Source organism: Phyllobates terribilis, unplaced genomic scaffold (assembly GCF_046119375.1).
Source record: "Phyllobates terribilis strain yellow unplaced genomic scaffold, ASM4611937v1 Scaffold_2__4_contigs__length_985480577, whole genome shotgun sequence".
In the NCBI taxonomy this organism is placed as follows: domain Eukaryota; kingdom Metazoa; phylum Chordata; class Amphibia; order Anura; family Dendrobatidae; genus Phyllobates; species Phyllobates terribilis.
In genome coordinates this window covers 89,576,607-89,648,695 of record NW_027362762.1, presented here as the reverse complement: position 1 = coordinate 89,648,695, position 72,089 = coordinate 89,576,607, and the positions used below count along the sequence as shown (strand labels likewise).

At 45.6% G+C, this 72,089-nt stretch overlaps 1 protein-coding gene across 1 annotated transcript; it reads left to right on the top strand.

Annotated features, from left to right (window-relative positions):
• Positions 1-28,974: 28,974 nt before the first annotated feature.
• On the top strand, positions 28,975-63,647 carry LOC141249716 (sarcolipin-like). Its single transcript, XM_073669774.1, has 2 exons — positions 28,975-29,114; positions 63,079-63,647. Exon 2 carries the CDS (start codon positions 63,155-63,157, stop codon positions 63,248-63,250), a length of 96 nt encoding a protein of 31 aa, XP_073525875.1. The 5' UTR covers positions 28,975-29,114; positions 63,079-63,154; the 3' UTR covers positions 63,251-63,647.
• The last annotated feature ends 8,442 nt before the right edge of the window (positions 63,648-72,089 follow it).

The following is a 72,089-nucleotide window of genomic DNA, read 5'->3' as shown; positions in this document are numbered from 1 at the left end:
TTGGTGCCTGAAGATTTGTGAATTAGTCAAAATTGTCCATATTTCTGCATAAATTTGACCTAAAACTAAATCAGACTTTCACTTTCAAGTCCTAAAGGTAGATAAAAGAGAACCAAATCAAAAATATTAGACTTTTTAGACTTTGTAATTTTTTATTGAGGAAAATTATCCAATATCATGTGTCTGTGAGTGACAAAAGTATGAGCCTTTAGGAGTAGCAGACAATTTAAAAGGTTAAATCAGGTGTTTTTAATCAATGGGATGACAATGAGGTGTTAGTGGGCAAACTTTTTTATATAAATTTGATATATCAAAATTTTGTTTTCACAACACATTTGTGGAAATGTATTATGGCAAGAACAACAAAGATATTTGAGGACCCCAGAAAAAAAGCTGTTGATGATTATCAGGCTGGAAAAGGTTGCAAAACCATCTCTAAAGAGTTTGGCCCTCACCAATCCACAATCAGATAGATTGTGTACAAATGAAGTCTAAGGGGTAACGTTTCTCCTTATGGAGAGTGACATACCAGCTCTGGTACGTCACGGTAAGGAGGCTTATTAGCCATGCAATGCTCCTCTGGGAAACTTAATATGCAAATTGCCTCTTCAGAGAAAAAGAGAACTTGTACTCTATATCGCCACCTATTGGAAGTGTGGCGCCCCTGAGGGTTCAGTCGCCACAGGGGTACTGCACCTCAGATAGAGGTGTGGTATCTCCTCTTCCAGGTAAGAATGGAGCATCATTCAGGACCCCACTTCACACTCAACACTACACCACTCCTGTCCTGCAGGGGGCCTAAATGCACCAGGGTGCTGCCCCGGTCCGGGATAGAGGAGATGGGGGGAACCAAAGATAGGGGGAACCATGTAGTGGGTGAGGGTGGAGGACACACTTTTAGGAAGCACTTATTGATTCATATTTAATCTGCGGCCATCTTAAGTTCAAGGTCTTTGATTGAGGGTCTTCTGTCAGGGTCCAGCAAGAGTCTGTAGCTGGCTGAAGATTCGCGGTCATCGTACTCTGGCCTTGAGACGAGGAGCGGGTTAGAGTTAACCACTGTCTCTACCCGGTCAGGGCCCTGTTCTAAGAAGGCCTTGGAGGGGAGCAGAGGAGATAGGCTCCACAGGCAAAAGGATCCCAGGGGATACGGACGGAGCGGAGTCGCCACCTGTATTCCTCACTTTGGCCTAGTCAGAGGGATTCCTGCTGCAAAAGGGGTAACCGGGCCCTGATATCTGACTCTGTCACTTCACGTCTCAGTCAGAAAAGCCCGGAGGCTTAGTGGATCCCAAGGGGGTACTGACGGAGCGGAGTCGCCACCTGTATCTCTTAAACTGCGTTTACCCAGTGGTACCCGGCCTTACACCATGTTCATTCCACACATAGTCAGGAGAAGGCTCAGTGGGAGAACTTACCAAGGAGAGGAACACACACCAGCGGGGTCTCGACAGGTGCTCCTGATCTACCTGGGAAGTGCTGAACCCCCTTCCCGGTGGCCGCAGTATGCTGTGTGTAGCAGAGAGAAGCTTTGCGGCTGAAGGTTCATCTAAAGTGAGTAAAGACCTGGATGACTTCATTTACCGCCTCCGCTTGTTTATTCCTTCGCGGCATTGCATCCACCATACTTCCATACAGTTTCACCAAATACTGCCCTGAGGCCCAGCTCTGCCTGTGGGGAGCTACACCATCTTAGCTGCCAGAACACCAGCCTCAGAGGACTGTTGCAGCGCTGGTGGCCTTCACCAGAAACCACAGGTGGCGTAGTTGAACAACAACCACTCATCAAGTAGCCCATTATTTTCATGTGACGGCCCTGGGCACGGAACGGGTCATGGCCACGACTGCATCCCCTCAACATCAGCAAGGCCCGGCTCCGAGTACCCCACCTCCCAGGGAGGGCTAGTGCGTCACAGAAGCAGCAATCCTACAAGTCACAATCAACCCTTTAAAGAATCGTGTAATATGACTTAGGATAAAAGCCAAATCAGAATCTCAATTTGCAGACACGGTGTTTCGGGCTGTTGGCCCTCGTCAGTGAAAAGTATGAGATCTGATTTGGCTAGGTGAGAGGCTCTGAACTGAGGTCTAAGGGGTCTGCTTCCAGTAGGTGGTGCTATAGAGTACAAGTCCTCTTTTTCTCTGAAGCCTACAAATGAAGAAAACTCAAGACCATTATTACCCATCACAAGAGTGGTCATCCAACAAAGATCACCCCAAGAACAAGGCATATAATAGTTTGGTTAGTCACAAAGAAACCCAAGGTAATTTCTAATCGACTAAAGGCATCTTTCACATTAACTAATGTTAATGTTCATGAGTCCATCATCAATAGGACACCGAACAATAATGGTGTACATCGCAGAATTGCAAGGAGAAGCCACTGCTCTCCAAAAAGAACATTGCTGCCTATCTGCAATTTGCTAAAGATCTCCTGCACAAGCCAGAAGGCTATTGGAACAATGTTTTGTAGATGGATGGAAAACAATAGAGCATTTTTTAATTTAATTAGAAGCCTTATATTTGGATGAAGAAAAAGACTGCATTACAGCATAAAAATCTCATACTATCTGTTAAACAAGGTGATTTGGACTTGTTTTGCTGCATCAGGGGCAGGACGTCTTGTCATCATTGACGGAACAATGAAGTCTGAATTATACCAGCAAATTATTTTTAAGCTGTCCATGAATTGAATCTCAAGATAACGTGGATGGAGTAGCAAAACAGCGACCCAAAGCACACAAAAGCCCATTGTTTGTTCTACAAAAGAAAGGTTAAAAAAGAATAAAGTTTAAGTTTTGAAATCGCCATGTTAGGAACCGCTCTCGGTTCGGGTGGGCTCCCACGTCCCATATGTTGAGTTTTACATATGGCCCCGTGTGTCTACTTGACATCATTTTCCTAGGCCATTTACAGACTGTTTGGACACATCCCTGCATCTGAGCGTTAATCTAGAACTATATCTACCAGACGTGATTGTAAGACTATACCCAAGTCCACAGCTCCTGTAGTCTCCTCAGACGTCTTTGAACTCTCTATAATACTAGCTGGTTAACTCATCCCTTGCCATAAGCTTTTTGACCTAATATTGTAGTCTGATTGCATTACCTGCATCTGCTGCCATTTAACCCATTGACTACTGCAAACATATTGAACTGTTGGAGTCTGTTTGCATTACTTACACCTGTATGCCTGCTTCAGATCTGCCGTTTTAACTACATCTGCCCTCCTAGTTTTCTGACTTCCAGGGTGTCATCCATTACCTGTTTGTCTACTGTCCAGCCCAGTTATCCAAGTCCTCATTGTACCATGTGCCTACTATCACGCATTGCCGGTGCCCTGGGTCCGTGTGCCCATCCTGACATGTGGCTTCATGAACTACCTCACCAGGTGAGCCTAATAGGCCAAGTCAGAGTCGTGACCTTAATCCTATAGAAATATTGTTGAAGGTGTAAGAGGAAGTGACAATAATCCTGAAAAACCCTAGTGCTGTGTGCTGTTGGTGTGTGAAGGCTACCACCTACCGTTCAGATGGGACCATGCAGAGCTAACCGGAAGAGGAAGAGTTGCAGGGAGGACGAGTTTGGATGTAACACCTAGTCAGGTTCCATTGATGATGGGGTTTCTGAGTATAAAAGGTCTGCACACCAAATCGGAGCAGGTTTTGGCGCTAAGAGGGAGAGCAATCCAGATGTGCACAGGAGAAGACACTGCAGCCGGAATGATAGGCCTCAGTTTGCTGCCCGCTGGCAAATAGGACTCAAGTGGCACCAGTTCAGACCCAGAGTACAGACTACGCCGGTCAAGGACCCGATCTGAGAACCCGATCTGCACTCTGGTTAAGACCCAGAGTCCCGACGATGTCAGTCAAGGCCCGAATCCCAGACCTGTGCCAGTCAAGACCCAGAGTCTCGACGACATCAGTCAAGGCCCGAATCCCAGATCTGCTCCAGTCAAGACCCAGAGTTCAGACGGCACCAGTCAAGAGCCGGCGGTCAGCCTTCTTTCCCCCAGACCTGGGAGGCACCCGTCGTTGGTCAAGCACTAAAAATCCATGAAGAGACTCCGCCCGGAAGAGGGCGACTGCGGTAGTGAATGGGAGACACGAGTGAGCTGGGCCATCGCTTCCAGCACTGACGTATGGTGCATGGGTTGGCCTGGGCTAGGACAACAGACAGGGTGAGGGGTCGATTGACAAGAAGGAAGCCCAATGTGCTTTGGTAGACTTCATCAGGAGAACTTGCAGCCTAGTGGGAAGAGCCGGCAACCCCCACTAGGGCCATTACCAGAGAAGAAGCCCCACGTTAGCTCCCATGTCAATGGGGTATACAACTTCTGTTAGAGGGTTAAAAGAATAAACAAGAAGAAACTTCCATAACGTTTAAAAGTGAGTTCTAGGTCTCTTGATATATTCTGCATTTAACTGTTGTTATAGCTACCGAAATTCCGGTCATATAAGGGGAAATAAATAGTTGGTTGGCTATTCCTGCCTCGTGTCTACCTGCATGTTGAATCTAGTCATCTGCTTTACAAAGGACCTGCAGTGATCAGTTCATGGGAGAAAACCCATCAACATAACAGTGGTAAAGTTATACTGTAGAGAGGAATGGATTAAAATTCCTCCAAGACAATGTACAGGACTAACTAACAATTACTGGAAACCTTCAGTTGCAGTTATTGCTGCACAAGGAGGTCGCACCAGATACAGAAAGCAAAAGTTTACTTACTTTTGTTACTCACAGACATGTGATATTGGATTATTTTCATCAATAAAAATGACAAAGTCTAATACTTTGACTCATTTGTTTGATTTGATTAAATTTATCTACTTTTAGGATTTGTGTGAAAAACTGATGTAGCTTTACACTGTGTGCACAAATATTAGGCAATTTGTAATTTTGGTGATTAATTTGATGATTCATTTTATTATTGAACGACTACAGCATTGTCAGTCAACCCAAAAGATTAATAAACCTGAATATTTAAGAAAGTAAAAGTGAGGTTTTGTCTTCCTCAGGAGAATATCTGTGTGTGCAGAATTATTATGCAACTAAATGAAAAACATCCATTTTAAATTTCCATTGTATATTTTCATCTCTTAAAGTGAGATTAAGAACTAAACAACTCAAAATGTACAAAATACATTTCTGACATTCCAATATAGCCGACCTTCTTCTTAATAATAGTCATAAGCTCTATCCATGGAGTCTGTCAATTTTTTGATATATTGACGATAAACTTTTTCGGCAGCACCAACCACAGCCTCCAGACACTGATGAGGGAGGTGACTGCTTTGATTCTCAGTAATCTCCCTTTTAAGAAGGTCCTACAATTTCTCAGTAGAGTTTAAGTCAGACGAGGGAGTGGCCATGTCATTATTCTTTGATCTTTAAGGCCTTTTTGCTGTCACCGAGCAGTGGAGACTTTGATACTACGATGAAGCATTGTCCTACAGAAAAATCATGGTTTTCTTGAAAGATGCAAACTTTTTCTTGTACCACTGCTGGAAGAAAGTGTCTTCTAAAAGCTGGCAGTGTTGATGTTGAGTCAATCTTCAACCTGAAAAGGTCCAACTAGCTCATCTTTAATAATACAAGCCCATAGCAGTACCCACCTCCACCTTCTGGCATCTAACTAGAAGTGGAGGTCTGTGCCCAACACTGCTCTAGCCACAGGCCCATCCATCTGGTCCGTCAAGAGTCACTCTCATCTCATCAGTCCTTAAAACCTTTGAAAAATCTAAATCTGTCTTCATATATGTCTTGGTCCAGTCTTGACATTTCCACTTCTGTATCTTGCTCAGTGGTGGTTGGGCTCAGCCTCCTCACCTCGGCCATGTCTCTGAGCACCGAACACCTTGTTCTTCTGGGCCTGCAGGGAGGCTGCAGATCTGGAATATGACAGCACTGAAGAATAATTGTTAGAACTCTACTGTTAGTTTTTTTCTATTATGCTGGTCACATGATAGTTTTTGCCTATTTAATCCTGCTCCGCCCTTCTGGCCTTGCTGGACTTCATTGTAAATTCTACTCTTAAGCTAGCCAGGTGCTTTGTTACCTTTCTCAGTCAGTTTAGCTAGGTCTTTTGACCTCTATGTTCTATGTTGTTTGTTTGTCTTTTTACTGCTACAATTTCCAATTTCTGCTAGGAGGTGTCCATCTTTCTCCCAGTCCCTAGTTCTTGTAGGGATCCCTCCCTCACATCTATAGGTCTTCGTTCAGACTAGCTGAGGACTTTAGCGGGTCTGATCACAGGATCAGGTTCCCCGTTACATCGTAGGGATCTAGCTTAGTTCTATTGTAGGGACAGATCTCCTGTCTTTCCTTAGTGCTTGTAGCAGATCATAACAATAATGGCCTTCTTGGTCGCTTCATGTTTGATTCTTCCCAAATCTTTGGTAGTTAATGTGTAGGTTTTTCGATGGTCCTGTGATTGCACCCCAATATCGTAGCAATTTCAGGAGTGCTGCATCCCTCTGTAAGACTTGTAACAAATTTTTTACTTCTCAGATTCAGTTTAATCTATTTTTTAGCCCATTTTGCTGGAGGAAATCAAGTTGACTAATAATTCTATACACCCTGATAAAGAATGTTGTTTCCTTAGGTCACCCCCCCTCATTACACAAATACACATCACCTGACCTGCTTCATCCAATAAGAATTCAAGTTTCGGAGTTGAAACATCTGCATAAAAATGATGATCAGGTCAAAATACTGACCTAATAATTCTGTACACAGTGTATATGGGTAGTATGAGAATTAGGACACCGTATAAGTTAGAGGTAGCAGCTTTATATTGGATTTTAAAGGGGTTGGCCTCGATAAAAGGGTCTCTTCATTCCAGTAACAGTGCCATTCCTTTCCATGGACTGGTATGGCATTTCATACTTTTTCAAATAAATGTGACTTATCTGCAATACCAGATAAAGCCCATGGACCAGCCTTTCACTGCTTGTAGTTGGAAAATCTGCATAAAAATAATGATGTGGTCAAAATACTCCTTTGCCAAATAATTCTGCCCAGAGTGTAGGACACATTTATCCAGAAATATGGAAAATTCTGAAGGTTTCACAAACTTTCAAGTATCACTATATGCTAATCAAAAGATTTATCTTTTTTACTGCAATGGTAGGGAGGTTGGTGACAAATCTCATGGTATTTTTGACTTAAGAGAGTGGTTATAATTTTTCGAACAACATCAAAACAAATTGCCTTTAAAGGGACCTGTCACCTAGTTTTTCCTATATAAACTACGGCCACCATCACTAGGGCTTATGTTATAGCACACTAGAATGTTTTTAATAAAAAGTCCCCAATTCCCTCTACAGATCCCCAAAAATACCTTTTATTATGCTCCTACGGTCCATTGAGCATCTCTGGTCTTGATTTGGCGCCTCCTCTCTTCTTGCGATCGTTGTCCTCCTTCTCTGCTTCATGTGGATGATGTGTCCTACGTCATCCACACAGTGTTCTCCAGTTCTGCTCCTGCGCGGGCGCACTTCTCTCTGCCCTGCCGAGGGCAGAGCATATTGTAGGGCGCATGTACCTGCTCTACTTCCAGGTCATCTTTGGCCTTTCCCGGCACATGCAGACTACAGTACTGTGCTCTGCCCTCAGCACAGCAGAGAACAGTGCACTTAGGCTCTTAGGCAGCCTATGTTTGAACTGGAATAAGTACATTTACGAAACACTTTGTCAACCTGTGCAGATATTGTGCAGCTCCAGGTAGTTTATAGGTACACTTTAAAAATTTAACAAATACCCCAGAGTCCAGACAATTTTCTAAAATATTAAAACAAGCATTACTACCCGTTTACAGTGGGTATGGAAAGTATTCAGACCCCTTTAAATTTTTCACTCTTTGTTTCATTGCAGCCATTTGGTAAATTCTAAAAAGTTAATTTTTTTTTCTCATTAAAACCCCTTCAGGACCCAGCCTATTTTGACCCTAAAGACCTTGGCATTTTTGTGAATTCTGACCAGTGTCCCTTTACGAAGTAAAAACTCTGGAACACTTCAACGGATCCTAGCGATTCTGAGAATGTTTTTTCGTGACATATTGGGCTTCATGTTAGTATTAAATTTAGGTCGAAAATATTTGCGTTTATTTGTGAAAAAATCAAAAATATGGGAAAAATTTTGAAAATGTCGCAATTTTCAAATTTTGAATTTTTATTCTACTAAACCAGAGAGTGATGTGACACAAAATAGTTAATAAATAACATTTCCCACATGTCTACTTTACATCAGCACAATTTTGGAAAAAAAAAATTCATCAGCAATTTATCTTTTTTCCAGCAAAATTTTAAAAAACATTTTTTTAGTGACCACATCACATTTGAAGTCCCTTTGAGGGGTGTACATGACAGAAAACACCCAAAAGTGACACCATTCCAAAAACTGCACCCCTCAAGCTACTCAAAACTACATTAAAGAAGATTATTAACCCTTCAGGTGCATCACAGGAACTAAAGCCACATGGAAGAAAAAAATGAACATTTTAATTTTTCTAACAAAAATTTTCTTTTAGCCTAAAGTTTTTCATTTTCACATGGGTAGCAGGATAAAATGCATCCTAAAATTTGTTGGTCAATTTCTCCTGAGTACACGGATACCTCATATGTGGTCATAAACCACTGTTTGGGCACACGGCAGGGCTCAGAAGGGAAGGAGCGCCATTTTACTTTTTGAATGGAAAATTAGCTCCAAAAGTCAAATTGCTCTCCTTCTCTTCTGAGCCCTGCCATGCACCCAAACAGTGGTTTATGACCACATATGAGGTATCAGTGTACTCAGGAGAAATTGACCAACACATTTTAGGATGCATTTTATCCTGTTACCCATGTGAAAATTAAAAAATTTAGGCTAAAAGAAAATTTTTGTGAAAAAAAAAGTACTTTTTTGTTTTCACAGATCAATTTGTGAAGCACCTGGGGGTTCTAAGTGCTCACTATGCATCTATATAGGTGCCTTGCGGGGTCTAGTTTCCAAAATGGGGTCACTTGTGGGGGAGCTCCACTGTTTAGGCACACAGGGACTCTCCAAACGCAACATGGTTCCAATTTGTTAGCGGACACCATTGTGTAGTGTATGTCAGGTTGGTGTGCGGTGTGGTATATTGTAGTGTATACACCACACACACACACAACCTCACATACACTACAACACACACACCAACCTGACATAGCCTCCTCAGCTGAGTACGCCCTAGACTGGGATGAGCGGGACGGGCGGGACATTTTGTGTGCTGTGTGCGTGTGTAAAAAAAAAAAAATCGAAACTTTATTATAGTGTGAGTGTACGTGTGTGTGTGTGCTTGGTGTAACCTTCTGCAGTCACGTGTGGGGGCGGTCAGGCGTAGGGGGCGGTCAGGTGTAGGGGGCGGTCAGGCGTAGCAGGGGGCTGAGGAGATGGAGGAGCCAGCTGCAGCAGCAAGGGGGGTGATCACTGGGGCAGGAGCCGGCAGCAGCAAGGGGGGTAGGAGGCGGGCAGCATCGGGGGGTGATTACTGGGGCAGAAAGGGGAGAAGGAGCCGGCAGGAGCAGGGTGGTGATCATTGGGTTTGCGGGGGGGGGATGATCACTGGGATGGGGGGGTGAACACTGGGGATGGGGGGGTGAGCACTGGGGACAGGGGGGTGAACACTGGGGAAGGGGGGGTGAACACTGGGGACAGGGGGGGTGAACACTGGGGAAGGGGGGTGAACACTGGGGACAGGGGGGGTGAACACTGGGGACAGGGGGGGTGAATACTGGGGACAGGGGGGTGGGGACAGGGGGGGTGAACACTGGGGACAGGGGGGGTGAACACTGGGGGGAGGGGGTGATTATTGGGAGGTGGGGGGGTGATATCACTGGGACTGGGGGATGGTGGGTTTGATCACAGGAGCAGGGCATTTACACTGAGCCTGCTGCTGCCTGTGATCACAGTCCACCGGCTGTCAGAAAGAGAGCAGCAGCCGATGGATGAAGACGTGGGAGAGGGAGCGGAGGTCGGGGTGCAGGTATGAAAGTGGAGGGGGGGTGGAGAAAAGTCTGGGGGGAGTGGAGGGGGGGTCGGGGGGAAGTGGGGGCAATACTACCTGCTGCGGATCAGCGGCGGCGGCAGACGCGATCCACGGGGTCAGCAGCAGAGGGTCCACGGGGTCCGCAGCAGAGGGTCCACGGGGTCCGCAGCAGAGGGTCCACGGGGTCCGCAGCAGACGATCCAGGGATGGGAAGGAGCTGGGGAGTTTCAGCCATCCCTCCATATCTGATTGGGGCTAGTATCCATGTGACGCTAGCCCCCCAATCAGATCTGGGGGGAGGGGGGGGCAGAGGTGACACTCCCCCCAGCCAATGGCTGATGCTATAAGCATCAGGCCATGCCCATATTTAAATATTTCACCAATTTTCATTGGTGAAATATTTAATTCAATCCGATTGGCAGTTTCACTAAAAGTGAAAATGAAACTGCCAATCGGAGGGGTCCCAGGCACGGGGGCGTTAATCCACCCCCCGTGGGGTCAACTTCAGGATGTCCAGTTGCAGTAGCAACTGTGACACCTGAGCGACGCCGCTCGCAGGCGCTGCAGGGGCGCGATCCCTCCATGTCACAGACGCTGTGACACGGGTCGGGAACGAACTGATATCCATGTCACAAACGGTGTGACACGGGTCGGGAAGGGGTTAAGTATTCAGACCCTTTGCTCAGTATTGAGTAGAAGTACCCTTTTGAGCTAGTACAGCCATGAGTCTTCTTGGGAATGATGCAACAAGTTTTTCACACCTGGATTTGGGGATCCTCTGCCATTCTTCCTTGCGGATCCTCTCCAGTTCCGTCAGGTTGGATGGTGAACGTTGGTGGACAGCCATTTTCAGATCTCTCCAGAGATGCTCAATTTGTTTTAGATCAGGGCTCTGGCTGGGCCAGTCAAGAATTGTCACAGAGTTGTTCTGAATCCACTCCTTTGTTATTTTAGCTGTGTGCTTAGGGTCATTGACTTGTTGGAAGGTGAACCTTCGGCCAAGTCTGAGGTCCAGAGCACTCTGGAAGAGGTTTTGATCTAGGATAGCTCTGTACTTGGCCGCATTCATGTTTCCTTCAATTGCAACCAGTCGTCCTGTCCCTGCAGCTGAAAAACACCATGTTTCACTGTACGGATTGTATTGGGCAGTTGATGAGTAGTGCCTGGTTTTCTCCACACATACCGCTTAGAATTATCACCAAAAAGTTCTATCTTCGTCTCATCAGACCAGAGAATCTTATTTCTCATAGTCTGGGAGTCATCCATGTGTTTTTGAGCAAACTCTATGCGGGCTTTCATATGTCTTGCACTGAGGCTTCCGTCGGGCCACTCTGCCATAAAGGCCTGACTGGTGGAGGGCTGCAGTGATAGTTGACCTTGTAGAACTTTCTCCCATCTCCCTACTGCATCTCTGGAGCTCAGCCACAGTGATCTTGGGGTTCTTTTTACCTCTCTCAGCAAGGCTCTTCTCCTACAATTACTCAGTTTGGCTGGACAGCGAGGTCTAGGAAGACTTCTGGTGGTCCCAAACTTCTTCCATTTAAGGATTATGGAGGCCACTGTGTTCTTAGGAACCTTGAGTAATGCAGAAATTCTTTTGTAACCTTGGCCAGATTTGTGATCTGCCACAATTCTGTCTCTGAGCTCCTTGGGCAGTTCCTTTGAGCTCATGATTCTCATTTGGTCTGACATGCACTGTGAGCTGTGAGGTCTTATATAGATAGGTGTGTGCCTTTCCAAATCAAGTCCTATCAGTTTAATTAAACACAGCTGGACTCCAATGAAGGAGTAGAACCATCTCAAGGAGGATCACAAGGAAATGGACAGCATGTGACTTAAATATAAGTGTCTGAGCAAAGGGTCTGAGTACTTATGACCATGTGATATTTCAGTTTTTCTTTTTTAATAAATTTGCAAAAGTTTCTACATTTCTGTTTTTTTTCAGACAAGATGGGGTACAGAGTGTAGTTTAATGAAAAAAATGTTTTACTTTTTATAATTTACCAAATGGCTGCAATGAAACAAAGAGTGAAAAATTTAAGGGATCTGAATACTTTCCATACCTACTGTATATCTACCATTGACAAATACTGATGCTTGAGGAATTACCACCAATCTTTGTCAGTTTCGTGGACCAAAGACGTTCAATAAATGAATATGACCACTGAAGCCAATCATTGGCCTCATAGGTGACATGCTGTACATGTTAGAAACCCTGCTGAGGCCAGTGATTAGCTACAGCGGTTACATCTATGTAAGGCATGTGATCGCTCCAGGAAAGTAAACAAAGACCAATGGGAGTAACTGGAGCATCAACACATGAGCGACAGGTGATTTAACAGGTGAGTGATATTTAGTGTTTTTTTTTTTTTTAAATTTTAGAACTTTCACTGTGGTCAGATTAATTTCTTAAACTTTGGAATATCCCTTTAAGTAATGGGGTCTTTATTGACCTTCCCATTCAAGTGGAAGGTGCATTGACAGCATCATTGGCAATCTCAGTTGAATAAAGGATCTCCGTACAGCCACCTTCTTCTAGACAATGACCAATGACATTATTGGCACAATTTCAACTATAAATGACCATTTATAAGGATGCTATGTGGACACTAACTGATAAATACTTTTATCACGTAATGGAACATACCTCTGGCCGGCTGTATAATAGTTTGAAGACATCCGTTTGCTTGTGTCAGTAGGAGATGTCTTGTTGTAATTGTGAGTGATGACGGACCATATGAAGGCCTCGGAGGTTTACAATTCAGCACTGTCTAAATTAAGAGTGCATGAAATATGACAAAATGGATATTGCAGTACCTTTGCGCCTGCGGATAATCCTTTCCATCCACAGGCCAGGAAACTGGGATTAGTTTCTAGAAGAGAAGATGTTATAACCAGGAGTTCTTCATGTCTTGTTAAACTTGACATTTTTATTTGTTCTGCCATATATAAATTATTAGGAACAGTAAATCCACCTTTGCGACAATTTTGTTTTGCTCCAGTTCATATAATAAGGCAACTTTGCAAATAGTCTTGAAAGTTTTTCATTATTTTCTTTTTACTGCTCCTATGCAGACCTATTCCTTTCCATAGTAACAGACTGCAAACAAACCCTTTGTAGTCGTATCCTGCATTTGTACCACCATTAACTAGCTATTATGTTTTGCAATCTTACAATTACTAGATTAGAAAGTAATAGAGAATATACTAAAAAGACTTTCTATTTTAAGAGCGGAGGAATCTGTAGTTACTTCACTGAAATAATTCAGAAGGGGTCTTGACTTTCTTAGGAATGTATTCATCTTAACCTCTTACTGACATATGACGGCTGCCTGACTTTGATGTGGGTTCTTGCCGTTGTAATAATATCCGATAGATAGATATAGATACTTATATACAGTACAAGTCAAACATTTAGACACACTCCTTCACCTGTTCGGTGGTTTTCCTTATTATTATTGAAATATACACATTATAGTCAGGCTGAAGGCAGCAAAACCATGAAGGAACACATATGGGAACAAGGAGTAAAAAAACACATGTGAAATAAACAACAATATGTGTTTTGTTTACCCTTAAATTCCTCAGGGTACCCCTCTTTTACTCTGATGACAGCTTTACACCCCATTGTCAGTCTTTCAAGCTTCTTCATCAGGTCATCACATCGAATGAATTCCAATGAACAGGTATACCTCACCAACAGTTAATTTGTTGAGCCTCCGGCTATCAGAAAGTGCTCATGACCATCAGCTGTGTTTTGCAGAGGCAGTGTTCGTACACAGTCCTGAACTCTATTCCACATTTGTCCTAACCCAGAATATGGCAAGAACCACTCAACTAAGTAAAGAAAAATGACAGTCTATCATTACTTTAAAGAGGTTGTCCACTGTTTGGACAACCCTTCTCAATTGCTATATTCCCTCTTAAAAAATAAAAACAACCTGTTCCAGCATTATCGGCACTGGATTTCCCAGGGTTCACATGACCTAGTTACGTCACGCGAGCCCCGCAGCCAATCAGCAGCTGCTTCACTCACTTCCTTCGGTTTGGACGTAACATCGGATGAAGTCAAATAGCAGCTCTCACTTCTTCGAGGTGCCAGTTTTGTCCAAATATTCGTTCAATACCAGAAATTCTGTAGTGTAGTGGGCATGGCGGGCCAAAAAAGAATGTGCATTAAGAGGACTTCTTTGTACAAGTTTTTTGCCCGCTAAAGGTGCATCTCAATGTCAGGGAAGGTGAAAGCATCTTAAACATCACGAAAAAGAAACGTTCTGGAAGGTGCTACTTTTTTAGAAAGTTTCGGATGCTTTAGTGGCACCTGAGAAATTTGCCAACTCTTCTGAGAGCCTCCCGGACATTCTGGGAGAGTTGACAAGAATGCTATCGGCTCAATCAATCTGCGCCTCTCCTGTATAAGAGGCACCATATGTACAGAACAGTATGGGCTCAGCATGGCACTATAGCAGAATAATATATTCTTCTAGAATTTGCACTATGGCAGAAAGGACAATAACAGGGTTGGACAAATTACCTTTCAATGATCTATAGCAAGTAGCATGTCTATTAGACTTCAATAAACTTTTAAACTTTCTGGATGTTGTCTCCGGGTTACATAAAGAGACACTGGAGAAGCCGCTGGGTCTATATTAGGAATCGATGACAGCAACAGGTGCCTGTAAACTAATGTGTTTTGAGACAGGACAGTTTTCAGACGGTGAGAAAACAGACTCGTCACAGATGGAGGTGAAAAATGTTATCTTAACGCTTTTACATTGTTGGTTTCATGTCAAAACGGTTCCTCTGGCCTCAGCATTTTAACAATTTCCATATACCTCTGCGCACATAGAAAACACACTGTAGATAAATATATTTTTATAGAATAGGAAATCCCATACTTTCTATAACTAGTGAAAGAGTCTTACATTAAAAGACTTGAGGTCCCATACAAATGAAAGTCTTCAACAGTATATAACTTGAGAAATCTGTTTGAACTCCATATATTAAGGACCCTGAAATCTCCTAATTCCTTAATCATCTGCCACCATGAGTGTAACACATATTTATTTCTTACTGGAAGTTAGTAAATAATGCCAATTGCATAGGTTAAAAAAGACATAGGTCCAGTTGAGAAATGTAAGAAGCTTGTTGATGGTTGTAGGAAGCAATTGATTCCATTTATTTTTTCCAAAGGGTGTGCAACCAAATATTAAGTTGAGAGTGCCAACAATTTTGTCTGGCCCATTTTTGGGGTTTTGTGTGAAATTATGCCCAATTTGCCTTTTTTTCCTCCTGTTTTTTTGTGTTGCTCCAATACACCCAAAGGAAATAAACACGTGTATAACAAAAAATGTGTAATTGCAATAATTTTCTTGGAGAAACACTATATATACCGTGGGTACGGAAAGTATTCAGACCCCTTTAAATTTTTCACTCTGTGTTTCATTGCAGCCATTTGGTAAATTCTAAAAAGTTCATTTTTTTTTCTCATTAAAGTACACTCTGCACCCCATCTTGCCTGAAAAAAAAACAGAAATATATAAATTTTTGCACTTTTATTAAAAATGAAAAACTGAAATATCACATGGTCATAGGTAGTCAGACCCTTTGCTCAGACACTCATATTTAAGTCACATGCTGTCCATTTCCTTGTGATCCTCCTTGAGATGGTTCTACTCCTTCATTGGAGTCCAGCTCTGTTTAATTGAACTGATAGGACTTGATTTGGAAAGGCACACACCTGTCTATATAAGACCTCACAGCTCACAGTGTATGTCAGACCAAATGAGAATCATGAGCTCAAAGGAACTGCCCAAGGAGCTCAGAGACAGAATTGTGGCAAGGCACAGATCTAGCCAAGGTTACAAAAGAATTTCTACATTACTCAAGGTTCCTAAGAGCACAGTGGCCTCCATAATCCTTAAATGGAAGAAGTTTGGGACCACCAGAAGTCTTCCTCGACCTTGCTGTCCAACCAAACTAAGCAATCGTGGGAGAAGAGCCTTGGTGAGAGGTAAAGAAGAACCCCAAGATCACTGTGGCTGAGCTCCAGAGATGCAGTAGGGAGATGGGAGAAAGTTCCACAAAGTCAACTATCACTGCAGTCCTTCACCAGTCGGGCCTTTATGGCAGAGTGGCCCAACGGAAGCCTCTGCTCAGTGCATATGAAATACAGAGTTTGCTCAAAAACACATGAAAGACTCCCAGACTATGAGAAAGAAGATTCCCTGGTCTGATGAGACAAATATAGAACTTTTTGGTGATAATTCTAGGTGGTATGTGTGGAGAAAACCAGGCACTGCTCATCATCTGCCCAATACAATCCCAACAGTAAAACATGGTGGTGGCAACATCATGCTATGGGGGTGTTTTTCAGCTGCAGGGACAGGACGACTGGTTGCAATTGAAGGAAACATGAATGTGGCCAAGTACAGAGATATCCTGGATGAAATCCTCTTCCAGAGTGTTCTGGACCTCAGACTTGGCCGAAGGTTCACCTTCAAACAAGAAAATGACCCTAAGCACACAAAGACCCCTTTAATTTTTCACTCTTTGTTTCATTGCAGCCATTTGGTAAATTCTAAAAAAGTTCATTTTTTTCTCGTTAAAGTACACTCTGCACCCCATCTTGACTTAAAAAAAAAACAGAAATGTAGAAATTTTTGCAAATTTATTAAAAAAGAAAAAATGAAATATCACATGGTCATAAGTATTCAGACCCTTTGCTCAGTATTGAGTAGAAGCACCCTTTTGAGCTAGTACAGCCATGAGTCTTCTTAGGAATGATGCAACAAGTTTTTCACACCAGGATTTGGGGATCCTCTGCTATTCTTCCTTGCAGATCCTTTCCAGTTCTGTCAGGTTGGATGGTGAATGTTGGTGGGCAGCCATTTTCAGGTTTCTCCAGAGATGCTTAATTGGGCTTAGGTCAGGGTCACAGAGTTGTTCTGAATCCACTCCTTTGTTATTTTAGCTGTGTGCTTAGGGTCATTGTCTTGTTGAAAGGTGAACCTTCGGCCAAGTCTGAGGTCCAGAGCACTCTGGAAGAGGTTTTCATCCAGGATATATCTGTACTTGGCCGAATTCATGCTTCCTTCAAATGCAACCAGTCTTCCTATCCCTGCATCTGAAAAACACCCCTGTTTCATGATGCTGCCACCACCATGTTTCACTGTTGGGATTGTATTGGGCAGGTGATGAGCAGTGCCTAGTTTTCTCCACACATACCGCTTAGAAATATTACCAAAAAGTTCTATCTTCGTCTCATCAGACCAGAGAATCTTATTTCTCATAGTCTGGGAGTCTTTCATGTGTTTTTGAGCAAACTCTATGTGGGCTTTGATATGTCTTGCACTGAGGAGAGGCTTCCGTCGGGCCACTTTGCCATAAAGGCCTGACTGGTGGAGGGCTGCAGTGATAGTTGACTTTGTAGAACTTTCTCCTATCTTCCTAGTGCATCTCTGGAGCTCAGCCACAGTGATGTCGGGGTTCTTCTTTACCTCTCTCACCGAGGCTCTTCTCCCACAATTGTTCAGTTTGGCTGGATGGCCAGGTCAAGGAAGAGTTCTGGTGGTCCCAAACTTCTTCCATTTAAGGATTATGAAGGTCACTGTGCTTTTAGGAACCTTGAGTAATGTAGAATTTCTTTTGTAACCTTGGTCAGATCTGTGCCTTGCGACAATTCTGTCTCTGAGCTCCTTGGGCAGTTCCTTTGAGCTCATGATTCTCATTTGGTCTGACATGCACTGTGAGCTGTGAGGTCTTATACAGACAGGTGTGTGCCTTTCCAAATCAAGTCCTATCAGTTTAATTAAACACAGCTGAACTCCAATGAAGGAGTAGAACAATCTCAAGGAGGATCACAAGGAAATGGACAGTATGTGACTTAAATATGAGTGTCTGAGCAAAGGGTCTGAATACTTATGATCATGTGATATTTCGGCTTTTATTTTTTTAATAAATTTGCAAAAATTTCTACATTTCTGTTTTTTTTAAGTCAAGATAGGGTGCAGAGTGTACTTTAATGAGAAAAAAATTAACTTTTTAGAATTTACCAAATGGCTGCAATGAAACAAAGAGTGAAAAATTTAAAGGGGTCTGAATACTTTCCGTACCCACTGTATGTATATACATGTAGCACACAAACATGTATATACTAAGCACATACACACAAACATGTATATACCAAGCACATACACACATATATGTTTACAAAGAACAGATACATGCATACAAGGAGCACATACATACAGATACATGCATGCATGGAGCACATACATACAGATACATACATACAGATACATGCATACACATTACACATACATACAGAGACATGCATGCACAGGCACACATATACAGATGTATGCACAAGCACATACATATAGATGCATGCTGCGCATACATACAGAGACATGCATGCACAGGCATATAAATACAGATTCATACAGAGACATGCATGCACATATGGAGCATATATGTTTACAAAGAACAGATACTTGCATACGCGGAGCACATACATACAGATGCATGCATGGAGCACATACATACAGACACATACTTACAGATACATGCATACACATAGCACATACATAAAGATACATGCATGCACAGGCACAAAGAGCAGATACATGCCTACACTAAGCACATACATATAGATACATGCATGCTGGGAGCCCATACATACAGGCACATACATATAGATACATGCATTTACAGGCACACATATACAGATGCATGCAAAGGCACATACATATAGATGCATGCACATACATACAGAGACATGCATGCACAGGCACATACATACAGATTCGTGTATGCACATACGTACAGATGCATACACGTACAGAGACATGCATGCACAAACAGAGATATACAGGCACATGCATACACATACATAAAGAGGCAAGAATTCACAGGCACATACATACAGAGACATACAGAGACATACATATATGCCTACATGAAGCACATACATACAGAGGCATGCACATACCTACAGAGATATGCATGCACATATATAGAGACATGCGTGCACAGGCACATACATACAGATTTGTGTATGCACATACTTACAGATGCATACACGTACAGAGACATGCATGCACAAACAGAGATATACAGGCACATGCATACACATACATAAAGAGGCAAGAATTCACAGGCACATACATACAGAGACATACATATATGCCTACATGAAGCACATACATACAGAGGCATGCACATACCTACAGAGATATGCATGCACATATATAGAGACATGTATGCACAGGCACATACATACAGAGACTTGCATTCGAAGGCACATACATGCAGAGCCATTAATTCACAAGCACATACAGATACATGCATGCACATACATACAGACACATGCACTCACATACATACAGACACATGCATGCACATAAACACAGAGACATGCATGCACATACATACAGACAGGCATGTACATACATATAGAGACATGCATGCACATACAGACAGACACACGTATGCACAGGAACATATATGTACAGTACAGACCAAAAGTTTGGACACACCTTCTCATTTAAAGATTTTTCTGTATTTTCATGACTATGAAAATTGTACATTCACACTGAAGGCATCAAAACTATGAATTAACACATGTGGAATTATATACTTAACAAAAAAGTGTGAAACAACTGAAAATATGTCTTCTATTCTAGGTTCTTCAAAGTAGCCACCTTTTGCTTTGATGACTGCTTTGCACACTCTTGGCATTCTCTTGATGAGCTTCAAGAGGTAGTCACCGGAAATGGTTTTCACTTCACAGGTGTGCCCTGTCAGGTTTAATAAGTGGGATTTCTAGCCTTATAAATGGGGTTGGGACCATCAGTTGTGTTGCGCAGAAGTCTGGTGGATACACAGCTGATAGTCCTACTGAATAGACTGTTAGAATTTGTATTATGGCAAGAAAAAAGCAGCTAAGTAAAGAAAAACGAGTGGCCATCATTACTTTAAGAAATTAAGGTCAGTCAGTCCGAAAAATTGGGCAAACTTTGAAAGTGTCCCCAAGTGCAGTTGCAAAAACCATCAAGCGCTTCAAAGAAACTGGCTCACATGAGGACCGCCCCAGGAAAGGAAGACCAAGAGTCATCTCTGCTTCTGAGGATAAGTTTATCTGAGTCACCAGCCTCAGAAATCGCAGGTTAACAGCAGCTCAGATTAGAGACCAGGTCAATGCCACACAGAGTCCTAGCAGCAGACATATCTCTACAACAACTGTTAAGAGGAGACTTTGTGCAGCAGGTCTTCATGGTAAAATAGCTGCTAGGAAACCACTGCTAAGGACAGGCAACAAGCAGAAAAGACAAGTTTGGGCTAAAGAACACAAGGAATGGACATTAGAAAAGTGGAAATCTGTGCTTTGATCTGATGAGTCCAAATTTGAGATCTTTGGTTCCAACCACCGTGTCTTTGTGCGATGCAGAAAAGGTGAACGGATGGACTCTACATGCCTGGTTCCCACCGTGAAGCATGGAGGAGGAGGTGTGATGGTGTGGTGGTGCTTTGCTGGTGACACTGTTGGGGATTTATTCAAAATTGAAGGCATACTGAACCAGCAAGGCTACCACAGCATCTTGCAACGGCATGCTATTCCATCCGGTTTGCGCTTAGTTGGACCATCATTTATTTTTCAACAGGACAATGACCCCAAACACACCTCCAGGCTGTGTAAGGTCTATCTGACCAAGAAGGAGAGTGATGGGGTGCTACGCCCGATGACCTGGCCTCCACAGTCACCAGACCTGAACCCAATCGAGATGGTTTGGGGTGAGCTGGACCGCAGAGTGAAGGCAAAAGGGCCAACAAGTGCTAAGCATCTCTGGGAACTCCTTCAAGATTGTTGGAAGACCATTTCTGGTGACTACCTCTTGAAGCTCATCAAGAGAATGCCAAGAGTGTGCAAAGCAGTCATTAAAGCAAAAGGTGGCTACTTTGAAGAACCTAGAATAGAAGACATATTTTCAGTTGTTTCACACTTTTTTGTTAAGTATATAATTCCACATGTGTTAATTCATAGTTTTGATGTCTTCAGTGTGAATGTACAATTCACAGACCAAAAGTACAGACCAAAAGTTTGGACACACCTTCTCATTTAAAGATTTTTCTGTATTTTCATGACTTTGAAAACTGTACATTCACACTGAAGGCATCAAAACTATGAATTAACACATGTGGAATTATATACTTAACAAAAAAGTGTGAAACAACTGAAAATATGTCTTCTATTCTAGGTTCTTCAAAGTAGCCACCTTTTGCTTTGATGACTGCTTTGCACACTCTTGGCATTCTCTTGATGAGCTTCAAGAGGTAGTCACCGGAAATGGTCTTCCAACAATCTTGAAGGAGTTCCCAGAGATGCTAAGCACTTGTTGGCCCTTTTGCCTTCACTCTGCGGTCCAGCTCACCCCAAACCATCTCGATTGGGTTCAAGTCTGGTGACTGTGGAGGCCAGGTCATCTGGCGTAGCACCCCATCACTCTCCTTCTTGGTCAGATAGCCCTTACACAGCCTGGAGGTGTGTTTGGGGTCATTGTCCTGTTGAAAAATAAATGATGGTCCAACTAAACGCAAACCGGATGGAATAGCATGCCGTTGCAAGATGCTGTGGTAGCCATGCTGGTTCAGTATGCCTTCAATTTTGAATAAATCCCCTACAGTGTCACCAGCAAAGCACCACCACACCATCACACCTCCTCTTCCATGCTTCACGGTGGGAACCAGACATGTAGAGTCCATCCGTTCATCTTTTCTGCGTTGCACAAAGACACGGTGGTTGGAACCAAAGATCTCAAATTTGGACTCACCAAACCACAGATTTCCACTGGTCTAATGTCCATTCCTTGTGTTCTTTAGCCCAAACTTGTCTCTTCTGCTTGTTGCCTGTCCTTAGCAGTGGTTTCCTAGCAGCTATTTTACCATGAAGACCTGCTGCACAAAGTCTCCTCTTAACAGTTGTTGTAGAGATGTGTCTGCTGCTAGGACTCTGTGTGGCATTGACCTGGTCTCTAATCTGAGCTGCTGTTAACCTGCGATTTCTGAGGCTGGTGACTCAGATAAACTTATCCTCAGAAGCAGAGATGACTCTTGGTCTTCCTTTCCTGGGGTGGTCCTCATGTGAGCCAGTTTCTTTGTAGCGCTTGATGGTTTTTGCAACTGCACTTGGGGACACTTTCAAAGTTTGCCCAATTTTTCGGACTGACTGACCTTAATTTCTTAAAGTAATGATGGCCACTCGTTTTTCTTTACTTAGCTGCTTTTTTCTTGCCATAATACAAGTTCTAACAGTCTATTCAGTAGGACTATCAGCTGTGTATCCACCAGACTTCTGCGCAACACAACTGATGGTCCCAACCCATTTATAAGGCAAGAAATCCCACTTATTAAACCCGACAGAGAACACCTGTGAAGTGAAAACCATTTCCGGTGACTACCTCTTGAAACTCATCAAGAGAATGCCAAGCGTGTGCAAAGCAGTCATCAAAGCAAAAGGTGGCTACTTTGAAGAACCTAGAATATAAGACATATTTTCAGTTGTTTCACACTTTTTTTGTTAAGTATATAATTCCACATGTGTTAATTCATAGTTTTGATGCCTTCAGTGTGAATGTACAATTTTCATAGTCATGAAAATACAGAAAAATCTTTAAATGAGAAAGTGTGTCCAAACTTTTGGTCTGTACTGTACATACAGTACATGTATGCACAGGAACATATATACAGACAGACACATGCATGCACATTTATACAGAGACATGCATGCACATACATACATATCTATATATATACAGTACAGACCAAAAGTTTGGACACACCTTCTCATTTAAAGATTTTTCTGTATTTTCATGACTTTGAAAATTGTACATTCACACTGAAGGCATCAAAACTATGAATTAACACATGTGGAATTATATACTTAACAAACAAGTGTGAAACAACTGAAAATATGTCTTCTATTCTAGGTTCTTCAAAGTAGCCACCTTTTGCTTTGATGACTGCTTTGCACACTCTTGGCATTCTCTTGATGAGCTTCAAGAGGTAGTCACCGGAAATGGTTTCCACTTCACAGGTGTGCCCTGTCAGGTTTAATAAGTGGGATTTCTTGCCTTATAAATGGGGTTGGGACCATCAGTTGTGTTGTGCAGAAGTCTGGTGGATACACAGCTGATAGTCCTACTGAATAGACTGTTAGAATTTGTATTATGGCAAGTAAAAAGCAGCTAAGTAAAGAAAAACGAGTGGCCATCATTACTTTAAGAAATTAAGGTCAGTCAGTCTGAAAAATTGGGCAAACTTAGAAAGTGTCTCCAAGTGCAGTTGCAAAAACCATCAAGCGCTACAAAGAAACTGGATCACATAAGGACCGCCCCAGGAAAGGAAGACCAAGAGTCACCTCTGCTTCTGAGGATAAGTTTATCCGAGTCACCAGCCTCAGAAATCGCAGGTTAACATCAGCTCAGATTAGAGACCAGGTCAATGCCACACAGAGTTCTAGCAGCAGACACATCTCTACAACAACTGTTAAGAGGAGACTTTGTGCAACAGGCCTTCATGGTAAAATAGCTGCTAAGAAACCACTGCTAAGGACAGGCAACAAGCAGAAGAGACTTGTTTGCGCTAAAGAACACAAGGAATGAACATTAGACCAGTGGAAATCTGTGCTTTTGTCTGATGAGTCCAAATTTGAGATTTTTGGTTCCAACCACCGTGTCTTTGTGCGACACAGAAAAGGTGAACGGATGGACTCTGCATGCCTGGTTCCCACCGTGAGCATGGAGGAAGAGGTGTTACGGGTGGGGGTGCTTTGCTGGTGACACTGTTGGGGATTTATTCAAAATTGAAGGCATACTGAACCAGCATGGCTACCACAGCATCTTGCAGCGGCATGCTATTCCATCCGCTTTGCGTTTAGTTGGACCATCATTTATTTTTCAACAGGACAATGACCCCAAACACACCTCCAGGCTGTGTAAGGGCTATTTGACCAAGAAGGAGAGTGATGGGGTGCTACGCCAGATGACCTGGCCTCCACAGTCACCAGACCTGAACCCAATCGAGATGGTTTGGGGTGAGCTGGACCGTAGAGTGAAGGCAAAAGGGCCAACAAGTGCTAAGCATCTCTGGGAACTCCTTCAAGATTGTTGGAAGACCATTTCCGGTGACTACCTCTTGAAGCTCATCAAGAGAATGCCAAGAGTGTGCAAAGCAGTCATCAAAGCAAAAGGTGGCTACTTTGAAGAACCTAGAATATAAGACATATTTTCAGTTGTTTCACACTTTTTTGTTAAGTATATAATTCCACATGTGTTAATTCATAGTTTTGATGCCTTCAGTGTGAATGTACAATTTTCATAGTCATGAAAATACAGAAAAATCTTTAAATGAGAAGGTGTGTCCAAACTTTTGGTCTGTACTGTATACACACACAATAGAATATTTACCAATCCCCTTTTCTTCAGTTCTACTAAACTCTCACACATCACAGGACCTGTGGTGACATCACGGACACATGACCGGTCACATGATTATGATGTCACCAAAGGTCCTGAAGTCTGCCAGTGTACAAGACCTGTGGTGACATGACTGTGATGTCACGGAAGGTCATTAATCTGTCTTGGCATTGGAAATTAGATTGATATTATCAATCTAATTTTTGCAGTAAACACTGGGGGCTGCTGGCGGTGTGGGGGCTCTGGGCAAATGCCCAGTTTGCCTCCACCTAACACCAGACCTGCTTGATGACCAAATGCAGGATATGTATACTTTTTGAATATGTTTTCCTCTTTATTCTTATGAAGATACTGGCACCAATATTGGCAGTGAAAACCTTGAATAAATTACTATTATTATTTATTTTTAAAACATCATTGATTCCATGGTGTCATACATGTGAAGAGGGTTTACCTACATATAATACATATATAAGACACAAAAATACTACATATATAAGACACAGAAAACAAATAGAGTAAATAAACTAACAGTGATAGACTGGTACAGAGGGGTGAGGACCCTGCGCTCAATGGCTTACAATCTACAGAGTATTGGGAAAGGAGACAATAGGTCAGGGATTTGGAGCAGCTCCAGTGGTTGGTGATGGTGGAGTTATTAGTAGGTTTTCCTGTAGAGATGCATTTTCAGGTTGCGTTTGAAGGTTTCAATTGTAGGAAACAATAGGAGGTGTTGAGGCACTGAATTCAAGAGAATGGAGGATATTCGAGAAACATTTTGGAGACAGTTGGGTGAGGAACATAGGAGAGTGGAGGAGATAAGGAGAACTTGTGAGGACCGAAGCTACATGTGGGAAGGTATCGGGAGATTAGTTTGGAGACGTATAGGGAGACTGATTATGGATCGTCTTGTAAATCATTGATAGCTAGTTTAAACTAAATTCACTGAGGAATTGTAAGCCAGTGAGGCGATGGGCATAGGCTGAGATTAATCGGGCAGCGGAGTTAAGGATGGACTGGCGAGGTGCAAAAGTTTTAGTTGGAAGCCCACCTTTACGAATATTGCAATAGTACAGGCAGAAGTTGTGGAGGGCATGTACTAACATTTTACTTGATACAGGGTTGAGGAAAGGACAGATTCTGGAAATATTCTTGAGTTGGAGATGGCATGAGGTGGTAAGAGAGATATGTAGCTTGAAGGATAGAGCAGAGACAAGGGTTACACCCAGGTGAGTGTGTGGCACCCCAGAGGGTCTGGTTGCCACAGTGGTAGTAATACCATGTCTGGGATCAAAACAGGAGTTTACTGGTCAGGGAACACACTACATGCAACACCTCCTGCTCCAGACCAGAAAAGGGGAGGATCCTGCCCTATATAACTGGATCTGGAGGCGGGGTTAGCCAGTTTAGTGGAGTTCAGTGTCAGGAGTCTGATAGGACATAAGGAGCAAGGAGCTGAGGACTGGAGCTGGCAGAGCTCGTCTTAGCCGGAGTAGATACAGAGAACCGGACACCGGAGTCCGAGGCTGTGGGACCCTTCAAGCCCAGCAGCAGAAACCGCAAGGCAGGAGATTGCAGGTCTCCTGGCCTACAGAAGCCCGGAGGCTCAGCCACACAAAAGGACCAGTACCGCCACAGAGGAGCGAGGAATACACGGGATCCGAGTCGCCAGCTATACGGGTGAGCACAGCACGTCACGCTCAGGGACGTGGGCTACAACACGACTATAAGCGGGATAGCCAAAAGAGTACAGTCAGAACGGAAGGCCTACAACTCCACCTGGCCAGGGGGATTCTAAGATTGCTCCCAGACTGACCAGACCCTCATCCCTAGCAAGTACTCCCGTTGAGGTCTATATAATTACCACCAGTAAAGAGCCCAGGACCACACTGCAAAGACTCTGTGTTGTTATTACTGATCCAGGCACTATCACCACCATCATCCATACATGCTGCCCTGAAGCTACACTCTTCCTGTGGGAAGTTATAACACCTTGCTGCACATGCCATCAGCTTCAGTGGACGGCTCCGCAACGGCGGTTCCCAATAACCGCATTCCACAGGTGTTGTAGTCGGACTATATACAAACAGATACACATAGACTACACTGGTTTGATCGCCCTGGGTCACGGACCGGGTCGCTGCCACGGTGACTACTACCCCCAGCATCTACAAGGCCCGGCTCCGGGTACTCCCACGGCCCAGGGGGCGCGTCAACTTTATCTTCAAATTGCCTTCCTTAGTTAGCCACTATGAGAGTCATTTGCAAATTGTCTCTTCAGAAAGGAAGAGGACTTGAACTCAAGCGGCAATGCTAAAAGTCAATATCGACCCTTTTACGAGCCGCATGACTAAGGATAAAAGCCAAACCAGAATCTCAATTTGCAGACATGTTTTTGGGTGTTGGCTGACATGGCTCTACACTAAGTCCATCATATCAACATGTAATGATGATGCATTATTCCACTTATTTTTATATATGTTTTGTTCAAAGACTTTACATCTAATGGGACTGGTGTTACCTCGCGGGACAACCTTAATCTTAGCCACAGATGTCACTTTTTTTGGAATCATGGCAGCTGTTAACCAAGTTTTAGCCATGTCATAGGTGAATAAATATAAGTGTACTGAGTGTATACTGGGTATTATCTGATGTATAGATATACTTGTAGTAATTTTCGGTCACTTATATTTATTCAGAAATAACCAAGAATATAAACAATACATAGAAACACTGCAGCAAGTAAATATATAGTAGTACATGTAAAAAACATTGGGTACTTAGTTGACTTTTTTCTTTAATCAAAACAAGTGTAACAGCCATCGGACCGTGGCAAGGTGTACCCAATAAGGAGAAAAGCACATTAAGAGTAAGTGCAGGATTAGAACTTTACTGATAAATGATCTAATGAATGCAGCGGCACCCTGGTTACACAGAGCTCACATCCACCTATATTACTGGGAGGGAAACTCCCACAAGAGAAAGATGTGACCAAGCAATAAACTGTATTTAAGGGGGTCAGAAGGGCACAAAAGGGCACAGAATTTCAGGAAAAGAGCATCTCGCCAACCATTAAGCATGGGGGTGGATCAATCATGCTTTGGGGCTCTGTTGCAGCCAATGGCACGGGGAACATTTCACAGGTAGAGGGAAGAATGGATTCAATAAAATTCTAACAAATTCTTGATGCAAACATAACACCGTCTGTAAAAAAGATGAAGTTCAAAAGAGGATGACTTCTACAAATGAATAAGGATCCTAAACACGTGTCAAAATCCACAATAGACAACCTCAAAAGGCACAAGCTGAAGGTTTTACAATGGCCCTCACAGTCCCCTGATCTGAACATCATTGAAAATCTGTGACTAGACCTCAAAATAGCAGAGAGTGCAAGACTCAGTAATCTCACAGAACTGGAAGAATTTTCCAAGGAAGAATGGATGAAAATCCCTCAAACAAGAACTAAAAGACTCTTGTCTGGCTACAAAAAGCGTTTGCAAGCTGATATACGTGCAAAAGGGGGCGCTACTAGGTACTAACTATGCAGGGTGCCCAAACTTTTGCACTGGCCCATTTTCCTTTTTGTAATTTTTAAAATGTAAAAGATTAAAATATGTATATATATTTACCTAATATACAAAGGAAATGTGCCATCTTTAACTTTAGGCCTTGTAGTGATCATTTAATCTTCAACTTGCTTAACTGTTCACAATAACAGTAATTCTTACCAGGGGTGCCCAAACTTTTACATGTCACTGTATCACGGTATCATTTTATTCAGCTTCCTATGACTTACAAGCCCATATAGGCAACTTAAGAGAGTTGATCCTTCTAGCAGACTACTTTTAAAGGGAACCAGACAGCTGAAACATGTTGCCCGATCCCCTTTCTACCCTTGACCAATGGTGGTCATTTTTGCAAAAAATAAGCGGTTTATATGGGTGTCACCTTACAGCTTTTTTTTAATTAAGCCAAAGAGCAGTAATCCCTTCTAGAATATTTCATCCTAAATATCTAGAGGTCACATTATTGTGCCGTGATATCAGATGACATGTAAGCCCCTTGGCCATGAGTCCTAACCTCTTCTGAAGTGACAGGCCAATTGTGTAAAGTGGAAGGAGGAGAATTTTAAAAGGTTGCATGATAGAATTATTGACTAACTCAAGGACAGGCACTTAATTGTGTCTGTAAAGAATAGAGGATCTACAGTATCAAAAGTGACGTTTGTGGGTGGGATGGAAATAGCTGCGTATTTATAAGGGGCTTGACAAGCTCTTTACGAGCCATTAACGTGTATCTCGTAGGCGTTGAGCACTGTCTAAAAACAGCCAACGAGAAGAGTCAACCACGGCAAATAAATGAGTCGGTAAAATCTATGAATTCAATGATTTTTATCCTATAACATAGACTCGGTACGACCATGTATATGCACTTCTTGCCATGTATATTCAGAAAGCATGACCTCATCAGAAATTCTGCCAGTTCATTTGATGCTCTCCACCCTCTTGCTACTTTAGTTCCAACACAAGACACTTGCAAATCACATTGCCCAGGGAGGTGACGAGAGTCAAAGCCAAGAAGGGATTGATAACGTCCAAGTACCCCAGGACTAACCGATCCGTGCCATTAGTTCAGGTAATCAGCTCTGCTATCACAGTTTATTAGGGCGCTGTATTTCCACAGGCTTAACATGTAGTCTCTATTATACTTTACAGTCTATTCTAAGACTGGAATGTAACAGGATGGTATGTGCTAGACAATGGCATCAGTCATGCTCAGCTGTTCTGTATTTCTACATTTGAGATAGGAGACGGCATTCTTGGCATCTCATGTAGATACAGTAAGTGCCCGATGTAAGACCATTGCCCGGTAGGTTTACACTGCTTATATAAATTATAGACATTTATGAGTCAATTCAAATTCATTATCATCTTCTTGCAAAATATGGCATTTAAAATAGTTTATTTCAGCGGACACCATTGCGCTGATTGTTAAAAAAAAAAATTACTAATTCAAAAAAATGAACTAAATATATAAATCCATAAATTATCTGTATACTACAAAATCTGACAATGTAGAATGAAAATATTGTAATTTTTTATTTTTTTGGGCTGAATGTAATAGAGATGAATTTGTGTTGTAACGCTTAAGGGCTGTCTCCATTAACATCTTGATTAAAATAGGATGATATCGTAAATTTAGCTACAGTCCAAGATGAAAATATTAATAAAGGGCACATTTAGGTTGTGCTCACAACAAGCTTAAGGTTTTAGATGCAGTTTTTTTTTAATCCAAAGCAAAAAGTGAATTGATAAAAATTAGAAGACTCCATATTTTTGTTTACGGATGACTTCCATTTATGAGACATTCCTGACTTTGGCTTCATAAACTTCATCAAAATACTTAAGTACCTCATCTGCCAGAAGAAAATCTATCATGCATAAAAATCTGTCATCTTACTATTAATTCAGCTGTATTCAAAGGATGAAGACACCTTGGAGGCATTTTGTTTGTTTTTTACTTAAATGCATGTATTTTGGGGTAGAACTAATTTTTACACTTGGATTTCATTAAAAAAAATATATATTATATAATATAATCTTTTTTTTACTGCACATTGCTGTCTGCAGAATGAGTTAACCAGAAATCTGTCAGTGAGCTCCTTCTGACATGGAAATTAAAACTCTTTTATCTGTCTATTTCTGAACTCCTTCCTGCTGCTTTATGACCAAAGACCACATCAAAGTTGAGCTAAACTTTGATGTGGTCATAAATCCGCTAGTCAGTTAAATGATCTTTCAGCTTACAGTTACCAATTGTGAATGGGGGGCTTTATAGTGCCAAACTACAAACTACATATGCACACTCAGCACTCTTGTGTCTTATACACAAATGTAGCAGTACCGAATGTGTTATTATGTACCATCCTGATAACATGGGCTACTACAACAGGTTTATCGTCAGTCCTGGGTAAAACCACAGATAACATTGTGATATCCTAATTAATTGTGCCGAATTACAAATCTGCAGGAGTAGCAGAGGTGAATTTGGCATTTAACTCTTTGGAGCTGTTTCAGCCTGATAAAGTCATACGTTCTAGAAGGTTTATCTGAAGTTCTAGGTAAAACCATAGAGAACATTGTGATCTCATGATGAGTTATGCCCAATGACAAGCTCAGCATTTTTACACTAACCCCAGAGCTGTAGTATTCAGAATTTTTCAGATGCACAGATGTAGCAGAGCTCAATTTATGGTCTTACTATTTGGCACTGTATCTTGTAACATCCTAGTAACATTAGATAATACAGAATGTCTACGAGCAATCACAACAAGTAACACCACTGATAACACAGTAATATGATAATGAGTTACGCAAAATGCCAAACTCAGCACTGCTACATCGACAAAGTCAGCTCCATGACATCTGGACAGAGATACAAAGGTTTAGACCAGGGGTCCTCAAACTTTTTAAACAGGGGGCCAGTTCACAGTCCCTCAGACCAGGGCTGGCTCCAGGTTTTTCTGGGCCCCGGGCGAAAGATTCTCAGTGGGCCCCTTTAACACATACCACGATTCATGATGCACAGATACCGCAGAGGAATATATATATATATAATATATATATATATATATATATATATATATATAGTACAATGCAAAGATTTCACTTCTTACATTACATGAGTGATATCTATTGCAAATTCCACAATAGCTCAGAAACCGGTGAATCGCTCTACACAGTATACTGGCCCCCATATAAGGCCCCATAAGGAATACTGGCCCCCATATAATGCTTCATACGGAATACTGGCCCCCATATAATGCTTCATACGGAATACTGGCCCCCATATAATGCTTCATACGGAATACTGGCCCCCATATAAGGCCCCATACGGAATACTGGCCCCCATATAAGGCCCCATAAGGAATACTGGCCCCCATATAAGGCCCCATACGGAATACTGGCCCCCATATAAGGCCCCATACGGAATACTGGCCCCCATATAAGGCCCCATAAGGAATACTGGCCCCCATATAAGGCCCCATACGGAATACTGGTCCCCATATAAGGCCCCATACGGAATACTGGCCCCCATATAAGGCTCCATGCGGAATACTGACCCCCATATAAGGCTCCATACGGAATACTGGCCCCCATATAAGGCTCCATACAAAATACTGGCCCCCATATAAGGCTCCATACGGAATACTGGCCCCCATATAAGGCTCTATACGGAATACTGCCCCCATATAAGGCTCCATACGGAATACTGGCCCCCATATAAGGCTCCATACGGAATACTGGCCCCCATATAAGGCCCCATACGGAATACTGGCCCCCATATAAGGCTCCATACGGAATACTGGCCCCCATATAAGGCTCCATACGGAATACTGGCCCCCATATAAGGCTCCATACGGAATACTGGCCCCCATATAACGCTCCATACAGGATACTGGTCCCCTTATAAAGCTCCATACAGGATACTGGCCCCCATATAACGCTCCATACAGGATACTGGTCCCCTTATAAAACTCCATACAGGATACTGGCCCCCATATAACTCTCCATACAGGATACCGGTCCCCTTATAACGCTCCATACAGGATACTGGCCCCCATATAATGCTGCATGCAGGCTGTTACCCCCCACATAATGCCCCATACACGCTGTCCCCCCCCCCTTATAATGCTCCATGCAGGCTGTTACCCCCCACATAATGCCCCATACAGGCTGCCCCCCCCTTATAATGCTACATGCAGGCTGTTACCCCCCACATAATGCACTATGCAGGCTGCCCCCCCCTTTATAATGCCCCATGCAGGCTGTTCCCCACCTTATAATGCCCCATGCAGGATGTCACCCCCCCCTCTTTATAATGCCCCATGCAGGATGTCCCCCCCTCTCTTTATAATGCCCCATGCAGGATGCCCCCCCCTCTCTTTATAATGCTCCATGGAGGATGCCCCCCCCCTTTATAATGCCCCATGCAGGATGTCCTCCCCTCTCTTTATACTGCCCCATGCCTCCATACATTAAAAAAAAAAATCAAATACTCACCTCCCTTCTCCTCACCTGCTACCTGCTGCCCGCTGCTCGGGTCCGAACTCCAGTGTTGTCGGCGTCTTCCCGCTCAGTGCTCCCTGTGACGGCTCAGGGGAGGGCGCGGTGTACAGACGTCACCGCGCCCTCTGACCTGAGACGTCACAGGGAGCGCAGAGCAGGAAGACAGCTGAGTTGCGGAGGCACGGGGAGAGGTAAGTATCCAGCTGCCGGGGCCCTGAGCAAGCGGCGGAGAAGGGCGGGCGCTGACACCGCTCTCCTCCGCCCATAGCCCAGCGGGGTGCGCGACCGCCAGTGGGCCCCTCTGCCTGCTCAGGGCCCCGGCACTTGCCCGGGTGCACCGGGTGCTGACGCCGGCCCTGCCTCAGACCATTGGTGGGCCGGAATATAGTTTTTTTAAAAAAACTATGAACAAATTCCTATGCACACTGCACATATCTTATTTTGAAGTAAAAAAAACAATACAGGAACAAATACAATATTTAACATGAAGAACAAGTAAAGTTAAATCAACCGGTATTTCAATAGGTAGGTAACTGTACCCAATAGGCAGCATAGGTCCCCAATAGGCAGGTAAATGTCCCCAATAGGCAGCATAGGTCCCCAATAGGCAGCATAGGTCCCCAATAGGCAGCATAGGTCCTCAATGGGCAGGTAAATGTTCCCAATAGGCAGGCTGTTTCCCCCTTATAATGCCATATGCAGGCTGCCCCCCCCTTATAATGCCCCATGCAGGCTGTTCCCCCCTTATAATGCCCCATGCTGGATGCCACCCCCCATATAATGCCCCATGCTGGATGCCACCCCCCATATAATGCCCCATGCAGCATGTCACCCCCCCATATAATGCCCCATGCAGGATGTCCCTTTCCCCACCATATAATGCCCCATGCAGGATGTCACCCCCCATATCATGCCCCATGCGGGATGTCACCCCCCATACAATGCCCCATGCAGGATGTCACCCCCCCATATAATGCCCCATGCAGGATATCACTCCCCTGTCTTTATAATGCCCCATGCAGCATGTCACCCCCCCATATAATGCCCCATGCAGCATGTCACCCCCCCATATAATGCCCCATGCAGCATGTCACCCCCCCCATATAATGCCACATGCAGGATGTCACCCCCCCCATATAATGCCCCATGCAGGATATCACTCCCCTGTCTTTATAATGCCCCATGCAGCATGTCACCCCCCCATATAATGCCCCATGCAGCATGTCACCCCCCTATATAATGCCCCATGCAGCATGTCACCACCCCCATATAATGCCACATGCAGGATGTCACCCCCCCATATAATGCCCCATGCAGCATGTCACCCCCATATAATGCCACATGCAGCATATCACCCCCCCATATAATGCCACATGCAGCATGTCACCCCCCCCATATAATGCCACATGCAGGATGTCACCCCCCCATATAATGCCACATGCAGCATGTCACCCCCCCATATAATGCCCCATGCAGGATGTCACCCCCCATATCATGCCCCATGCAGGATGTCACCCCCCCCATATTATACCCCTTGCAGGATGTCACCCCCCCATATAATGACCTATGCCTCCATACATAAAAAAAAAAAAAAAAAATCCAATACTCACCTCTCTTCTCACTTGCTGCCGCGACCGCTGCTCTTGTCTGGACTCCAGCGTCGCGGCGTCGTCGTCCCGCTCTGCGCTGCCTGTGACGGCACTCGGGAGGGCGCGGTGTAAAGACGTCACCGCACCCTCTGACCTGAGACGTCACAGGAAGCGCAGAGCAGGAAGACAGCGGATCTGTGGAGGCACGGGGAGAGGTAAGTATCCGCCTGCCGGGGCCCTGAGCAAGCGGGGGGAAGGGCGGGCAATGGCACCGCTCTCCTCTCCTCCGCCCATAGCCCGGCGGGCCGGATGAAAGTCCTCCCCGGGCCGCATGTGGCCCGCGGGCCGTAGTTTGAGGACCCCTGGTTTAGAAGAAATAAATGTTTTGTTAAAGTTAAATTTATCATCCCCAAAACTGAATTTAAACCATATATACATTCATTTAGGAGACCTAGTCCTTATAAAAAATCATACTTGTGGTACAGACTTTACTTATTCTGTTCAATGCAAAAATCATTTTTTTGCATATGTACAGTATATGAGGGGGCTTCAGTGCACCCTTGGCATGACCAAGTTCTCAGTTCACCATTCCAACTCCTTAATCACCATCCTCCTCCCCTTACCTTATGATGATCGACAGATTTCTTTGGAGCACTGCTTGTGTTAAATCCTCAGTCCTGAACACACTGACACCGCAGGAGTGTAGAGCACACACCGTGTCAGTGTGCTCTGGTGCTTTCTTATTTCTCTCTCCTTTGTGTAGCTGTAGGGATGTGGACTGTCTTACCCTGTTCCTGTCCCCGAAGACAAAAAACGCGTTATGTGGATACTGTCATGCGGTTTTATATGTGAAAGTGATGTGCGTTTTATGTAATGTATTATAGTAATGTGAGATATCTGTCGAACCTGGAGTGATGATTGGGAGTATTGACGTTGAGTCCCTCTACTCTTCCATTTCTCATGAGAAGGGTTTGCAAGCAGTGCGTTATTTTCTCAGCTCCAGGGGGTGTCAATATCAGGCCCATAATGAGTTTGTCATTAAATTGTTGGAATTTTGCCTCACGCGGAACTACTTCCTGTTTGACCATAAAGTGTACACCCAGCTCAGGGGCACGGCGATGGGTAGCCCTTGTGCGCCCACATATGCAAACCTGTTCCTGGGCTGGTGGGAAGACACTAGGGTCTTCGGGGGTCTTCTGGATGAACACACCTCCAGACTGGAATTTTGGACACGTTACATCGATGATGTGTTTCTAGTCTGGAATGGTGGTCGGCAGGACTTTAGTAAGTTCATCTCTGCTCTTAATGAGAATGATATAGGAATGTTCTTTACCTATGCACTAGAGACATCAGAACTACCCTTTCTGGATTTGCTAATCACCAAAAACAATGTAGGTGAATTGTCGACATATACTCACAGAAAAACGACAGCGACAAACTCCCTCTTACAGTGGGACAGTAGTCACCCCAAACATCTAAAAATGGGTATACCCAAAGGGCAGTACCTTAGACTGAGGAGAAATTGCACCGACACCACTACTTTTGAACTTCAAGCCAGGGATCTGAGAGAGAGGTTCAAGATTAGGGGCTATCCTGACTACATCTTGAGGAAAGCCGCTCATCATCATGCTAGAGGTCAGACTCAATCGAGCCTGCTTGCACCCCCGAGGAGACCCACCACCACTGAATCTTTTAGGTTCATTACCACCTTTGATAATGGAGCCCAACTGGTCAGGGAAATTTTTAACAAACATTGGGCCATTCTAAAAATGGACTCTGATATTGGGACTTTACTGACGGACAGTCCCTTAATAACATATAGAAAGGGAAAATCCCTCAGTGATCGACTTGTCCAAAGCCGCTTTCAAATTTCAAGAACCCCTACATGGCTTGAAAACCATAAGGAGTGTTACAAATGCCACAATTGTGTGTCCTGTCGATATGACCAGACAGGCTCAAGCTTTATGGGCAACGTCACCAAGAAAAATTATGATATAAGATCTTTTATTAATTGTTGAACCCAGGGTGTGATTTACAAAGCGACATGTGCTTGTGGCCTTGAATACGGGGGTAAGACCATCCGGGAGTTTAGACGCCAAATAGGGGAACATGTTGGTGATGTTGAACATCAAAGAGACCCTCCACTTGCTAAACATATGAACTTGCACCATAACGGAAACATGAAATTGATTAAATTCATGGAGATTGATCACATTCCTAAACCCCAGAGAGGTGGAAATTTGGACATATTGATATTGCAGACCGAGACTAGGTGGATTTTCTATCTCACTACAGTGGCACCATTAGGATTAAATGAGCAATGTACTTATAATTACTTTATTTAAAGAATTGCATCCTTTTGGTTGCCCCTCACATTGTAATTTTATGCCTTTGATTCTTTATCTTGATCAATTTAATACTGGCTGACGTCGCACAATTATGTCTCTGTCTTGGACTCTGTACCACCAGAGGTAAACCTATTACTCTGTACCTATATGACTCCTAGTACCAGCGTTCAACATATCCTCTTTTGTACATTGCCAATAGATGTGAACTCTTTAATCATTTTGGTGTGGACACTATAATAATACACTGTTTTATGTGGCCCTTCTCCCCTGTATATACAGGAGGGAATATTCTGGTTATGATATCCATTGCATAAATGAGCCATGAGTTGATACATGTGCGGTTTCTGCCCCTTCCATGCACGCTTAATGGGGTAAGTTATGGATTTGCATGTTGTGCGACGCCGGTGTGAATTGGGACATTATGTGAATGGTCCCATGCCTGTGTCTTGATATGGCCCCAAGTGATGCTGTTTTTTGAGCTCCTCTGGCTATGACGCTGTAATTGGTGCTGTGACTGCTTGACCAGCGATGAGGCCGCTTAGGGTAACGCCTCCGGAGATATCGTCACCGGAAGTGACGTCCGGTGCGTTCCACAGTTATAGTATGCGTCTCACACGCTGCTGCGTTCACTCCACCGGATATGACGTCACCGGAAGTGGCCTGCGTTCCACTAGGTGAGCGTGCGTTCCACACATTACCGCATGCCACTGTCCGGCGTGTCATTTACTCTCATACATCAAACTGATGGGTTTGACATTATTGGCAATTATAAGTGGACCTACATCCACCTGACTACTTGAATATTAGCATCATATATAAACTCCTCCTCTGTGCCATAGCACTGCTTCACCTGAGATTAGTGAAGACAGTTATGCTTTATCATGTTGAGATAGCTTAGCCTTTATGGTGCTACATATTAGGGTCCCCTGATGACTCCGAAAGGAAGAAACGCGTCGGGACTATAGGGCAAGCACAGGGCTACTAGAGCAGTCTAGATGTGGACTTTCCTTGTTAGGGCAGGAGTAAAGGGGCACAGGGATAGTGCAGTTGTGGCGCCCCTGAGGGTTCGGTCGCCACAGGGGTACTGCATCTCTTTAATGAGGTGTGGTATCTCTCCTTCGAGGTAAGGATGGTACAGCTGTCAGGACCCCACCTCTGCATCCAACACTACACCTCTCCCACCTGAGGGGGGCTTATATGCACCAGGTGCGGAAGGAGATGCTGCAGAGGATCCGGGCCCGCCGCCAAGGAGCAGCAACCCAGGTGGAAGAAGCAACGGAGGTCGCGTGCAGCCCAGGATCGGGTAAGAGTGATACCCCCGTCCCTGCTGCTGAGCCCACTGTGCCCCTCCTAGATCTGATGACGGAGTACCTACTACCGGGCGCGGTCACTTGGGAGCAAGTCTTTGCCCCGGAGCTGGAAGCCTCCGCCATCGCCGGAGGCCTGCATTGCCTCCCGCCTCCCGTCCCAGAGGAACTTGTGTCTGCTTGGGAGTCCACCGACCCCAACCCGGACTGGTCCGCACTCACCGAGGACCTGCAGCAACCCCTGCTGTCACCGCAACCTGCACCTCTAGTTACCTGGCCGGCGGCGGAGGAGATGGCCTGGGACAACCGGGGGAGGACCTGATGGGCTTCCCCCAGGAGACCCGGGCTGAAGCGCGGAGGAGGAGCGAGCTGTGCAGTCAGCAAATCATCCAGCTTGACAGGGAGCAACGGCAGAGGGAGATTCGCTGCGAGCACCTGGAGGTGCGCGCCAAGGCCGCAAAGTCCAAGGCCCGCCAGGAGGAGGCAGCCTGTCCAAGCCCCCGGGAGGAAGGGCAAATTGTCCGCTTCCACCAGGAGGCGGGATGGGGCTTCATTAGGAGTCCCCAGTTCGAGCAGGACGTCTTCGTCAGCCGGCGGGTCGTCAAGCCGCAACTAAAGAAGGGACACCCTGGCCGGAACCACTTCCCGGGTGACCTGGTTTCATACACCCGCCACCACGGGGTGTGGGGGTGGTACGCCCTGGATGTGCACAAAGTGTCCAGGAGTGACGCCCCCTCGCGCTTGACAGTGGAGGTTCAGCCAGCCTCCGTCGGAAGGAATGAACCTTTTCCCCGGTGGGGATACATGGAGTAAGCGGCCCCGGCAGCTGTAACTTTTGCAGTTGAATGTTTATGTTTAAAATGTTCTTTCCATTTTTCCTCCCGGTTTAGAGAGACATTTGTCCCTGTGGACTGGCAGTAGACAGACTCTTCTTTTGTATATAGTTCATGCCTCTATTTAGGTGCTCCCTATTGGTTTTATACAAAACCACCTTACTACTTCTACGTCAGAAGAAAAACCTGTCTGGAGTGGCTCTCCTGGAGGTCCAACTCGGGATCTTCATGCCCTGCAGCCACCCCAGGGCCTACGTTGAGGGTTTGGGACAGGTCCCTCTTGCTTCTGAACTGACTCTTCCTTACTGCACTTTAATTGGTCTGTCTATATGCATAATGTCTCTGTGATGTTTTTATACTTTTATACTATTTAAAGTTTGTAACGTTTAAGAAAGTACCTCCCATAAAGGGAAGATGGTTTTATTATTATAATGTTATGCAAAAAAAAAAAATGTAAAAAGTCTGTACCATGTTTTGCTCTCTTTGCAGCCGCGGACGTGATGTGTTTCACCAGGGGGGAATGTGGCGCCCCTGAGGGTTCGGTCGCCACAGGGGTACTGCATCTCTTTAATGAGGTGCGGTATCTCTCCTTCGAGGTAAGGATGGTGCAGCTGTCAGGACCCCACCTCTGCATCCAACACTACACCTCTCCCACCTGAGGGGGGCTTATATGCACCAGGGCGCTGCCCCAGCCGGGATAAGAGGAGATGGGGGAACCAAAGTTAGGGGGAACCTAGTAGTGGGTGAGGGTGGAGGACGCACATTTAGGTTACACTTAATAATTCATATTTAATAAACAGCCATCTTGGGCTTATGGTTTTTTGATTGTGATCTTCATCACTGAACGTGGCTTTCTGTGTGAACCTGCAGTTGATGGGGGCACGGTCCTCGTACTCTGGTCTTGAGTCGAGGAGCGGGCTAGAGTTAACGGCTGTCTCTACCCGGTCAAGGTCCATACCCAAGAAGGCCTGAGGGGAGCAGAGAAGTAAAGCTCCGAAGGCAAAAGGATCCCAGGGGGATGCAGACGGAGCGGTAAACGCCACCTGTCCTCACTATTCTGGCCTAGTCAGAGGGAGTCCTGCTGCAAAAGGGGTACCGGCCCCCGATATCTGACTCTGTCACTTCACGTCTTAGTCGGAGAAGCCCAGAGGCTCAGTGGATCCCACCGGGTAACGGACGGAGCGGAGTTGCCACCCGTACCCTTGTGCTGTGCATAGTCCAGAGGGAGACCCGGCCTTAGTACACGCATCACATACGGACAGGAGAGGACCTAGTGGGAATTTCTAGGGACACTCTGGTGCGGGGTCCTGACCAGAGCACCTGAACTACTCGGAGGTTGTCGGACCCCCGGTCCTGGTGGCCGCAGCGCGCCGTGAGAAGCAGGTAGAAGCCTTGCAGCTGTGCATTCTACCGTGAGTAAAGCTTGGAAGACTACCCCTATGGCCTCCGGTTTCTTATTGCAACGCGGCACCGCACCACATCTCCCACTACGATCCCCATCCTCCTGTCTCCTCTGCCCTGAGGCCCTGCTCCGCCTGTGGAGTGTAGTACCATCTGCTGCTGCCACGACATCCCGCCTCAGAGGACTGAACGCAGCGCTGGTGGAGGATCACCAGAAACCACAGGTGGCGTAGTCAATAGAACCACTCGATTACCACCGTCCCTCCTAGCCCTTATTTTGATGTGACAACCCTGGGCATGGGCCGGGCCTAGGCCACGACTACATCCACCTTCCACCTGGAGGCCCGGTTCCGAGTACCCCCATCTCTCAGCGTGGGCTAGCGAGTAGCGAAGTAGGCGTCACACAGTCCATGTAGGGTATCAATAGGGGCAGAAAAATACGCCTCCCCTGGACCATTGCCTATCTACCTGCTTCCCCTTCAAGAAACATCTCGTTCTTTTCTCCCTACTGTGATGTGTACTACTCCACATATTGGGTGAGGACGTTCCATTACTTTTATTCAATTTTCTAAATGTTACTCTATATGGATGATAAACGTTTTCTATTGTTGATGTCATTATCATAATCCTACCTTATCTATGTTGAATGCATATGAGAAACGTTTTTTCAATCATTCTAAGACGTTTATCCTGTGTTAATAGCAAGATCATCATATTGATACTATTTGATCACTTGAGAAACGTCTAATTTTGTCCACTTACTTATTGGACGTTTCACAGAGACTCTGTGTCAATTAGGCATTAATAAATGATCCTTTCTGATCAGGCTCTGGTACGGCACTTAGGTGACGTGCTTTACTCTCTTACTTTGTTGTTACTCCGACCTGGGGAGTATGTGAACATTGTCTCCACCATAATTGTCTTACACTAATCATTTTAAACTTATCTATTAAAAGTTATATTTTATAGTTAATGCCCTTGCTTAATCTCCCGATGACTGGGTATGAGATATATATTTGAATACAAATCTTAATATTGCTATCTACACTATTCTTGTAATGTACAGCATGTGAAGTGTTATATTAATACATAATGTGAGTAGTTAGAGAAGTGCATAGTGAAAGTCAAGTTCAAGTGCGGTGGGCTGCTAGGGGCAGCATGTGTCGCTTGTTCCAGGCAGTGGTAGGCATTGCTGGATCCCGAATGCTCGCTCCTGTCATGTACCAAAGTCTGGCGTAAGGGCTACCGGACATATAGTGTCCTCTTGCATACAGTGGAAGATGGACAGGGACCAGCATAGATGGAAGGTGATGGCTGGTCCCGGGTGCACTGCCGAGGTTGCTGTGCCCTATCCCTCCTGTCACCACCTGATGAACTTGAACTAGTCAGTAAAGGTTTGCCTGCTGTAAAGAACTTGATGTCCCCTGAATTGTGTGTGGCAGCTCCTGAGGACTGCGGTCTACAAGTGAGTGTGCTGCACCCCACACCCTACAGCACACCGGTACACCGTTGTCTGTAAAGTGCCAGAGTGAAACTGAGCAGCAGTTCGGTCATGACTACCGCTTTGTCACACTTTAAATTTTGTGTAGTCTGCAGGATCGATCCATGCATCTAGAAAACTTGACAGATGCGGGGAAGGATCCAGTGCAAACAAAGATGGTGCCAAACTCCGACTGCAAGATTGCGGTGAGTGGCTCAAAATGGCAAGACATACCCGCTAAGCGTGGGCATAAACAAAGTAAAAGAATGCGAAAATCTGTCCAGCCTGGAAGGTTCTTGTAGTGAGCGGTGAGTGCCCCCCAATGGGCGTAGCTGAAGAAAATGAAACCACGCCAATTGCAGCAAATCTATGGAGAAGGGTCGGAGACTGCCAGGAAACGGGCAGGTGAACTGAAATAACACCACCCAGAGAAGAACGAGGTCCTGGAGATGTTCACCCTGAGGAGAGAAGACCGGCGCCATTGTTGGTGAAATGAAGTGAAGACAAACAAGACATCATGGAGGGATTCTATAACGCAGCACTATGCGGTGGGCCCTGAATTCCGCAGAAAGTGCGGAAGCTGGACCAGGAGATGCGGCCAGGAAGACTGCAATCACTGCTAGATCTGGCTGAGCCCTCTGGGAAGCTTCAATATCAGGAACTGGACCCCAAGTTCCCTGGCCGGTCCCTGAGCCCAATCCTTACTCCCAGATGAAAGCAGTCAGGTCAGAATGGCTGAAACCCTGCCGCCGGGCAGCGCGGCTGAAGGCGATGGTTTGTATTCCTTAGCCCCTTAAAGAGGTCCACCCCAGCCAGCGGCCCCAACCCCCTTGCCTCAGGTGTACGTAGAACAAACCCCAGTTCTGGACCCCTCTAAAACTAAGTGGGTGGCAACGGTTGTGCAAAAAAAGGAGAGAGAGAAGTGGGTGCTGGCCCAATTGAAGCACCAAGGAGGCGGGGAGGTTGACCCCCAGATAATACAGGGAGTTGTGCGGCACTATGACTCCGCAAAAGGGTACAAGTTCATCCAGTAGGCGGTCACTGGTGACAAGGTGTATGTGAGCACCAGGTTCTTTCTGCATGGGCCCTACACACAATGGCTGGGAGACCGCCTCAGTTTTGTTAAGGAAGACAGACCGCGAGGATGGTATGCAGTTGCGGTAACTGTGATCCTGCCGGAGGAGGAAGATCCCTGGACAACGTGACCAGGAAGGGTGAGCCCCCAGATGGCCACTCAGCTGCGACTGGAAGAGCCTATGGCCAGGGCTCTGACACCACCCAGCCCATCACTCTCCGGAACCACTGAACGGAAAAACAGTGGAGAAACAGAGTCCAGCACCACGACCTCCACAACCAGCATCGTGTCCAAGGGCCCCCACTCGACCACCTATGTTGGGTGGTATGGAGCAAGAGATACCTGGGTGTAAGGCTACTGCAGCATCCAGAATGGCGACCGTGAGAAGAAGTCGACCCTAAAGGCTTAATTGTGCCTCTTGCACAGGAAAAGAGCCACTAACAGGAACTGTTTTGCACTCCAGGAGGCAGGAGGCCCTAAGTGTGCCAGGAACCCCCGGATGTTGGCCAGGACGTCCAAAGGTTTGTGTTTTTCCCCTTCCCAGTTTGTTTTACACTCAGTTGCATACTCCCCTGCTGGATTGAGGGACTGTGAACTGCCTAAGGGTCTCAAACCCTTTCTGTCCCTATGGACTGTGAACATGCCCCATGAACTCTGCCCCCGGAACTGCGAGCCTGACACCAGGGCAGCATTGTGCAATTTAAAGGGATTGTTGTTCACAAAAGTGGGAGGGGAGGAAATGGACGACCCGATGTTTGAGCTGGGTCAGGACTGTATGGACTGTGCTACTGGACTGTTGGAGCTATTGATGTGTTGGCCAACGGGCCTGTGATTGCAAGGAACTTGGACAAGCTGTGTCAAGGCTTCCATACTGATGAAACAAGGAACTTGGACATGCTGTGTCAAGGCTTCCAAACTGGTCATGCAGATCCATGAAGGAGATTGGACTCTGCCCGTGGACTGTTGGGCAACTTTTGTTGTGTGGGCCTAAGAGCCATTGTTTTTCTGGAAAATAGACTCGGATGGACATTGGTCTGCGGTTGTGACCAATAGGACCGCTTAAAGTTTTGTGCAGGAGAAGGACATGCTATGCGCCCAAGGACTGTTGGGAGGTTGTTATGTTGGCCTACGGGCCCAAGAACTTGAGCTCTTCTAGTCTGAGCTCATTCTGACAGGAAAGTTTGTAACTCTTTTATCTGTCTTTTTCTGAGCTCCTCTCAGCTTATTTACGACTACAGAAAACATTGGAGTTGAATTTGCAGGAAAAGATGGTGCAAAATTTTTAATGAAACCCAGTTGCAAACATTTTTTTTAGCCCCAAGTATATTTATCTAAAAGGGTTGTCCAGCCTTAGAGTACAAATTTGCAGTTACTCTATGTCAGGGAAATATTAATGTCAGGAAAATGTTCTTCCATGTTTGCCTGACATAGATATTCACCCCCCTCCCTTATTCCCCTCACCACTTGTGAGTACCAAGCTGTCCCCTTTTGCTCAGCACAAAGCCCCAAATTAACACAGTCATGAGTAAGGCCTTACACAAACAAATGTCAGCCAAGAAGTGTTATAACTTCGTTAAGAAGCGAGCATCTTGTCCCTGAAAGATGCAGGGGGCAATTAGTGGCAGGATTACAATAATTTGTGTGTAACTGGGAAAGCATGCTTACCAAGCTTCAAAGAGAGTTTAACAGAAATTTCCAGACGCTCCGACTCCGAAACGAAATATGCGTCCGACAATAACGGGACCTATATTTTTGGAGGTAAAATCAGCAAGGGAATGATAGGAATATTTTTCTGCCGCTGAAAAAAGCTACATAGAGCTGTAGCGCAAAAACACCAGAAGAGCAGACTGCTACTATGCTATGTGTGGTCCCTAACTGAAGATAAAATCATAAGGGAAAAAATGGTGTCATTTGCAAGCTTCTGCGATCAACAAGCAATGAGTTATTGCAGAAGTTAGCATTTTTAATAAAAATGTACAGGCTGGAGACCAGCCCAAATTATGTCACCATAAGGGGTGTGTGGGTAAATCTCCCCTTAGGTATAAGAGAACCAATGGACATTACAGACTCACTCATTGCCAGGGGGGTATAAGGATTATAAGCAACGGTCGCATTCGATAACACTCAAATCAACTGGGGAGCCCCTCCTCCACCTATGCTGATTCGTCCCTGCAAACTGTATAGTGTAAGTTGTCTTCTTTTATCCTGTTTACTTTATGTAACTGCTTATGTATTTTAATGTCTCCTTTGTAACATCCTTGTGTATATATTTCTCCTAAACACTGCCTCCCTTTTGGATTAAATATAAAATGTAATTTTTCTGTTTCTTTTGTCCTGTAATCGTTCCCCTCCCCCTGAAGCCATATACGCTACCAAAACGCAGGCGTCCACCCAGGCCTGTATTATATTTCAAATCTGGACGGTGGTGGCAGAGAATATTATTAATAATCGGGCTATCGTGCAGCCGGCAGCAACCGTATGGGGCGTACACACATATACCTGGAGCTGGAATTCGAAGGTGTGGCGCCATACGCTTTCTGCATGCTCGCCGATGCCCAAGGAGTGAGTAGTCTGGATCATGTGCTCGCGATTCCGAACGAAATACTGACAGCGTGATGGCAACGGCGAGATATTGCGTGATCTCCCCGGTGTCGTCCCTGTAGGTGCATCCCTGACACTCTATATGACTGCAGACTTGTGAATTCTCAAGAGCACAAGGTGCGCGGGGGGTGCGCCGCTACAGTGAGCAGCGGACTCATGACCACAGCTATGTGATTTGCATACATGCAAGTTGTGTGCTGACTTGATGTGTGCAGCCTCGCGTAAAGCAAGTGTATTGAGCGAGGCCGGACACATCTAGTTGGAATGTGGCCGGATACATCTAGTTGGAATGTGGTTGAAAGTATGCAAATCGCATACTTGCAGTCACATGACTGCCCGTTCCCGGCACCAGCGAACTCTGTCTGCGCTCTCTGAGGACATAGAGTGACTGCAGATTTGTATTCTAAGGCTGGTAAACCCCTTTAAGTAAAACAAATAATATGGATTTAAGTAAAAAATAAATTTTTCCTAAAAGTGGACAACCATTTAAGTTTGGACACAAAGACAGCTTTAATAAACATAGGATATTAGTAATTAATTCAATTTAATAGCTTATTTCCGCTTTAAACACATCTCCACAACTTTTTACGTGGCTTGGATACCTCTCCAAGGTCAATGAACCAAACGCAGTGACAATCAGTTCTTTTGTGCGGTAGCTGCTTTTATAATAAATGTGGAGTCCTCACGTTTCTCTAAATAAAGCTGTGGATATTAGTAAGGTATTAAGGATACAGTCTGTGTTTATAGCGCATGGTGTAAATGCTTATCTGAGTGCTGTCATGTTTCTTCTGTCGTTTCTATATAGAGCGCTGCAGGCTCACACCCTCCACGACTCCTCTATGTCCAAGGCTTATAAGGAATCATCTTTTAAGCTTACGGCTAATGCAGGAGGTCGCGGAGATTTATATCAGATAACATGTGTGACCCGGGGCAGCAAAGAATCAGCTGTTGTAACACTATACGTTATACAATGTGTAATATGCTAGTGATCAAAAATTAGGAATTAACAGCCAATTGGGACTCGCTGTAGCAGTTAAAAAGAAAAATATCATAGAATTCTGCATTCTGAGCTCATGCACCATATGGTCAAATGTTTTGGGACACGCATATAAGTGACTGAATAAAATTAAGATTTTTCAATCCGGCTACAGAGACCCAACGGAAACATAAAAAAAAGAAAAAGTGTCAATTCAGCTCACGACATATGTGTTAGAGATAAGTATCTGTTACTCAACAGCTTCTTATCTTAATCAGCCAGATGTTTAGATTTGTTAAACCAAGAGAAATACACTATTATCTTTGTGTTGACTTGTGAATGTATGTGCGTTTCTTTGGCTGGTAAAGAACAGTGACTCCAGGTGAAACAATGATGTTTGTTACTATGATAATTGCATATTGTACTAAAGCCAGCTACATGTTGATTTAAAGAGTACCCCCTTCTATACCAACTATGTAAATTGATTAAATGCACAAACAATGAGACCTGGGCCCTGTGGAATAATACCCTCCCTAATCCTTGATCTGTTGATGTGTACTTCAAAGGACAATTGTAACTATGTTTAAGGGACATATGCCTCTGTAGCAGGCAGACTTTACAAGGAGAATAAAAGATCAGACTCTCTTCAGACCATCAGCTTGGTAGCATGGCTTTATCCAAAGAGACACAAATTTGGATTCTACATGATTCCAGCCTAAGGATATACGGCCCTGACTGGAAGGATACGGATTTGCTCCATTGACCATCAGAAAACCCATGGATACATTTGGGGAGACCAGGTTGAGATGATGAAGTCACCTGGCCCCATGGATATGTTGTTTTGTGTTGCCAGGTGGGACCCTCCGGTCGCTTAGAACCCATGGAGACATTCGTAGAAGCCAAATTGGGACCAGCCGGTCATCTGGTCCCATGGAAACTCTCAGAGAGGCCAGGGTGGGACCCTCAGGTCTCCTGGCCTTGTACCTTGATGGACTGTCAGTTTCCTAAGCTTGACACTACCTCCTCTCTATGAGTGCCTGCCAAAAGCGGGGGACAACTGGTTGAGGTAGTTGGCCCTGGAAGTCCCAAAGTCACAGTTGTTCTATCCCAGGCGGGCCAGCAGAAGGGTGAGACTGTGTAGTTTTGCACCATCTTGGGTATTAGCTGGGACTGTTGTATGTGTTTATTGTCCGTTTGGTGGTTCAATAAAGTATTGCCACATTGTTTTACCCTCACCCTGTGTTGTCTGAGTGGTATGATTCCCACAGAAGACCCCGGGTCTTCACAGTATCCCAGGAGACTTCAAGAGTAGCAATCTGTGTTCTGGGTGTGGTGCACGGAGTATGCACTGGTCTGGTTTCCAGGTCAAATAGCTCTCAAAGGTCCAGAATGGGATGTTCTCCAGTACCAAAGGAAAGTGGTTAAAAATTATCCTTTAATCATATGGAATCAAAAAATTGGGAGAATTTGCACATATAAAAAAAAAACATAATGCTTATTACACATTTTGGGTAGAAAAAACATTAGTCCTATCCTTCTATTCGAAATGCGTAAGCATTATGTTTTTTTTAACATGTGCACATTCTGAATTTTTTTTAATCCTATTTGCCTAATGGCTACTTTTTAACCACTTTCCTTTGGTGATGGAGAACATCCCCATTTGGACCACTGAGAACCAAAAGAAACATAGCCCAAGTGCGCCAAATCTCCACCAATACTATTTAAAACAAAGACAACTCACTCAACTTGATGCGTGAAGGTCAGTCACAGTTTTAATTATTTTTTTTTTAAATAGTAATAACAAGGAAGGCCCCTAATTTTCTTTTACAATGATAGAGTAAATGTGACACGTATCCAATGTCAACATCAAGGTATGGGAGAGGGAACAAGGAGCAAAAAATTTGGAGAAAACCAAATGGTTGGAACATGAAAATGAGGGGCACAGCAGGTAGTGGCACTTTCCTTAATTAATGCAGTGCCAACCATTACCAGAGGTACATAAAATCCAGCCCCTCAACATGCAGTCGGCCTTTCGAAACATTTGTTAATGCGAGCGCGGTTCTGTAGTAGGCGCCACCGATGTAACAAGTCAGATCATGACATTTCTTCCCACCTCAATATTCCACCACAACCTGTTATTAGGAAGTGAAGGAACTGCAGCAACTCAACCACAAAGTAAAGACCATGTAAAGTTACAGAGCGGGGGGGCCGAGTACTGAGGAGTCCAAATGTAGCACCCTGAGGACTCGGCTGCTACAGGGGTATTACACCTCAAGCCAGAGGTGTGGTATTCCACTCCCGGGTAAGGATGGAGTGTGGAACTGAGCTAGTAGGCTGCATGCACTACATACATCCCATTTCCGGGGGACAGAACGACGGTACTCCCACCAGTTTATGTGCAGGTACGACAGCGTCTGTCCCTGGCTGGAGTGGGAGGGGGGTGGAACATCCCAGTAGTGTAGGGGCAGATAGGGGGAGTAGTCTGGGTAAAGATAGGAGCTCATTGGGTGCTGGTCACCTGAGCTCACACATAGAGGGAGTATATAAGGTGGGCACCATCTTAGGACAGAGTCAGTCAGTCAGTGAGTCAGCAGTAACTCCAGGAGAGAAGAAGGAAGAGGGACCCAGAGGCGCAGTACGAGAGGGGACCCCAAGATCCCAGAATAAGGACAAAAGGGTGAAGGGTCGGCAAAAGGGTACCGGATCCCAAGCTGGCAGAGGCCAAAACGAACCTTAACCAGGAACCGGAGGTTGTGGGCAGGATCTGCCACGACCCTCACCAAATCCACTAGAAAGGCACACCGAGCATAGGGTCAGGGAGCCCAGAGGAGGCTTGACCAACAAGAGACCCGAGGGAGCCGGACATAAGTGGATCCCTGGTGGGAACGGCCAGAGGAGGGGAGAGTCAGAAAGGAGCTCAGGACCACGCTCCAGAATTGCCTGGGAGTTGACCGAGTCCCGCACCTGGTGGACGCAGCACGGCTTGGGTGGTCACTGCTGTACAGAGTGACCCGAGCAACACCAGTGAGTAAAAACCCTGAAACTGCATTTTATGCCTCTGAGTCTCCTTGCTGCACCTTCACAACCACCATCCTCCACATCTGACCCCCTGAGGCTATACCCCTCCCGTTGGGGGTTATACTACCACAGCTGCACACACACCACCAGCCTCAGCGGACCATCCTGCAGCGGCGGCCTTTTGACCGCAACTCAACGGGTGGCGTAGTCGACACTAGGAACATCTGCAAGGACTGCCGCACACTGAGTTTGACACCCTGGGCACGGACCGGGTCACAGCTACTCGGAGACTACAACCCCCATCTGATCTGGCTCCGGGTATCCCTAACAACATGGCCCAGGGGGCGCGTCAACATTGGCGTAGTCGGCAGGATAACGTGCCCGCAACCACCAGGTACTGCGTGCCTGAAGAAAAGTTCACATTTACCTCAAAAAGAAGTCTCCCGCCAATTCCGGAGGGTCCCCGCCATCGGACGCCATCTCGGATCGTTTCCCGCCGTTTGCCCGCCATCTGCAGTCTTTTCCCGCCATCCACAGGGTTTCCCGCCATTGGGAGGCGGTTCCCGCCATCTGAGAGGATTTCCCGCCCTGGCAGAGCGGACGCCATTATGGGCGTGCCAGAGGGTGGTAAGAGACGACCTCCCATCGTGGGCCAGGACCAAGAATGGCGCCAAAAACGAAGACCGCCCCCACCAGCAGAGGCTGCGATGCTAGCGATGTCCATCAGTGTGAGAGAACTGCCCCTGGAGCTGTCAATCACCAAGTTGCCCCAGGACCGCCCTCAATGGGGGCGGAGACAGAACAAAAGAGAGAAGATGGGAGCAGCTTGGAGGAGTCTGGAGAAGCCGTACCCGGAGATGGAGGGAGAGTCAGGCAGCACCGACCCTGTGGTCAGGAGCCTGTTGCAAGCTACCACTCCACAAGACCTGGTGGAGATCCTGGCACAGCTCCCCCGAGACCGGGAGCGTGCACAGACCGCGCTGGAGGGCCTCGCACGGAGGATGGCCCAGGTGCAGCGAGAAACGCTGATGGAGTGGAGCAGAGAGATGGCCCAGCAGGCTGGAGCCCGCCAGCGGAGCACACCACCCGCAACGAGGAGCACGCCTGCCCCTGAAGAGGATGCAGAAGGGACGGAGGCCGGAGACGACGCCGCAGAGGGAGCTGAAGAGACGGAGGCAAGTAAAGGGGACGTCACTACCCCAAGCCCAGCCACCGTAAGCCTACCCCCGCTCCCCGTCGCAGAGCCCGAAGTCCCACTGATCGTGCCCGTTGCCGCACCGCTACTGCTCCAGACTAGGCCCCAAGCAGGAGCCGCGACCACGCCCCCTGTGACGTCACGCGCCTCAACCCTGAGCGCGGCCAAGCAGGAGACGCCACCGGCCTGGTCGCAAGGCCGAGTGCCCCCGGGCGCCGCCGTCTTCACGGTGCCCTTTACCTTCAGGGTACCCCAAGCCTGGTCGCAAGGCCTAGTGATCCCGAGCGTCGCTGCCACCACCGCGCCCTCAACGTCCACTGTGCCGCACCTGGGTGAGGACTTGTTTGCCCAGCACACTTGCCCGGATGGGCAGCCCTTTGCGTGGCCACCGGAGTACCACCATCCCCGACTCCGGAAAGAAAGACCCCTGGATGAGCCCCTAATCCCGGTTCCGGCGCCCGTCAAGATGACTCCGCTCTCTTAAGAGGAGGCGCAGTTTGAGTGGGACCCCGCAGGAGGAGACCTCATCGGGTTCACTCAGGAGACCCGGGCGGCCGCAGCTGAGCGTGCGGAGTGCTGCCGCCAGCAGTTGGAAGTCTTTGAGCGAGAACGGAGAGAGAGACGGGTCCGCGAGGAGCGGCTGCAAGTGAAGAGTGCAGAGCAGAAGAGCCGGACCCGAAGGAACCCCCGTGCAGCCCACGGTCCCCGTGCCACCGGGACTGTAATCAAATTCCAACTGCAGCACGGTTGGGGCTTCATCAGAGATCATCACACCCCCGGCGACGTCTTCGTGACCAGAAGAGATGTCGAGTCCCACCTACCGGAGGGACACAGAGGTCGTGACCTTTACCTGGGTGATGAGGTCACCTTCACCCGGCACCAATGTGCCAAAGGACCCTATGCCCTTCATGTACACCGACTGACAGAGAAAGAGCTGAGGTGTCAGGAGGAGCAAGAGGACCCGGACGGGTCTGAAGGGTACACGGAGGAAGGAGCAAGAGGACGCCGCCACTGATGAACTGTAAATAGAAAATGTAAATAGTTACCCGTGTGGGTACAATAACTGTTGCTAGTTAAAATATAGCCCCCGTTGGGACCAGTGAACTGTTACAGTGTGTCCCATCTCCCCACAGGCTGAGGACTATGAACAGCCATTCCTTTTCCCCACCGGCCGAGGACTGAGAGCGGCCATATTCCCCTTGTATATAGTTGCGCTTCTTAAAGTGCCCCCTACCGGTTTTATAGGAAACTGTTGTTATTACTACAAGAGACTGTTGCACTTTACCCGGTCACAAGTTGCACCGTGGCCGGAGGAACAAGAATGTTTTATATGAAAAGTTTTATGATATATATAATGTTTTATATGTTTATGATGTTTTGAAAAAATTTTGTATGTTTTTGGATATTTTATTCTTTTACAACCCGAGGACGTGCTGTGATTTACCAGGGGGGAATGTAGCACCCTGAGGACTCGGCTGCTACAGGGGTATTACACCTCAAGCCAGAGGTGTGGTATTCCACTCCCGGGTAAGGATGGAGTGTGGAACTGAGCTAGTAGGCTGCATGCACTACATACATCCCATTTCCGGGGGACAGAACGACGGTACTCCCACCAGTTTATGTGCAGGTACGACAGCGTCTGTCCCTGGCTGGAGTGGGAGGGGGGTGGAACATCCCAGTAGTGTAGGGGCAGATAGGGGGAGTAGTCTGGGTAAAGATAGGAGCTCATTGGGTGCTGGTCACCTGAGCTCACACATAGAGGGAGTATATAAGGTGGGCACCATCTTAGGACAGAGTCAGTCAGTCAGTGAGTCAGCAGTAACTCCAGGAGAGAAGAAGGAAGAGGGACCCAGAGGCGCAGTACGAGAGGGGACCCCAAGATCCCAGAATAAGGACAAAAGGGTGAAGGGTCGGCAAAAGGGTACCGGATCCCAAGCTGGCAGAGGCCAAAACGAACCTTAACCAGGAACCGGAGGTTGTGGGCAGGATCTGCCACGACCCTCACCAAATCCACTAGAAAGGCACACCGAGCATAGGGTCAGGGAGCCCAGAGGAGGCTTGACCAACAAGAGACCCGAGGGAGCCGGACATAAGTGGATCCCTGGTGGGAACGGCCAGAGGAGGGGAGAGTCAGAAAGGAGCTCAGGACCACGCTCCAGAATTGCCTGGGAGTTGACCGAGTCCCGCACCTGGTGGACGCAGCACGGCTGGTAAACCCCTTTAAGTAAAACAAATAATATGGATTTAAGTAAAAAATAAATTTTTCCTAAAAGTGGACAACCATTTAAGTTTGGACACAAAGACAGCTTTAATAAACATAGGATATTAGTAATTAATTCAATTTAATAGCTTATTTCCGCTTTAAACACATCTCCACAACTTTTTACGTGGCTTGGATACCTCTCCAAGGTCAATGAACCAAACGCAGTGACAATCAGTTCTTTTGTGCGGTAGCTGCTTTTATAATAAATGTGGAGTCCTCACGTTTCTCTAAATAAAGCTGTGGATATTAGTAAGGTATTAAGGATACAGTCTGTGTTTATAGCGCATGGTGTAAATGCTTATCTGAGTGCTGTCATGTTTCTTCTGTCGTTTCTATATAGAGCGCTGCAGGCTCACACCCTCCACGACTCCTCTATGTCCAAGGCTTATAAGGAATCATCTTTTAAGCTTACGGCTAATGCAGGAGGTCGCGGAGATTTATATCAGATAACATGTGTGACCCGGGGCAGCAAAGAATCAGCTGTTGTAACACTATACGTTATACAATGTGTAATATGCTAGTGATCAAAAATTAGGAATTAACAGCCAATTGGGACTCGCTGTAGCAGTTAAAAAGAAAAATATCATAGAATTCTGCATTCTGAGCTCATGCACCATATGGTCAAATGTTTTGGGACACGCATATAAGTGACTGAATAAAATTAAGATTTTTCAATCCGGCTACAGAGACCCAACGGAAACATAAAAAAAAGAAAAAGTGTCAATTCAGCTCACGACATATGTGTTAGAGATAAGTATCTGTTACTCAACAGCTTCTTATCTTAATCAGCCAGATGTTTAGATTTGTTAAACCAAGAGAAATACACTATTATCTTTGTGTTGACTTGTGAATGTATGTGCGTTTCTTTGGCTGGTAAAGAACAGTGACTCCAGGTGAAACAATGATGTTTGTTACTATGATAATTGCATATTGTACTAAAGCCAGCTACATGTTGATTTAAAGAGTACCCCCTTCTATACCAACTATGTAAATTGATTAAATGCACAAACAATGAGACCTGGGCCCTGTGGAATAATACCCTCCCTAATCCTTGATCTGTTGATGTGTACTTCAAAGGACAATTGTAACTATGTTTAAGGGACATATGCCTCTGTAGCAGGCAGACTTTACAAGGAGAATAAAAGATCAGACTCTCTTCAGACCATCAGCTTGGTAGCATGGCTTTATCCAAAGAGACACAAATTTGGATTCTACATGATTGCAGCCTAAGGATATACGGCCCTGACTGGAAGGATACGGATTTGCTCCATTGACCATCAGAAAACCCATGGATACATTTGGGGAGACCAGGTTGAGATGATGAAGTCACCTGGCCCCATGGATATGTTGTTTTGTGTTGCCAGGTGGGACCCTCCGGTCGCTTAGAACCCATGGAGACATTCGTAGAAGCCAAATTGGGACCAGCCGGTCATCTGGTCCCATGGAAACTCTCAGAGAGGCCAGGGTGGGACCCTCAGGTCTCCTGGCCTTGTACCTTGATGGACTGTCAGTTTCCTAAGCTTGACACTACCTCCTCTCTATGAGTGCCTGCCAAAAGCGGGGGACAACTGGTTGAGGTAGTTGGCCCTGGAAGTCCCAAAGTCACAGTTGTTCTATCCCAGGCGGGCCAGCAGAAGGGTGAGACTGTGTAGTTTTGCACCATCTTGGGTATTAGCTGGGACTGTTGTATGTGTTTATTGTCCGTTTGGTGGTTCAATAAAGTATTGCCACATTGTTTTACCCTCACCCTGTGTTGTCTGAGTGGTATGATTCCCACAGAAGACCCCGGGTCTTCACAGTATCCCAGGAGACTTCAAGAGTAGCAATCTGTGTTCTGGGTGTGGTGCACGGAGTATGCACTGGTCTGGTTTCCAGGTCAAATAGCTCTCAAAGGTCCAGAATGGGATGTTCTCCAGTACCAAAGGAAAGTGGTTAAAAATTATCCTTTAATCATATGGAATCAAAAAATTGGGAGAATTTGCACATATAAAAAAAAAACATAATGCTTATTACACATTTTGGGTAGAAAAAACATTAGTCCTATCCTTCTATTCGAAATGCGTAAGCATTATGTTTTTTTTAACATGTGCACATTCTGAATTTTTTTTAATCCTATTTGCCTAATGGCTACTTTTTAACCACTTTCCTTTGGTGATGGAGAACATCCCCATTTGGACCACTGAGAACCAAAAGAAACATAGCCCAAGTGCGCCAAATCTCCACCAATACTATTTAAAACAAAGACAACTCACTCAACTTGATGCGTGAAGGTCAGTCACAGTTTTAATTATTTTTTTTTTAAATAGTAATAACAAGGAAGGCCCCTAATTTTCTTTTACAATGATAGAGTAAATGTGACACGTATCCAATGTCAACATCAAGGTATGGGAGAGGGAACAAGGAGCAAAAAATTTGGAGAAAACCAAATGGTTGGAACATGAAAATGAGGGGCACAGCAGGTAGTGGCACTTTCCTTAATTAATGCAGTGCCAACCATTACCAGAGGTACATAAAATCCAGCCCCTCAACATGCAGTCGGCCTTTCGAAACATTTGTTAATGCGAGCGCGGTTCTGTAGTAGGCGCCACCGATGTAACAAGTCAGATCATGACATTTCTTCCCACCTCAATATTCCACCACAACCTGTTATTAGGAAGTGAAGGAACTGCAGCAACTCAACCACAAAGTAAAGACCATGTAAAGTTACAGAGCGGGGGGGCCGAGTACTGAGGAGTCCAAATGTAGCACCCTGAGGACTCGGCTGCTACAGGGGTATTACACCTCAAGCCAGAGGTGTGGTATTCCACTCCCGGGTAAGGATGGAGTGTGGAACTGAGCTAGTAGGCTGCATGCACTACATACATCCCATTTCCGGGGGACAGAACGACGGTACTCCCACCAGTTTATGTGCAGGTACGACAGCGTCTGTCCCTGGCTGGAGTGGGAGGGGGGTGGAACATCCCAGTAGTGTAGGGGCAGATAGGGGGAGTAGTCTGGGTAAAGATAGGAGCTCATTGGGTGCTGGTCACCTGAGCTCACACATAGAGGGAGTATATAAGGTGGGCACCATCTTAGGACAGAGTCAGTCAGTCAGTGAGTCAGCAGTAACTCCAGGAGAGAAGAAGGAAGAGGGACCCAGAGGCGCAGTACGAGAGGGGACCCCAAGATCCCAGAATAAGGACAAAAGGGTGAAGGGTCGGCAAAAGGGTACCGGATCCCAAGCTGGCAGAGGCCAAAACGAACCTTAACCAGGAACCGGAGGTTGTGGGCAGGATCTGCCACGACCCTCACCAAATCCACTAGAAAGGCACACCGAGCATAGGGTCAGGGAGCCCAGAGGAGGCTTGACCAACAAGAGACCCGAGGGAGCCGGACATAAGTGGATCCCTGGTGGGAACGGCCAGAGGAGGGGAGAGTCAGAAAGGAGCTCAGGACCACGCTCCAGAATTGCCTGGGAGTTGACCGAGTCCCGCACCTGGTGGACGCAGCACGGCTTGGGTGGTCACTGCTGTACAGAGTGACCCGAGCAACACCAGTGAGTAAAAACCCTGAAACTGCATTTTATGCCTCTGAGTCTCCTTGCTGCACCTTCACAACCACCATCCTCCACATCTGACCCCCTGAGGCTATACCCCTCCCGTTGGGGGTTATACTACCACAGCTGCACACACACCACCAGCCTCAGCGGACCATCCTGCAGCGGCGGCCTTTTGACCGCAACTCAACGGGTGGCGTAGTCGACACTAGGAACATCTGCAAGGACTGCCGCACACTGAGTTTGACACCCTGGGCACGGACCGGGTCACAGCTACTCGGAGACTACAACCCCCATCTGATCTGGCTCCGGGTATCCCTAACAACATGGCCCAGGGGGCGCGTCAACATTGGCGTAGTCGGCAGGATAACGTGCCCGCAACCACCAGGTACTGCGTGCCTGAAGAAAAGTTCACATTTACCTCAAAAAGAAGTCTCCCGCCAATTCCGGAGGGTCCCCGCCATCGGACGCCATCTCGGATCGTTTCCCGCCGTTTGCCCGCCATCTGCAGTCTTTTCCCGCCATCCACAGGGTTTCCCGCCATTGGGAGGCGGTTCCCGCCATCTGAGAGGATTTCCCGCCCTGGCAGAGCGGACGCCATTATGGGCGTGCCAGAGGGTGGTAAGAGACGACCTCCCATCGTGGGCCAGGACCAAGAATGGCGCCAAAAACGAAGACCGCCCCCACCAGCAGAGGCTGCGATGCTAGCGATGTCCATCAGTGTGAGAGAACTGCCCCTGGAGCTGTCAATCACCAAGTTGCCCCAGGACCGCCCTCAATGGGGGCGGAGACAGAACAAAAGAGAGAAGATGGGAGCAGCTTGGAGGAGTCTGGAGAAGCCGTACCCGGAGATGGAGGGAGAGTCAGGCAGCACCGACCCTGTGGTCAGGAGCCTGTTGCAAGCTACCACTCCACAAGACCTGGTGGAGATCCTGGCACAGCTCCCCCGAGACCGGGAGCGTGCACAGACCGCGCTGGAGGGCCTCGCACGGAGGATGGCCCAGGTGCAGCGAGAAACGCTGATGGAGTGGAGCAGAGAGATGGCCCAGCAGGCTGGAGCCCGCCAGCGGAGCACACCACCCGCAACGAGGAGCACGCCTGCCCCTGAAGAGGATGCAGAAGGGACGGAGGCCGGAGACGACGCCGCAGAGGGAGCTGAAGAGACGGAGGCAAGTAAAGGGGACGTCACTACCCCAAGCCCAGCCACCGTAAGCCTACCCCCGCTCCCCGTCGCAGAGCCCGAAGTCCCACTGATCGTGCCCGTTGCCGCACCGCTACTGCTCCAGACTAGGCCCCAAGCAGGAGCCGCGACCACGCCCCCTGTGACGTCACGCGCCTCAACCCTGAGCGCGGCCAAGCAGGAGACGCCACCGGCCTGGTCGCAAGGCCGAGTGCCCCCGGGCGCCGCCGTCTTCACGGTGCCCTTTACCTTCAGGGTACCCCAAGCCTGGTCGCAAGGCCTAGTGATCCCGAGCGTCGCTGCCACCACCGCGCCCTCAACGTCCACTGTGCCGCACCTGGGTGAGGACTTGTTTGCCCAGCACACTTGCCCGGATGGGCAGCCCTTTGCGTGGCCACCGGAGTACCACCATCCCCGACTCCGGAAAGAAAGACCCCTGGATGAGCCCCTAATCCCGGTTCCGGCGCCCGTCAAGATGACTCCGCTCTCTTAAGAGGAGGCGCAGTTTGAGTGGGACCCCGCAGGAGGAGACCTCATCGGGTTCACTCAGGAGACCCGGGCGGCCGCAGCTGAGCGTGCGGAGTGCTGCCGCCAGCAGTTGGAAGTCTTTGAGCGAGAACGGAGAGAGAGACGGGTCCGCGAGGAGCGGCTGCAAGTGAAGAGTGCAGAGCAGAAGAGCCGGACCCGAAGGAACCCCCGTGCAGCCCACGGTCCCCGTGCCACCGGGACTGTAATCAAATTCCAACTGCAGCACGGTTGGGGCTTCATCAGAGATCATCACACCCCCGGCGACGTCTTCGTGACCAGAAGAGATGTCGAGTCCCACCTACCGGAGGGACACAGAGGTCGTGACCTTTACCTGGGTGATGAGGTCACCTTCACCCGGCACCAATGTGCCAAAGGACCCTATGCCCTTCATGTACACCGACTGACAGAGAAAGAGCTGAGGTGTCAGGAGGAGCAAGAGGACCCGGACGGGTCTGAAGGGTACACGGAGGAAGGAGCAAGAGGACGCCGCCACTGATGAACTGTAAATAGAAAATGTAAATAGTTACCCGTGTGGGTACAATAACTGTTGCTAGTTAAAATATAGCCCCCGTTGGGACCAGTGAACTGTTACAGTGTGTCCCATCTCCCCACAGGCTGAGGACTATGAACAGCCATTCCTTTTCCCCACCGGCCGAGGACTGAGAGCGGCCATATTCCCCTTGTATATAGTTGCGCTTCTTAAAGTGCCCCCTACCGGTTTTATAGGAAACTGTTGTTATTACTACAAGAGACTGTTGCACTTTACCCGGTCACAAGTTGCACCGTGGCCGGAGGAACAAGAATGTTTTATATGAAAAGTTTTATGATATATATAATGTTTTATATGTTTATGATGTTTTGAAAAAATTTTGTATGTTTTTGGATATTTTATTCTTTTACAACCCGAGGACGTGCTGTGATTTACCAGGGGGGAATGTAGCACCCTGAGGACTCGGCTGCTACAGGGGTATTACACCTCAAGCCAGAGGTGTGGTATTCCACTCCCGGGTAAGGATGGAGTGTGGAACTGAGCTAGTAGGCTGCATGCACTACATACATCCCATTTCCGGGGGACAGAACGACGGTACTCCCACCAGTTTATGTGCAGGTACGACAGCGTCTGTCCCTGGCTGGAGTGGGAGGGGGGTGGAACATCCCAGTAGTGTAGGGGCAGATAGGGGGAGTAGTCTGGGTAAAGATAGGAGCTCATTGGGTGCTGGTCACCTGAGCTCACACATAGAGGGAGTATATAAGGTGGGCACCATCTTAGGACAGAGTCAGTCAGTCAGTGAGTCAGCAGTAACTCCAGGAGAGAAGAAGGAAGAGGGACCCAGAGGCGCAGTACGAGAGGGGACCCCAAGATCCCAGAATAAGGACAAAAGGGTGAAGGGTCGGCAAAAGGGTACCGGATCCCAAGCTGGCAGAGGCCAAAACGAACCTTAACCAGGAACCGGAGGTTGTGGGCAGGATCTGCCACGACCCTCACCAAATCCACTAGAAAGGCACACCGAGCATAGGGTCAGGGAGCCCAGAGGAGGCTTGACCAACAAGAGACCCGAGGGAGCCGGACATAAGTGGATCCCTGGTGGGAACGGCCAGAGGAGGGGAGAGTCAGAAAGGAGCTCAGGACCACGCTCCAGAATTGCCTGGGAGTTGACCGAGTCCCGCACCTGGTGGACGCAGCACGGCTTGGGTGGTCACTGCTGTACAGAGTGACCCGAGCAACACCAGTGAGTAAAAACCCTGAAACTGCATTTTATGCCTCTGAGTCTCCTTGCTGCACCTTCACAACCACCATCCTCCACATCTGACCCCCTGAGGCTATACCCCTCCCGTTGGGGGTTATACTACCACAGCTGCACACACACCACCAGCCTCAGCGGACCATCCTGCAGCGGCGGCCTTTTGACCGCAACTCAACGGGTGGCGTAGTCGACACTAGGAACATCTGCAAGGACTGCCGCACACTGAGTTTGACACCCTGGGCACGGACCGGGTCACAGCCACTCGGAGACTACAACCCCCATCTGATCCGGCTCCGGGTATCCCTAACAACATGGCCCAGGGGGCACGTCACAAACACCTCTGATATTAACGGTCGCTTGTCAGTAGGCTCAACCGTCTATATGGGCATGTAGGTCATAGAAAGTTGAAAAAAATGATACCTTGATATCTGTGATCCGATGTTTTATTCTAGAGAAATTCAAATTTTCTTAATATGTAAATGAGCTGTTAAGATCTATGGGCTGGACATAGAGAATCTGCCTCCAGAGATTATTTTAAATGAAAGGAGCATTACCAGTGTGAGACATGTAGACAGGAGAGCAGACTGTCAGTCATTACATGTCTCACGCTAGTAGGGGCCCTCGTGATGGGTCCTTCAGAAATCATAATCATAATTAATCACTTATCCTGGGGAAAAGTGATGCATGGTTTTTTTAGGACAACTCCTTTAGGTCTAGTTATACACTTCCAACTTTCAAGGTCCATGTACAGCCACATTGTCAAGACCAGCCAGGGTCTCTTGATCCAATTTCAACAGTCTTATTAATGCCCATGAAGCTGATGATTTCAGGTCGGGGACCTGCAGTCGAACTGTACATCACGGTCTGTACTGGCCTTCAAACATTAAGGGGCTACTTATAAATCGAATCGTTTGTATAAAGCAGAATGCTTTTCATGGTGTTTCATGAGCTTTTGGAGATTAGATGAAAGGGGATTTTTTTTATCATACACAACCACCACCCTTGTCATTATTTTGTAATTCATCGATGCCCCATTTACTTGAATGTATCCAAGCTGTAATGCAAGACAAAGCCATGAACAAAAAGAGGCACTGTTCTTTGAAAAAAAATAGGCAGACCTTAATAGCTCTGAAGCTGACACCTTTTATTAGTTACCGAACGGTGATGACAAATAGGAAGCTTAACACTCATACTTATTTTCAAAAGTATGAGTAATAAGCGAGGACTAAGTCTATTAGACCCTGGATGTAACACACAGTGGCAGAACTCCTTGTAATTGCCAGCCTATTACATTAGGGAGACTTGGCATCAGAGCAGATCCTTGGCAGATTGTGATCTATTGATGTCCTTAGGAAGACAAATACAAACTAACAACTACATGATACTATAACGGGTTACACTAGAAAAATTTATTATTTCATGATAATATAAGAAAAAAACAAGAAATCTAAAAAATTGACAGTAGATCCAGCAGGGCTCCAAAGGTCCAGCGGAAGACAACCCAATTTGGAAGTGACTTTGGCACCAATTACTCTGCTTATTATTATGAAGGTTCCTTTTAAAAGAAGCAATGGTCTAAATCTTATATTTCTGTTAGGGTGAACAGTTTGATATGTTCACTAGTTGCCTGCTCCTGGCCTAATAAATATGATCAAGTGCATGCAAGAAAGAATAACATCAGACACACACACAGTCGGATGTAAACTCTCCTTGATCAGCTATGGCACAGCTCCAAGTGTCCTTTATTCAACTCCAACATAAATTTATATAAACTCTGTAAAGGGGCTCGGTTAGCCCCAGAATGGTAGTAACCAGATGTATTGATTGGTTAATGGATTGGGCAATGGGCAAGTCCATGGACAGATCCATGATGTCATCGGGATGGGTTGGTCCATGAGGTCATCAGGGTGGCTTGGTCCATGAGGTCATCAGCGGGCATGATCCATGAGGTCATCAGGGTGGGTTGGTTCATGAGGTCATCAGGGTGGGTGTCTCCAAGCGATGTGTTGCTCTGTGGTTGGTTAGTCCTTCTATAGAATACAGCTTCCTCCCAGAGCAGAGCATGGTGTGATGAAACAAGAAATAGCAGCCATCTTTTGATCTAAACAAGCTTATGTAAGGTGAAATAATACACTTTATGGGTCTTTTCTCTCATTATCCTATGTCTTGAAGTTAATTAAGTATTTGATCCTATGGCTCTCCTCAATATTTCCATAAAAATGTAATGTGCATATGTTCTGTTCTGGGAGATAGATGCAAAATTTTCTTTGGTTAGCCCAAAGGACCACAGTTTGACTTTGTTACATGTAAACAGGTTTTATGTAAATGATTCAGAATAAACCACTAAAGGAAAAAAAAGTGCAGGACTTGTGGGCGCTGTCAGTCTTCAGTCCATAAAGTACTTAAATAATGATCCTTCTTTATCCTTCAATACTTTCTGGATTGATGGCAGATCTGTATTACATCCATCATCTTCCCAATGGGTTACATGATGTAGGGCTGTTTGTTTTTTAGGCTATGTTAGTGATCACCATTTTTAAAGGGAATCTGTCAGTAGGATCAACCCTCCTAAGATGTGTATATGGGCACATAGGTCATAGAAAGTTGAATAAAATTATACCTTGATTTCTGCGATCCGATGCCTTTTCATCACGTTTATTCTTAATATGTAAATTAGCTGTTAAGATCTATGGGCCGGACATAGATCTCCTTAGGAATCTGCATCGTCAGCTTATTTTAAATAAAAGGGAGCGTTACCAGTGTGAGACATGCTGATCATGAGAGCAGACTGTCAGTCATTACATGATTTACACTTGTAATGCTCCTTTTAATTTAAAAGAAGATCTGGAGGCAGATTCTCAGAGAGATCTATGCCCGACCAATAGAGCTTAACAGCTCATATATCATATTATATTCACATATTAAGAAAAATGTAGATTTCTCTGGAAATTGGATCGCAAATGTCAAGGTATCATTTTATTCAGCTTTATATGACCTACATGTCCATATAGACGACTTAGGAGGGTTGATCCTACAGACAGATTCCCTTTAATTAGTATAGATAGCAAATGAATTAGCAGGACTCTAGTCTAGCAGTCAGGTTAGTATTCTGTGGCCACTGGATGGCATCCCTCTGAACCACCTCCTACCTGCCGCCGGCATTCCTGGTTCCTCTTTTGATTTGTTGCCCTTGTGTCATCCCCAGCGCCCTTTTAGTTTAGCAGACTTTGTGTGATGTCACCATTGCGGAGTGATGCACACACTATTTTACACCAGACCAACTAATCAAAAGTGGAGCCAAACATGCAGGTAAGGGGGGTTTTTCAGGGCTACCGTACAGTGGCCATAGAATACTGACGTGACTGCTGGACCAGAGTCTGGCAAATTTATTCACTTACCTCTATTAATAAGTCATCTATAAATTTTCTTTTATTCTCTTTACTTTTTCCTTATTAGACTGAACTTTGGTGAAGATCTTGGTGGTATTTCCTGACTTCTCAGAGGTACACAAATCCTCACTTAGTACTTGAAGATGGAACGATCCACACAAGAGCTCTTCCTTAACTTCATGATCGTGTTGATCACCGTGATGTTGATGTGGCTTCTGGTCAAGTCTTACCTAGAATAAAAGGACTGTATGATGCTCCTCAGAAATATCTAAGTCAATGTTTTCAGCCCCTTCAGTGATGGAGATGTTGTCTCGGCACTGAAGGGGCTCCGTGAATACGTCCATGGCACTTTGTACATAACATCCATGCTCTCATTCGGAGTTTAGCTGTAATAATTCATAGGAACCAAAGAAAGTTATTTGTCTACACCCAGAACTTGTTGCTTTTCCAAAACACAAAAGAAAATCTTAGCCATACTACAGTCAGCCACTGATCTTGAAGATGTCGAATGCTTGTGAAGATCAACTATATGGCGCAGGCACCACCATCAATACCTACAATATAATGCTGTCTTCGCCTTGAGCTAAGATGATAACAAATCAACTGACACCTGGACACAACAAGTTTTTAGCTGAATAAAATAAAAGTTGAAACAAAAAAACAGATTTGTGTGTTCATCAAACTATTTGTGCCTTTTCAAAGTGGAGAAATTATTTAATAAGGTTTATCCCATTTTCATTCTTCTGGAGCGCACCATTCCCCAGCCTCCTGGCTTTCTGCTTGGAGAGGAGTGGTTTGCTAATGATTGACAGTTCTGTCCAGCGGCATGGTTGAGTCACTGGCCCGAAATGTGTGCTCTTTAATGCTGCAATCAAAGGCAGCTTGTCCTCTGCATCATCAGAGGGGTGTAGGGACACTGATGCTGGACAACTTCAGAGCCGAGACCTAGGTTAAAATTAAAAACCTCTTTACTCATGAGAACTATGACATTTTACACATTTAAAAAGATTAGACAACCTCTTTATAGAATATCTGCTCTTTCATAATAAACCTGTAGAAAAACACGAAAACAATATCAAATGATCCAGTGAAGATGGCATGTAGATAAAAATAAAACCTAGCTTTTAATTAGCCATATAAAATATTGCTCCACATGGTGTTACAGGCAAAGTGCAGCTGTGCAAAGAAAAATACCTACGTGTTTTGACAACGAGTCTTAATCATGGCCTAGAAGAAGGTGTAGAAAAACACGGTCCCACAATACCCACAAGAAGATAAATTGCCTTTGGTTCACATGCCAGTCTAATCTGTTCAGGAACTATATTGGTTCTCATGTCTTATAATTTGCTATATACTTTTTGTGTGGATGAGATCTTTTTATCAGTATTCTATCAGCACTATATGTGCGGGGACATATATAGTGTTGGCTGTAGAGCGGACTAAAACATTTTCATTTTACATTTTGCCTATCCATTGTGGTGGAGATATTAGTAATCATAGTATTTATGTCTCACCAAAATTTCCCTTTAAAACTCAATAGATATCCTAAACACCAAGGAGACACTATCCCTATTATTGCACTGTATTCCTTCCCTACCTTCTGCGGAGGTAAGCACCCTAGGGATAATGAAATGACGTCCCCACTCAACGTAAACTCACCTTCACTCACCCTGGAAGACCCTAACCTATACCAGGAATATTACTGACACACGGGTAAGACTAAAAGAGGTCAAATATACTTCATTTCAAATCCTCTACATAACCATAGGAAATACATAACCATAGCAGACTGTCCCAACTAATTAAATTCTTAATCTCTGAACTAATATTAGGTCATGCCCTTAATCAAATATATTAAAATATAGAAGTCATAATGGAAGTCATAATCAGGCCTACAAACTATATGCATAGGATATATCGCCATATGTAGCACACTGTTACTTATCTTTGATTATCATTTCATATGCCGTTTTGCCTCTACTTGTTTCCTCTCCTCTCAGAGGTTCATCAGGAGGCTTCCAGATACTTCAGATGCCAAAGCATGACACATGATATTCCACAATTCTGATGCGAGTTCACTCCACTTCATCCAATATAAACATAGTATTTAGCACCTAATGAGTTAACTTTTTTTTAAAAGTACAACTGTATGAGTCTGACCGATAAAAAAACAGGCAGCAAAACTCAGGAAAAAAGAACACACCCCACCATACCTTTGAGCTGTTTTTTCAGTGTTTGAGATGAATATCAGACATCCCTGATCTCCTGGTCTAACCTCCTGCATCAGTCAATATGAGGAGAGGGGCAGCACAGCTGAGTTTAGCTGTGTTATATTACAAACCCTTCTACCAGCTCTCATAATTTCTGAGTGTGTCAGTAATTACACTGATGTCTGCTATGCTCTAGCAACTTGTACTCGCTCTGCAGTGAGATCAGGACTGTGATAACATCTCTGTTCTGGACTGTGTGAGATGAAATGACAGTGTGCTCTGATCTCGCTGCAGAGCTATTACAAGTAGCACTCTCTGGAATGGCAGTGTGGTGGAGGGGCAGTACACCAAAGATGACAGTACTAGAGGAGGAGGAGAGCTGATAGAAAGGTTTGTAATGTGACACAGCTAAACTCAGCTGTGCTGCCACTCCCCATCAGGGACCTTATCAGTAATGTGTTAGTCATCTGTACTTTCTAATTATGCATGAGAACAGGGCTGTCTTCCATACATATCACACATACTGAGACATCCGCTCCAGGCTGTGGAGGGGGCGTGTTCTTTCCTTTGGCTTTTGCTGCTTGCTTATGATTGGTCAGCATCAAACAGGGAGAAAAATACACGCCCCCCGTGAAAACTGTCTAATAACACCCACGTGTACTTACAAAAAAGTTCATTAGATGCTAAATACTTTGATTGCTAATATCGCCGGAACAAAAAAGCAAAATTAAAAAAAAAATTTTTTTTGTGTTACATGGAACTTTTTGGGTTACTGACAGTTCACCTGAAACAACCTCATTCAGATGCATGGAACCGATTTTCAATTTCTGGAACAAAATCTTCTGCAGCAAGAGAATTAATTTTTAAGTTCATAAAGTTTTTTATTTATGTCTTATTAGATATGATTCTAACAAAACAATATTCATGGCACACTGCATAGCAGATATTCCCCAACTAGGCTTCTTCAGGAGTAGTTATCTGTACAAATTGAGTCCAATGGAGTCATGCTGTATGGAAGCCAGATTACTCCAAACTAAGGAGCAAAGCAGCTCCTTACTATTGCAGTACAGGTTCTCTGCACAAGGTATACCGTCTGCATGACCCCAATGAAGGGATCTTGGAGACACTTTAAAATGCGTGCTATTTATTTATTTTTATTTATTTTGCTCACTTATACAGCGCCATTAATTCCACAGCGCCTTACAGACATTATCACTGTCCCCATTGGGGCTCACAATCTACATTCCTTGGAGTGTGGGAGGAAACCGGAGAACCCGGAGGAAACCCACACAAACACGGGGAGAACATACAAACTCCTGCTATAGCCATGATTACATGGAAGGGCACTCTGAGGCCTTTAGAAAGAAAGCTATAGATAATTGTGAGTCAGGAAGCTATTATTATTATTTATTTATATAGCACCATTGATTCCATGGCGCTGTACATGAGAAGGGGTTACATATAAAATACAGATATCACTTACAGTAACAAATAAACAATGATAGACTGGTACAGAGGGAAGAGGACCCTGCCCTTGTGGGCTTACAATCTACTTGATGATGGGGAAGGAGACTGTAGATGGGGGGCTGCAGCAGCTCCGAGGATTGGTGAGGCGCAGCTCCGGTGTCGGTGAGGAGGCAGTGGGGTCATGGCAGGCTGTAAGCTTTCTTGAAGAGATGGGTTTTCATGTTCCATCTGAAGGATCCGAGTGTGGTGGATAGTCGGACGTGTTGGGGCACAGAATTCCAGAGGATGGGGGATATTCGGGAGAAGTCTTGGAGGCGATTGGGTGAGGAACGAATAAGTGTGGAGGAGAGGAGATGGTCTTGGGAGGACAGGAGATTACGTGAGGGGAAATATCGGGAGATTAGTTCAGAGATGTACGGAGGAGAGAGGTTATGGATGGCTTTGTAGGTCAGTGTTAGTAGTTTGAATAGCATACGCTGGGAAAATGGGAGCCAGTGAAGAGATTTGCAGAGGGGAGAAGAAGAAGGGGAGAAGCAGAGAAGTAACGAGGAGAGAGATTAATTAGTCTGTCAGCAAAGTTAAGAAGGGATTGGAGAGGTGCGAGAGTGTTAGCGGGTAGGCCACAGAGGAGGATGTTGCAGTAGTCCAGGCAGGAGATGATGAGGGCATGCACAAGAATTTTAGGAAATGGATTGAAAAAGTTTAGACATCATTTAGCTGTCTAAAAAAACATCTACAGTAGTGTTCAAAATAATAGCAAAGTGTTCAAAAACATGAGTTAAACACAAAATCTTTATACTATTTTTTATTTCCATGCATTGGGAACATTGCACACTGTTTTTTAATTCAAAATATGAAGAGAAACGTACAGGTGCTTCTCACAAAATTAGAATATCATCAAAAAGTTAATTTATTTCAGTTCTTCAATAAAAAATAGTGAAACTCATATTATATAGAGTCATTACAAAAAGAGTGATCTCTTTCAAGTCTTTATTTCTGTTAATGTTGATGATTATGGCTTACAGTCAATGAAAACACAAAAGTCATTATCTCAGTAAATTAGAATAATTAACAAAAAACACCTGCAAAGGCACCCTACACATTTAAAAATGTCTCTTAGTCTGTTTCAGTAGGCTCCACAATCATGGGGAAGACTGTTGACTTGACAAATGTCCAGAAGGCAGTCATTGACACACTCCACAGGGTAAGCCACAAAAGGTCAATGCTAAAGAAGCTGGCTGTTCACAGAGTGCTGTATCCAAGCATATTAATGGAAAGTTGAGTGGAAGGAAAAAGTGTGGTAGAAAAAGGTGCACAAGCAACCGGCATAACCGCAGCCTTGAAATGATTGTTAAGAAAAGGCTATTCAAACATTTGGAGGAGATTCACAAGGAGTCGACTGCTGCTGGAGTCATTGCTTCAAGAGCCACCACACACAGACGTATCCAAGACATGGGCTACAAGTGTTGCATTCCTTGTGTCAAGCTACTCATGACCAATAGACAACGCCAGAAGCGTCTTACCTGGAGCAAGGAGAAAAAGACCTGGACTAATGCTTAGTAGTTCAAGGTGTTATTTTCAGATGAAAGTAAATTTTACATTTCATTTGGAAAACAAGGTCCCAGAGTCTGGAGGAAGAGTGGAGAGGCCACAATCCAAGCTGCTGGAGGTCTAGTGTGAAGTTTCCACAATCAGTGATGGTTTGGGGGCCATGTCATCTGCTGGTGTAGGTCCACTGTGTTTTATCAAGACCAAAGTCAGTGCAGCCGTCTACCTGGAAATTTTAGAGCACTTCATGCTTCCCTCTGCCGACAAGCTTTTTGGAGATGGAAATTTCATTCTCCAGCAGGACTTGGCACCTGTCCACACTGACAAGAGTACCAATACCTGGTTTACACACAACAGTATCACTGTGCTTGATTGGCAGCAAACTCGCCTGACCTTAACCCCATAGAGAATCTATGGGGTGTTGTCAAGAGGAAGATGAGAGACACCAGACCCAACAATGCAGACGAGCTGAAGGCTGCTATCAAAGCAACCTGGGCTTCCATAACACTTCAGCAGTGCCACAGGCTGATCGCCTCCATGGCACGCCGCATTGATGCAGTAATTGATGCAAAAGGAGCCCCGACCAAGTATTGAGTGCAGACACTGAACATTCATTTCAGTAGGCCAACATTTTGGATTTTAAAATTATTTTTCAAGCTGGTGTTATAAAGTATTCTAATTTAATGAGATAATGACTTTTGTGTTTTCATTGGCTGTAAGCCATAATTATCAACATTGACAGAAATAAACAATTTAAATAGATCACTCTGTTTGTAATGACTCTATATAATATATGAGTTTCACTTTTTGTATTGAAGAACTGAAATAAATTAACTTTTTGATGATATTCTAATTTTGTGAGAAGCAGCTGTATATAATTTTTAACTATGGTACTTTACAGAAAATAACAAAAAATGAATATTGGGCTGTTCTAAAAAATAGCAGTGTGTGTATTTGCCTTTACAAACTCACAATATGTACTCTTTTTTTGAGGATTTAGCATTCCTGTGAATCACTAACCTAATATTTAGTTGTATACCCAGTTTTCTAGAACTGCTTCACATCTATGTTGCATAGAGTCAACCAACTTCTGGCATCTGTCAGCTGTTATTCCAGCCCAGTATGCTTTGACATGCCACAATTTTTTGGTATTTGTTGGCTTTGCCTCAGAAGCAGCATTTTTGATGTCACCCCACAAATGTTCTATTGGAACACTCCTTAACCTCAATTTTGTTGGACTGGAGCCAAGTTTTTGCTCGTTTACTGTTGTGTTTAGGGTAGTTGTCTTGTTGAAACACCCATTTCAAGGGCATATCCTCTTCAGCGTAAGCCAACATGACCTCTTCAAGTATTTTAATATATGCAAACTGGTCCATGATCCCTGGTATGCGGTAAATAGGTTCGGCTCCATAGTAAGAAAAACATGCCCATATGATGCTTGCACCACCATGCTTCACTGTCTTCAAAGTGTACTGCAGCTTGATTGCTGAGTTTGGGGGTCATCTGACGAACTGTCTGCGGCCCTCGGACCCAAAAAGAACAATTTTACTTTCATCAGGCCATAAAATGTTTCTCCATTTCTCTTTAGGCCAGTGGATGTGTTCTTTTGCAAATTGTATCCACTTCAGTGCATATTTTGTTTTAAAAGTGGGACTTTGCGGATACTTCTTGCTAAGAGATTAGCTTCACACATGAGTCTTCTAGCTGTAACAGTACTCACAGGTAACTTGAGACTGCCTTTGATCATCCTGGAGCTGATCATTGGCTGAGCATTTGCCATTCTGGCTATTCTTTGATCCATTCGAATGGTAGTGACGCGCCCCCTGGGCCGCGCGTGTGTGGGGATACCCGGAACCGGGCCCGTTGCGGATGCTGGGGGTTGTAGTCCTTGCGTGGCGGGGACCCGGTCCTGTGGCTCAGGGTGGTCAACTCAAATGGCAGTCTATGTATGTGGTTTTTATGATATTAAATGTCCGACTACGCCACCCATGGATTGCGGTCAGAATGAACCGCCGCTGCAAAGCAGACCACTGAGGCTGGTGTTGTGAGTGCAGCAGGAGATAGTATAACTCCCCACGGGAGGAGTATAGCCTCAGGGTAGCAAGTGTAGATGTTGGGGGGTGATGGTGCGCGGGAGCAGCAGTAACGACACAGAGTCCTGTAATGCAGTCCAGGGTATTTACTCACAGTTCTTTATCCACGTTACTACAGCTGGTCATAAAGTCCCTTGTCGCACTGTGTTCACCAGGTGAGGGGCTTGGCCTATTCCCAGGTAACTTTGGGGTGTTTCACAGGACCCCCTTCGTGTGTCCTTTCTCTGGCCTGTCATACCTCGCCAGTGACCTCGCTTCTGTCCGGGTGCCTCGGGCCTTCTCTTGGTAAAACTTGGCGCCAGTTTCCCTGACCCTATATGGTGCCTTCCTAGCGGGTGTAGCAGGGGCTGCGCCACGTGAAATGTCACAGCCTCCGGTTTCTAGCTGAGGGTAGTTCCCCGCCTCCACTAGTTTCGGGGACCGGTCTCCCCCTTTTGCCTGACCCTTCTACGCAGGTAGATTCGGGCGTGTGGTGGCGGCTCGCCGGTCCACACCCCTGGGGTCCCTTCGTTCCTTGTTCCTGGAGCCTCCTCCGCTCCTCTTCCTTCCTTCTCCTTCCTTCTGCTTCCTCCAGGCTCCGGCCTCTCTCTTAGGCCTGCCTGCGGAGCAGAGCCCATGCAGAGGCTCTGCTCCCTGCCTTCTCCCCTCACTCAGAGCTGACTGAACTGAACCCGAACTTCACACTGAGCAAAGATGGTGCCCACCTTTTATACCTCCCTCTAGTTGCACCCAGGAACTGCCCTCTCCCTCCTATGCACTACAGGGTTCCTCCTTCCTCGGTGTTCCCTCCCCCCACTCCAGCCAGGGACAGGGACTGTCGTGCTCTACTTGGAGCATATCGGTCGCCCTGCCGCCCGGAAATGTGGTGTAATGCATGCAGGTGTCAGGGTCCTGATCCACACTCCATCCTTACCTGAGAGTGAGATATCACACTTCTGGGTGAGGTGCAATACCTCTGTAGCAACCCAGCCCTCGGGGTGCTACAGTAGTCTTCCATTTTCTTCCACGTCTCTCTCGTTTTGCTTTCCATTTTAAAGCATTAGAATCTCTCGTTTTGCTTTCCATTTTAAAGCATTAGAGATCATTTTAGCTGAACAGTCTATCATTGAATGCACTTCTTTATAAGTTTTGCCCTCTTCAATCAACTTTTTAATCAAAGTACGCTGTTCTTCTGAACAGTCTCTTGAACAACCCATATTTCTCAGGCTTTCAAGGAGAAATGCATGTACAACATGTACTGGCTTCACCCTTAAATAAGGGTCACCTGATTCACTCATGTTTCTTCATAGAATGATTGACCTCACTAATTGAACTCCACACTGCTATTATTTTGAACACACCTCCTTACAATTAATTATTCAAATACGCAGACTCAAAAACATGCAGATGATGAACCAAGAGTCTGTTGGTTTTCTTAGAATTGACTGCACCAACTGGTAAATTGTTTGACATGTGGTAATGTAATTTATACCAAAAACAGTGATTAATCTGGTTAGTCATATTGGACTGCAATTATTTTGAACACTACTGTACAAATGGTGAAAATGAAACAAGTTATGTTACAAGAAGAATACAGTGATTCAGATGAACAGGATATTGAAACAATGCTATTTATACTCTATAGTTCTATTATAACCATTAAATAACTGTTATCATCAGTGAGGTCTTAATCCTAATAACAAAACCTAAAGGGCGTCACTGCCACTACTGGCACAAAACATTGCACAGGCCCTAACGGGGATTCGACGATACTATCCCCT

Excerpts from the sequence above, each read along its gene's own strand:
- LOC141249716 (XM_073669774.1), top strand. The coding sequence starts at position 63,155 with ATGGAACGATCCACACAAGAGCTCTTCCTTAACTTCATGATCGTGTTG.